The sequence below is a fragment of the Leptidea sinapis genome, chromosome 2, assembly GCF_905404315.1.
Source record: "Leptidea sinapis chromosome 2, ilLepSina1.1, whole genome shotgun sequence".
Lineage (NCBI taxonomy): Eukaryota > Metazoa > Arthropoda > Insecta > Lepidoptera > Pieridae > Leptidea > Leptidea sinapis.
The window spans coordinates 22,286,911-22,358,999 of NC_066266.1; the positions used below are offsets into that span (position 1 = coordinate 22,286,911).

General features: G+C 36.5%; 2 protein-coding genes across 2 annotated transcripts; one reads left to right on the plus strand and one right to left on the minus strand.

Annotated features, from left to right (window-relative positions):
* The first annotated feature begins 9,661 nt into the window (after positions 1 to 9,661).
* LOC126975403 (sorting nexin-16) lies at positions 9,662 to 16,743 on the plus strand. The gene has a single exon (XM_050823294.1). It carries the CDS (start codon positions 9,672 to 9,674, stop codon positions 10,500 to 10,502), a length of 831 nt encoding a protein of 276 aa, XP_050679251.1. The 5' UTR covers positions 9,662 to 9,671; the 3' UTR covers positions 10,503 to 16,743.
* A 14,733-nt stretch (positions 16,744 to 31,476) lies between these two features.
* LOC126973740 (uncharacterized) lies at positions 31,477 to 40,440 on the minus strand. The gene is made up of 2 exons (XM_050821066.1): positions 39,411 to 40,440; positions 31,477 to 31,493 (listed from the first exon to the last, which is right to left on the minus strand). Exons 1-2 carry the CDS (start codon positions 40,438 to 40,440, stop codon positions 31,477 to 31,479), a joined length of 1,047 nt encoding a protein of 348 aa, XP_050677023.1.
* Positions 40,441 to 72,089: the final 31,649 nt, after the last annotated feature.

Here is a 72,089-nt window from a genome sequence, read left to right on the forward strand (position 1 = left end):
CATTGTTTCTCAGCGTGGTGCCCCTGGCTTTATCCTCGCCTGCCATTTTCCACTGCGTTTTCGCTTTTTGTACTTATAATTTATACATATTTTGTCGACACTAAGTCGTACACTTGTAGGCAACTACACCGAAGACGGAAGACCAGTGCAGACAGATCATCTAGTATGATTTTTTTTCTTTTGTACTTAAGATAAGCTTATATTTTGTTTTCATTTACTTATTTTGTGTCAAATTCAAATAGTTTATTTCTCAAAATAGGATAAGCTACATAGGATAACATCACTTTTTGAAGTCAAGAAAGTATACAAATAATAGAATAATACAGTCCTACTGCTTATAAATTAAAATAGTATGCAGACCTTAAAATTATTTACATTTCTTTAATCCCATGTACTTTTATCTGTTATATAATCTTTAATTGTGTAATAAGCTTTTTTTAAAAGTTTCTGTTTAACAAATATTTTAAACTTTTTTAATTGTAGTTGGCAAATTTCTTCAGGGATTTTATTATAAAAACGGACACATTGTCCCCTGAATGATTTGTCTATATTCGTTAGCCATGTCTTCTGACAATCTGAGCAAGATTATGTTTATGTTGTGAATGTCTGTTAAAGTTCTTCATCCAAAATAAATTTGTTCTCATTTCATTTCAAAACTTGTGATTCCTCTCGTGTTACTAGAGACTTAAGAGAGTATGAGCCATGGTAATCACATACACATTTTAATCCAGTAGGAGGCTCCGTTGCACAGGATGCCGGCTAGATTTTGAGCACCACAACAGCACCTATTTCTGCTGTGAAACAGTGCAATGTGCAAGTATTATATCTAGTGGAATTAATGGGCAAATGAGACTCAACATCATATGTCTCAAGGTGACGAGCGCAAATGTACGGCCTCTCAGAAAGTTTGGGTTTTTCAAGAATCACACACAAGAATTCACAAGTAACACTAGGAATAAGGGATTGCTTGTAACTAATTCTAGTAGGCTTTATAAGATACATTATAGCTACACTTTTATAATAAAGTCCCAGCCACTGTTCAGGCATTATCTATTAATAAATTTAAGTGTTTTGTTAAAAAATGTCTCTGTTGTAAATACTATTACTGCACAGCTGAATATCTAAGTGATCGAACAGCCTGGGACTAGATATTGATTATTTTATAGCAATAGCAATGACAGTACAATATTGTATATTTTAGTTATAGTTATTAAAAAGAGCTCAAAAAATGAATGCTGTGAGAGTTTCTTGCGCCACTTCTTCTCTCTCAGAGTGCCATTTGTTTCCGAAGTGGTAGTAATATCTAATATATTAGAAATTACATCAAAAAGAATTCTAAAGCAATCATATTTGAGAAAAAAAAATGCCTCTTATAAAAAACAATATTCAACAATTAAAGTATTAAAAGATGCAACTTTGGTAGCTAGAGGTTCCAAATTCAACATAAACATTTACATGATATCTCTGACATCAAACTATGCCTATTGGCAAAGGCCTCATCCAATTCTCCCCAGTACTTTCGGTCAACATCAGAGCAACCCTGGTCCAATATGGGCCTAATGTCTGAGATATTTCATCTTCCCATCTCTTTGGTGGCCACCCTCTGAGCCGTTTCTCTTGTCTTGGGTACCAGAGAGTATCCTGCTTGGACCGTTGTTCCAGGTTGCAGCTCAGCAAACTTAAAATAGATATATGCAAAATTATTCATAATATTATTGAAGTTTAAACTGTCTTTTGAAATCATAAATAAAATTATTGTACAAATTATTATAAAACACTTATACAGATTAATATTTAATTATGAAAAGATTTATTTTCAAAAGACACCTATTTCTACTGGGTGTCTTCTTGTGAACATAATGAGATCAATTAATTAATTAAAACAACTATTTGTTTTTTTTTTTTTTTAATTTACTAGCTCCGTCGACTGAATGTCGACGATTCGGCCAACGTCAAGGTGGAGAGATCTTTATTTTAATTTAGCTGATTTAAGTATATAAACAGCTGATGTAAAAGGAAATGATTGGGTGATATAGCTGTGGTTTTTTTGTGAACTGAAGAATAGGCAACAAGAGTTAGTACAGTTAGTAATAAACACCCATAATATTAACTACCTTGTTAGTATCTAATCTAAGTTTAAGGGAGGAATGTGTGAATGTAAGTGTGTATTTGTGCCTAATAGAAGCGTAGAAAGTATGGAGGATAGAAATTACAATTTAATATTATTCCGGGAGATAAATTAGTAAAGAATCTTTATGAAAGGGGAATGGCATAAAGTAAGAAGAAAAGGGATGTTGATGGGGCGAGGGATATCCTTCGGTAGAAGGTCATATAAAGGAATTGACAATTTAGGGCAATAGAAAAAAATATGTTCAAGAGTACTTTCCTCAACGCCACATTCACACATAGAACGGTCCCTTACCCGGATATTGGCCAAAAATACTGGGGAACAGACAAATACCAAACGAAGTCGTATGATGACGGAAGTGAAAAGTTATTTTGTTTTTTTTGAGGAAAGAACCAGGACTTAGAGGGGATAAAGGGTTGGATAGAACCATAGAATTTACCTTTAGTTTGTTTTGTAATTTGCCATAAAGAATTCCATGAATCAACCAGTGAAGTGTTTAGACACTAGTAGATAACATTGCTAAAAAACTAACGGCTGTTCCCAATATACTATCTACAGATAGAGATAAATTACTACCTTCTACTGTCAGTAATTAGCTGTCAATAATCTGGAGCTGTCCCTATACCCGATAAGTCATTCTTATCGCCTTATATTGGGATGCATGAATTGCAATTTCCACACAAACTACTATTGCTGGTAAGCTATATGTCGTCCCATTGACAGACAGTGTGTACGATAAGGTGACTTACCATCGATAAGTTTATTGGGACAGAAAAGTCAACCATAGTTACGATTTTTATCTCAAGTAAGAGATATAGCTATATGTCGTCCCATTGACAGACAGTGTGTACGATAAGGTGACTTACCATCGATAAGTTTATTGGGACAGAAAAGTCAACCATAGTTACGATTTTTATCTCAAGTAAGAGTTAGACTGAATATTGGCTTGTAAATTACTAATAATAGAAATCCACTAGACAACTCTCAACTGATAATCATCAAAACTATCCAACTATTATAATATATCAACTTGAACAAAAAAAAAACTAATAGGACATCTGGATTCGAACCGGGGTTTTCTGCTTTCCGGATCACCCAATGTCCTATCTGAGCTATAATAGTCTTGTATATAGTGGCGAAATTTACCTTTGTATTCTAATGTTATTGTAGCTGTTTCTCGTTCAAACATGGATAAAACCATTTTTTTTAAATTGAAACCTAGCTAGATCGATTTATCACCCCCGAAATCCCATGCATACTTAATTTTATGAAAATCGTTGGAGCCGTTTCCGAGATTCAGATTATATATATATATACAAGAATTGCTCGTTTAAAGATATAAGATATCAAGTTATTCATGAACTTGTAACATTAATTAAAATAAAATATTATTATTATTCTCTTTACTATACATTCATCTTATTTTATACATTTATATATATATAACATATTTACAAAAAAACAATATTACAAATATAAATATAAAAAATTGAGTTCCGCCGGCGTTGGTTCACGGCAATTCCGCCAGTGGTTAGGGCGACAGACTGAGGAACTTCCGCACGATGCATGCCGTTCCCAAAACAGCTGCTTTCTGTAACTGACCCTTTATCTAGTTATTAAGCGAGAGCCTCTTGAGATGATGGTTGTAGCTCTTTGCTATAGCACCGTTTATGGTAACGACTATTAAGACATTATTATTGTTAAATCAACATCCCACATGCCTTATTATTATTATTAAATATTTGGTGTGTTAAGGACTTTTCACTTTTCCTCTAATTCATTCTTATACTTCTCCTTTTTTCATTTCTTTTCCATCCTTTTTTCTGAGTTTTCATTAGGTGTTGGCTAAAACAAAGCCCCTTTGAAAAGGGACCTAGTATTATCATACCCTTATTATTTTGGGATTTTCTTGGCACTCCTGATGACTATGGCATCAACAAGGAATTTGTACTCATATTCATGCTATTTTGAAAAGTATTATTTTCGGTTAGTTAAATGGGTGTTTTATTTTCTGCCAGGTTGTCTAATGTAACATTAAGATTGTCGTCATTCATACGTGGAGTAATTTTTTCCATTGTAATGTAAGTCTGCGGTAGATTAATAGGTGTTTTTGGGTTATTTTGCAAGCTGTATAATGTTGCTTCAATATTGCAATCACATAGAGGTGTTACTCCAGATTCACTGTTAGGTTCTGTTACAAAATTATGACTTGACAAGGTTTTCAATGATATATCAACTTGTTTGCAAAATTTAAATAATTCTGTGTCTTCTTTGTCAACACGCTATTCATCATAATTATTAAACTACGTTAGTACTGCATGGTGTTAGTCTGCACTTACTAATACCGTTTTGGAATATTGCACGCACCAATGTATCCTTCAGCACTTTGTTTAACAAAGGACAAATTTGCTTTCTGTATCGCCTATTCGGTTTAAAGAACTTTAATTTCTCATTAAGACTGTCGTCACTTACATGAGAACATAAATGAGTGAGTGAGAGGCGAATTTGCTCATTGCTGCTTTCGGGTTTTTAAGGCGGTGGTCCAAGTTACAAGATAGAGTTTATTGTTATTATGATAAAATAAATAATAAATAAATAAAACTTTTATTTGGAACAATTTAACAAAGATAATACAAACAAGTAAAAACGATGATAGCTGCAAAAGTATAAACTGCAGCGCAGCTAACAACGCCCTTCTCCGAATACAATAAGGAATGATGTTCCATGCACAAAATAGTAAACAGAGTACGGTTATTAATAAAAGACATTAAAAATAGTACAGGATATGTGATTTGAAATATATACATCATTATTATTATATTATGTGTTTAGTTTTGGGTGAGTGTTAGAGATACGTATATAGTAAGTGAAGTTTGTTACATATGTGCTGTGTGTGGTTTTCTTAGGTGTGTGAGGGAGTGATGAATATTTTACACATCCACAAGTTTCTCTGTATCTTCATAATCTAATGTTTTTAACCAGGAGTCAAGTTTCGCTTTACATTTCCTCTTGGTCAGTGGGTAGATGTTTAAGCTTTTGTTGATTTTGTTATAAATTTTAGAGCTTATGTGTTTGTAATGGCGACTTGCAGCTATGGTTCTACATGAATCAATATTACATACCCTATTTGAGCGGCGTGTGGTACAGCATTTAGGGTCAAAGGTAATTTCGGAGTGTTTGCGAAGAGCAGTTTGAAATATAAATAGCTGCCTAACTGAGAGTTGTTTTTTGGCTACTTTTTCGAAACATCTGAAATTAATGACAGAAAATGTAACTTTTAAATGCACAAAACATCGAACATCTAATATATAGATTTACAAAAATCGTTTAGAAATCAATTACTAATATTTTGTGAAAATAAATACATCATTATGTATATAGTCCACCTTCCTCCTCCTTGTATAAATTATTTTAGCTGTGAGCATCTTTTTTACTGGTTAAGGCGCGGCTTAAACTGACGTAAATGGTACAATAGTACAATATTTGTGTTGATCATGAAGCTAAGCTGCAAATGGGCATTTATTTTACTGGTTTTCTTTTGTTTATACAAAATATACATATTGAATTGAATAATTGTTCGGTTTAAGTTTTAGAAAAATACTATTTATATTAAATTCTTTATAAAAAGAATGTTGCTATCGCTGAAAATTGAGAGATTTTAAATTTTTGAGAGATTTTTTTAATTGAGAGATTTTTTTATGACAGGTCATCTTATTTTTTTGGGATGATGTTCGTTCACTATCTCATTGGATACTTTTTTATATTTTATCCGACATAATATTATTATCATCACCAGTTTTTCCAGTACTGATCGTAACCCCTTCACATAAGTTACCAAAAACAGAATAGGCATAGTTTTGATGTCTACATCATTATTTATGGCGCACTTTAATTCTTCTATGTTATTTTCGTTGTTCTCCTGTGCTGTGATACTGTTGTAAATTTGCTGTCCCATATTATTATTATAATTTTCGTTATCGTAATTTTCCTGTCTTGTATTTCCGCATTTTTCTTGCCTGGCATTGTTATCTAATTGTTTCTGTTCTTTATTGTTATAATTAATATCCTTATTTTCTCTTTCTATTATTTTGAAAACTTGATAGTTTAGCAATTTCCTCGATATCTTTTCCTTTAGTCTTGTTCTTTTCAATATTATTGTTGAAATTTATAATAAGGAATATTTCGCAGCCAGTCTTCAATAGTGGTTGCTTTGTATACCACATATTTAATACAACAACAAAGATAATACAAAAAAGATAATATTATGTCGTATATTCTATACCTGCTTCAGCCCTGGCACTCTCTTTCTGGATGTTGATAGCCTGATTTGTTCTGTCTAGTGGGTCCATATACGAATTGAAGAATGCATAGATCGTATTAGCAGGTACCTATAGGTATTACTATAGGGTCATGCTGCTGACATTGATATAGTGTTTGCTCTGCAAAAGAGAGCTGTTCGTGCTATATATCAGCTTGGTGATAGACAGTCTCTCAAAGAAAAAATTAAAGAAATAAATATTATGAGTGTTCATTGTCAGTACATTTATGAAAATTTAATATATGCTCACAAAAATCGTCACCTTTTTGCTCTTAATAGTGATTTTCATTATTATATAACTAGAAATAAGGGATTGCTTGTAACTAGTTCTAGTAGGCTTCATAAGATACATAATTGCTTTAAGGGTAAATGTATACACTTCTATAATAAAGTCCCAGCCACTGTTCAGGCGTTATCTATAAATAAATTTAAATGTTTTTTGGCTCTGTCGTAAATCCTATTACTCTACTGCTGAATATCTAAATGATCGGACAGCCTGGGACTAGATTGTGATTATTTTATAGCGATAGAAATGACTGTACAATATTGTATATTTTTATTGAAAAGAGCGCAAAAAAAAGAATGCTGGGAGAGTTTCTTGCGTCGCTTCTTCTCTCTCAGAGCGCCATTTGTTTCCGAAGCGGTAGTAGTATCTAGTAGTATAAGAAATGACATCAAAAAGAATTCTAAAGGAATCAATTTTGAGAAAATAAAGGCCTTTTATGCCTTTACCTCTTTCGTCACAGGAACTAAAAGGACCTATTTTGCTTGGGTCCTGAATGGGAGGGACAATCCTAATTTCGCGTAGCCTCTGATTTTTTTCCAGAGCCAAACTGAGCGAGTGGCAGATATAATTGATTGATCCGAAGAATTCTTGACTTGATCAACAGATATAATAGCACGTTGAGTTCCTCTTTCAGTCAGGGCAATGAAATTCGCGATAAGTTTAGCCCCGTTCATATCCAGAGTGACTTTCATGGACTGAGTTGCATATTTTTTGTGACGACCTTTAAGTTCCATCTCTTCACAAATCTTTTTGACTTCTTCTGCATTCAAAATTTCTAGAAAATATATTGATGGGCGAGATGTCCCTGGTACTGGAGCGTCTGAGGGATCCATGTCGTATTATGTTTGGGTACGCTATTAATTATAACTTTAAGATTTTGATGCTAAGTTGTTAATTTAATGTATATGTCAAGCTTTAGTTTGGCTTAAAACCCTTTGAGGGTACTTACATTCCCGTTTTACTCGCATTTTTTTCCGCCCAGGGTCATCCGACAAATTTCTCTCATCATAATTTAATATGTAAGAAGTAGGTACTCCATTTAAAGACTTATCAAGTTCGATGAAGTATTCTTTGATCGTATCTGGGGCTACTTTAGCACTCACATGCATGATATTTTCAAAAACTCTTTGAGATATCTCGTTTTAGTGTCTTAATAGGAAACTCTGCCCATTTATGAAAATTGTTTTTAAATCTTTTATGGGTACATTGTAAAAATGTATCTTGATAAAAATCAATATATTTATTTATTTATTTTATTTAAATTAAATTGCGTTCATGCGACTCAGTTACTAAACAAAATTGTAGTACTAAATAATCATCACATGCACCTCGTAAGGTATAGCAATGAACGACAGAGGAGCAGACATTCAAATTTTTTTTTCCTTTTAGTATTCATTTATAGAATAGTAACTTTTTTCCAAAAATAACTTTTTCAAAGAGCTTATGATTTTTTTACTATTGGTTTCGGCTTTTAAGTGTTCTGGTAACTAATTATAAATTTTAGCAGACATTGGGTAGGGACCGGAACTGTGTAACGTTAACTTAGATTTAGTTTGCAAAAGATTATTGTTATATAGATTAGTAGATTTGGGTGTTTCCATCAAACTTATATATATCGTGTATATAGTATGTACACGGTAATGTTAGAATATTTAGTTTTTCGAAATGAGGTTTGCAGCTTACTCTTTCTTTAATATTTTCAAGCACTCGAATACATTTTTTCTGTAAAATAAAGAGTTCGTGTGCATCAACATTGTTACTCCACAGTATGACACCGTAGTTGAGCCACGCTTGTGCTTAGGCGTGATAGGCTCTCACTTTCCTTTTTAAACTTGTAGATTTATTTAGTTCTCTTAAAGCGTATATAAATTGTGATTATTTTAATTTGTTTTTTGAATATGTGATTTAAAATTCACATTAGAATCAATTTTTATACCCAGCAGAGAGAAATTTTGAACACATTCTAATTTTGTTTTATTACATTTGACTATGCACCTGAGATCCATATTATCTAGGGGATAACCCCATTCTGCGCATTTATTTATGTTTTCAAATAAGAAGATTACATCAGAGCTAAAATATATCTTATACCATAAAGCTCTGGATCTTCCTTGTCGCTTCATATCCCGGACACTAATTTGTGTATGCCATATTCTTAGCAAATTCTTTTAACTTAACATTTCGTGAATTAACATACTGTTCCACAGCCTTTTTTATTGTTTCCGGGTTATAAATGGCATTTATTTTCACAAAGTTGATTCCTTTAGAATTCTCTTTGATGTCATTTCTAATATACTAGTTTATATATTATTTATAACGTTTACTTGTAGGATCGGGTCTGTATACACGCGCATTTTGTGCCGAACATACCCTTTACGCAAAACACAGTTATTGGATTATTATTATTACCATACCACAGCATTTACCACTTTTCCTGAGGGAGTCTCTAATGTAGAGATTGACATCAGAGTTATCAAACTCATTCGGTTTCTTTTTTTTTTTAATAAGGGACAAGACGAGCAGGAGATTCAGTTGATGGTAATTGATACGCCCTGCCCATTACAATGCAGTGCCGTTCAGGATTATTGAAAACCCCAAAAATTCTGAGCGGCACTACAATTCCGCTTGTCACCTGGAGTCATAAGATGTTAAGTCTCATTTGCCCAGTAATTTCACTAGCTACGGCGGCCTTCAAGCTGAAACACAGTAATGTTTACACATTACTGCTTCACGGCAGAAATAGGCACACTTGCGGTACCCGGGCCGGGATCCTGTGCAAAGGAGCCTCCCACTGGTTATTTATTACTAAATTCATTTGAGTGAGTAACCTATCTAACTCTGCGTTTGAATGTGGCATTGAACAGAAATCCCCATTATGTTATCTTTTAATTTACCTTTAACTGAAATATTGTCTTTTTTACAGAATTTTGTAGTACAAAATGGCCACAGTACAAAATATAGAAGCAATAAATATAAAAAACCACATACAGAGAGATGGTATGAACAATGAGATCTCATCTACTTCTAGTGATGAGAATCAAACTGGCAGAGTTGTTAAATACAACAATTATAATAAAAAACGGTATAAAGATTTTTCATCGGACAATGAAACCGACAACCAAAACTCAAGCCTTCCACAGAGGCATCATTACAAATCTTTGAACAATATTAATGATTCATTAAGAGAATACAACCAGAACAGTATCAACAGTATAAGCAATATAGACCTAAGTCTTCACAGTAATGAGATAAAAAAGTTTGAGTCTTTCAGAATACCGATAGTAGGGTATGAGGTCATGGAAGAAAGAGCCCGCTTTACAATATACAAGTTGAAGGTTGAGGATGACAAACGCGATCAGTCATGGCTAGTTTTCAGACGATATACCGATTTTGTAAGGCTTTACAATCGGATTAAGAATGAACAGCCTAATTTGGTTTTACCGTTGCCTGGAAAGCGGTGGTTCCGGGATAACTTTGAGCCAGCATTCCTGGAAGACAGGGTTCAAGGCTTGCAGGTTTTTGTTAACAGTGTGGTGAGTAAATTGCCAGATCATCCAGTAGTGAGGGATTTCTTTTGCATGGATGAACCACCACAAGTGTTCACTTATCAACCGGAGGTCCAGGCTGTTTATGGAGCTTTAGAAGACTCTATAACAACTCTGAAGATACAGTTGAAACAAAAGGATGCCACCATAATGCATTTGCAGAACCGTCTTCTGCAATTGGAGGAGCGGATAAAGGTTTGCCCCAATTGTTCAAGCCAAACATAATGATGTACAATAGTTATTTATGCAACTGTTGTGTAATAAGGGGTATTAAAACACGAATGTGGTTTTATAATAGTATCACATGAGTGTTTTAATACCTAATTATCAACAGTTGCATGCAATACTTTATCTACACCCATCATATGAATCCTTTATAAAAGATTCTGAAAGAGCTTACTGCTAACATTAAAAATACCAGTTCTAGTAACCATTACATCATCCAAACGAGTGTTGTAATGAAAGTGGATGATGTAATGTTGTACTGAATTTCATTACAACACTCGTTTGGATGATGTAATGGTAATTAGGACATTGGGTGTTTTATTGTTGGCAATAAGCTAACTGTTGTAGAATCTTTAGTAGAGGATTTAAAGTATGGGTGTCGATAAATATTTATATTTAATACAGGGTTGTGTGTAAATACAAATAGCTGTCAGGAGAAAATGTTGCTGTGTACTGCTACCATTCTGATCAAGGTGACAGTCTGAGTCAGCTGTATTTAATACATGGATGATTTATGGTGTCTAATTTGAGGTTAGTATTAGGAAAAACATTTTTTAAAGTATGAGTAATTTTTATTAGTGTTTTACATTAGATGTCCCATGTAAACGTGATTTGGAAAGGATTCGAAACGTCGGGGTAACTTTCACCAAAATCGAACACTGTAAAAACTACACGCGTTTTAATCCTTTAAAAGGTGTTATATAAAGGTGTTATGTGTAACGCTCGCGTAAATGAAAGAAAATACTATCCTCCTTATTCATAATAGTCTGCTAACTTAAAGCATTGCTAATTCTCACTCTGTCTTCTATTGACCTAAGTCAGTATGAGAAAAAACACTCCTAAGCGGCTGTTTAAAGTTAGTGGACCATTATGAATAAGGGGGTATGTTGGTAACGTGTTTTACATGCAACCCTATATATTATAGAAAACAACAGATTTACATTGTTAATTTAATATTACTTAATATGTACTGATGTTAGGTTCCGTCCGACTGTTCTTACACTGTTTTTTATCAAAACTTTATTTAGTGTTCACTTATTGAAACTTATTTACCCCGCAAACATGGGAAAAAAACAGATTTTGAAGTTATTTAGGCGCGTTATGAAAAAATGATGAGAGTGAAATTCTAAGATGCGCGCGCATCTCTGTAACACAGGTTGAAGTTGGTTCCTAAAATTTTCTGACGTTTGCGTAATTCGTAATTTTTTGGTTTCTTCGTCTATTATTAGGACAGGCAAATGGTTCAAGCCAATACAGCCGTATTCGGTAATATTCATTTATTCATTTCACGATTTTTACAATATTGTTCTTTCTACAAACGTAGAATAGCACGACGAAAAAATAATTTTAAGGATTTGTTTTTTTACGCCAAAGAAGTATAACTTCTTGCGTGCATACATAAGTATGTCACCGCGAAGGTCACATTCTTTGTGACCGAGGTATAAGTTTGAAGGAGACGCTGTGTTACGCGTTACGTGTTTCTGTTATATACGCTCTATTACTTATTGTGCCTACTAATGTTGAGTGAGTGTTAGGGTAGCTAATAATACTATTATTATTTCATTTGTTCAGGATAAAAACGGTCACAGTTCAAATACTTAAACTGTAAATTGCTGAAAATCTCGGGAATGATCTAGAAAGTTCCAGAATATGTGCAACTTATGTGAAGAATCTAGAAAGTTTCTGGAATGATCTAGAATGTTCTAAGACTTTCTGGAATGATTTAGAAATTGATGCCAAACGGTCTAGCAAATTTTTAATATTTCTGAAATGATCTGGGAAGTTCCAAAATGCGCTGAAACTGTAAAAAATATCTATGATATCTATCTACTTTAGAAAATGGATCCTTGAATATTTCTTATACCATTAAACATCCGATGTAATTTAACGCCGGGTTTTGCTTCTAGTTATAATATGAAAGAGATAGCGGTAAGGACAGCCGGGTACGGTCAAAATGACAACGCGACAATAACTTTATTATAACAATATATAGTTTTATTTCTAGTATTTCTAAAATACAATATTTTTTTTAGTGTTAAGATCTGCATTTATCATTCATATTTTATATATTGATTTTATAGTCTTTAGATTAGATATATAAGAATTGAAATTTCAGTGAGGTACAGATTTCATTTAAAATTTTTGATTCTTTTAAAACGTAAAAGTAAATTCTCTCCCTCGGTCTCGAATAAGGTTCAATCTGTGTGTACCTCATTTGAAAGGAGTTCATTAGTTAATAATTTTTTACCAAATAATTTTAATTGATTTTTCTTTAGCTGGATTTATTGGTCATTACTTTGTATTCTAATATTATTTCATTGTTACAAATGACATAATGATTTCCTGTTTTCACACTTCTATTATCTACTCGCATATCATAAGCCTCCATGATGCATTATGACCACTATAAATTATAACCGTTCCGGTGAATCTAAGGCAGTAATGAAATGATTTCTCGCAGCTGTCATAGTTTTTTTTTAATTCAGAGACAAACTAGAGTCGGCCGCAACCAATCATATTTTTCGATACTTTATCTACATCCATGATTTAAATCCTATTGCTCACTGCCAACATTAAAACACCCAATGTCCTAATAACCATTACATCATCCAAACGAGTGTTGTAATGAAATTGAGTACAACATTGCATCATCCGTTTTCATAATAACACTCCTTTGGATTATATTATGGTTACTAGGCGTGGCTTTTTTAATGTTAGCAGTAAGCTAACTGTTTCAGAATCTTTTATATAGGATTCATATCATGGGTGTAGATAAAGTCTTGTATGCAACTGTTGATAATTAGGTATTAAAACACTCATACTATTATCGCAACCCAACACCATAGTTGCATTTGTCAAATTTGTATTCAAACTGACATTTCATTTCAAACTAAACGTGATCTCGACTGATAATAGAATAGAGGTCAAATCATTTTCTTTTTGTTTTTCAGAATGTTCAAAATTTGAATGAAATAAACAATGACGTTCTATACACATAGACAAATCATACCCAGCCTGATATCGGAACGGTAAAAGTGTGCTTAAAGATAATTTAAGCACATTTTTCCCCTTAGTCGTGTGTCTACTGCCATTGACCGAATCGAATCTAAACTGTATATATATTTTACATTGCTGCTTATCTTTATGGTGGTCATAAGGCCGTTCCCAATATTCAGTCTATCTCTTACTTGAGATAAAAATCGTAACTATCGTTGACGTTTCTGTCCCAATAAACTTATCGACGGTAACTCACCTTGTCCGTGCACGCTGTCTGTCAATTGGACGACGTATAGCTTACCAGCGATATAAAGTTTGTATGGAAATTGCAATTCACGCGTGCGAATATAAGGCGATAAGAATGACTTATCGGGTATATTGGGACAGCTTCAGATTATTGACAGCAAATTACTGACAGTAGAAGGTAGTAATGTATCTCTATCTGTAGATAGTATATTGGGAAGGGCCGATAGTGTGCGGTTCTTGAACGCACTTTGAAGTATTTATGATATTTAAGTATATCAAATAACATAGCATAGATTTGTGCGCACAACATATTTCTAATGATAATGAAATTTCTAAGCTAACTGGACGCCATTTTGTCATGACCAACATAACATATCGGTGCTGATATAAAAGCATTATAAATGTGATAAGTTAATATAAATAAGTATACAGGATGGCCGAGAAGTTGACGTCCGAAGCCAAAATTTGAATTTGGCTCATTTTATTGGCCAATGTTCTGGGAAGTTTTTAATAATAGTTAGAAGCCATAGGCTCCCCATTTTTTTTTTGTTTGCTTGAACATTTTCATGAATTCAGCTGGAGCAGTTATCTTGAACTTACGACTCAATTCTAAACTAGTTCCGCATTGTCTAAACTATTCATAGTTTCTTATGTGGTTATTGCAACTGTAGTTAATAATTATCAACAATAAAATTAACTAAAAGTGTTCAAAAAAATTAGAAAAAAGTCCTAAACCACAATTAGGTGAGAAATGCGGATAAAAGGGGAAAAAAATATTATCTCCTAAACTACGCAAAATCGTAGAACATACATAGGGGTGATTCGGATACTCATTTTAGATTTCAAATTTTAGCTTTGGACGTCAACTTCTCGGCCATCCTGTATAAAAAAACCTCGTTTGTAGTATATCTTATTAAATAGTAATGTAATTGGACATAGATTCTGAAAAACGTTCCAAGCCACAAACATAACATTTCAAGGAATTCGTGTTTAAAGTTTAATGAATATTAGTGTATACATGTGAGTTGGGCTACTAGGTCATGATGTCACGAGTTAGAGTGATAGTAGGGCTGCCATTTTTTGTCAGTCCGTTTATATGAATCACGTGATCAGTTTTGCGTTCTTTACTCAATTTCGACATGATTGTGGTTTGGAACGTGTTTCTGGTATTACGTCCGATTATTGAAAAAAGTGCAAAGCAATAGTAGGTTAGGATGTTGATTTCTGTACCGTTTTAAAAAAAATAAGTAAGCCGAGTCATTAGAGAAAAGAATCTTAAATGGCGGGAAATTGTGGAAAATGAAACCTCCATGATTCTTGATTTTTTACTCATAATTTTTTGTCAGAGCAGCATTTGTCCCTATAACACTGATTTTGTCGCATCCGCTTCATATTAGTACAAATACAAATATTTTTTATTCAAAATCAGTTATTGAACGTCAAAAACTACCACCCATTCTAAATAGACTGCCTCAGACCTGAGAAGAACGGGCGCATGAAACTCAGCGGGTTTTTTTTTTTATAAAATATGGATTACAATGTGATAATGTACAATAAACATTTATAATTAAAGTGCCTGAGGGTGTTCGCTTCATTCTCAGTCTGTGGTGTCATTAAGAAAAATCGTACATGCTATAGTAACCTTTCTCACACAAACGTTTTTTTTCTACAATCCGGTTGCATTATCTCTGGACCATAGCTTTGTTACGGTGTGCAAAACAAGCAGTAGTGCAAAACAGCAGCATGTAAAGGAGTAGTATTATTATATGTAATGATGAAAAATAAACGAAAGCACCTAGGTTAAGTACAAAGTTAAATAAAAACAATTTAAACTATAATAGTACAAAAGTCACAACATAACAATGAAAACTTCAAAGCAGTGACAGCACGAAAATATCACGACATGTACCTAACGGTAATGAATATGCAAACCGTACTGACTCAAGGGGACGAGCGCGAGGGGGTGACAGGGGAACGGGAGGGGCTTTCACGTTCCAGCGAGTACCAGAGAAGATGTGACCGTGTGTAGTATATATATAAATATTGATGTAGGATTCTTAAATCTAATAAAGTCCTCAGCTGATATTATTACCTCTTCAGAACGTCATTTCTTGATGGATTTTAATAATTTAAAATAAAAAGATATCGAATTAATCCTCGTTATGGGTACAAGCCGCCATTTAAGATTCCTTTCTCACTTAAATATAAATATATTTTACAATTCATATACATTTCTTTGTTGTTAATGTTATAAATGATGATCTCTAGTTTTACACACCCTAGCTATTTGGGTGTCAACAATTCCTAATGATTTTATTAATTAAAATCGACTTTACTTACGATTCCACGATCGGTGAGTGCGCGGTCACGCCCCATCTCGCACTACGGACTTGCGCTCGTAGTACGTGGCTCGACAGGGCGCGGGGCGCGGGGTGCACCAGCGGTAACACCGAGAGTTGCAGGCAGTTGGTAGGTTTTGTGTAAATTGACTAACAATCACCTCAATTTAATCATCGGTACTATGGGTCTAATGCAATGGTTTCCAAGCGATTTCAACACCGATGAATCGTGAGTAAAGGCGACTTAAATAAATCAATTTATTATTATGGCATAACATGTTTCGAAGAGATTTTGTTAAACTTAGCGGAGTTAAAACTATAGATAATCATTTATTACATGTAAAATGTAATAACATTGATTCATATTAATAAAATAGTGTTGTGATAAAATATGGTACAACATACTGTGCCTTATTCAATTTATAATATACATCTAATTATATTATATTAATGATTTCATATATTTGTGACAAAATGAAAAATTTACAGCTCTCTTGGGATATAAATGTGTAAAATACAATATGATATGTATTTGTGAATTTATTATAATGAATTGCGATGGATATGTGTTATTTTTTAATTAAGTCTGTTTTGTACTTTAAGGAAGGTGTGTGCGCTTTTTTTGAAGGTACCCATGTCGTATAGTCCCGGAAACACCGCACAAGGAAGCTCATTCCACAGCTTTGGAAGAAAGCTCCTTGAAAATCGCACTGTTGAGGACCGCCACACATCCAGATGGTGAGGATGATATCCTCACTTGTGGCGTGTCGTGCGAAGGTGGAATTCGGCGGCAGGAATCAGGTTAAACAGCTCTTCGGAACACTCCCCGTGATAAATACGGTAGAAGACACACAATGAAGCGACGTCTCTACGCAACGCCAAGTAATCCAGCCGTTCACAGAGCACTGGGTCCCCGACAATTCGAGCTACTCTGCGTTGCACGCGGTCAAATGGATCGAGCTGATACTGGGGTGCGCCAGACCAGAGATGACAGCAATACTCCATGTGTGGCCGGACTTTGTAGAGCGCTAGTATGTGGGCCGGCTTGAAGTATTGCCGTGCTCTATTAATGACGCCCAGTTTCTTTGAAGCCAATTTGGCTTTGCCTTCCAGATGACCACGAAATTGGAAATCGCTCGAGATTTCGAGACCCAGTATTCCGATACTAGGCGAGGCTTTGAGGGAAGTGACTTTAATTCAAGAACAATTCTTATCTTGTTAAAGTGAAACTTTTATTTCATTGTAAAAACTTCTGTAGCCGTATTGGACAGTTTTTGGTAGGGGAAAGTCTTATGGGTTCGCGTCACCGACATGCTCATGACTAAACGTACGCGATAAATAAATAATTAAAAATGATTGTATAGTTATAATATATACATATATATCCGTATCACTGCAATACAACTAATATAGGGAAATAGCGTCCAGACCATAGTTTCTCAACCTTATTTTGCTCACCGCCCACTTTCAGAATATGTTTTTTCCCCCCATCTTAATTTTACTTACCATCTGTCGCGAATTTAAAACAGCTATTGCCACGATTATATTTAAACGTAAGATATTATATATCGTAAGATAGGAATATGACCCCTATCCTATTTCTGAGTTTATAATGAAGAATGAAAGAAGAATGTTTCAATGGGAGCAATTAAAACGCAGGCTTAGTTATATTGAGGAATATTTTTTTTGTCATTCAAAAGACATGAATTTATGACATAACTAATGAGAATTTTTTAATCTACCCACGCCCCATCTGCGCAAACTCGATGCCCCCTAATTTTCACTGGGTCTTCTACTGCCTCCCTGAAAGTCTCAAACGCCCACAAGGGGGCGTTATCGCCCACAAGGGGGCGTTATCGCCCACGTTGAGAATATATGGTCTAGACCGTCACACCAACTGAAAAGTGAAAGGTGAGCGAGAAATGATGCGCATTCAAAATGTTACTTTCCCAATTGATGAGTAGGTTTTACTCTCCATATTTTTCTCATACCAGGCGCCTTATATGAAAATGGATTCTTAAGGAGTAAACTCCAAAAAGATAAGAAATGTTTTCTCATTGTGAAGGGGAAAAGGGAAACAACGACGATAAAACACTCTTTCATTAATTAAGTACTTTTTTGCACTTGATTTATAAATCTATACTTTATACTTAAATATTAATCTACAAATATTTAACTCTTCTTGCCTTTAAATTTGCTAAATCTTCTATGAAATTTTTAGTATCCAAACTGACTAAAATTTCACTTTGCTGGGGCATTGTTGATCTTATTTATTTATTTATTGTCCAATTAGCACGGCAGTGCCACTTGCAATAATTAGACGAAACACAAATAAGAAAAATTACAAACCAGAAGGAATATTAATTGAATTAATTATACAATTTCAATTGCGTACCTTAGCATTTCAGAAACTAGGGAATTCTACCCATCATTGAATGGATCTCATTGAGCATTCTGGTCCAAGCTGCCAATGAACGCGATATAGGTGCCATGGCTCGGGTAACGGTGCGATGAAGCGGGTATCACGAAAAGTGAGCGAATATTATTGAATTTAGAGACACGTATACGACCCAATTGCTCATGAAGATCTGTAGCATCAACGTCTTCTCGTAAAATTTGACACATAATTTTTAGCTGGTCGCAAGTCCGCCTGACCTCCAGACAATTGAAACCTTAACAACCTAAGAGAAATTTGGTTGGTTACATGAAAGGATAATATCCATAGCAACGTTTGTACAGGTATCTTAGGAAGGGCTTGTGCTCTTTTTCTCATAATAGTCCGTACTTTTTCTCGTAAGGATCCCAGATATAGGTGCTTGCTTCCAGTTTGTGTCGGACGAGGGCCAAATATAGTAAACGTGTTATGAATGGACTTTGGAGGTCTCGAGAGTTCCGCAGTACGAATCCTAATCCTCGAAATGTGTCAGCCTCTACTGTGTAAAGTTTTTTCTCTCTTATATAGTTTTTGATAATTTTTAATTTTGAAAACAGTCTTTCACAAGATACAACTTAAAAAGCAGTTAGGTGGGTGGATCATGGAAGGCCACTCTAACGAATAAACAGTTTTTATGACGGATATTTTTGCACAAAGCACAACGAAGTCTTGACAGAGCTTTTTCGATCATGTGTTCTGAAATGTGCTTCCGCACCGAATAAGAAACGGCTGTTGGGATCTTTCGAGATAGTCGGGGAAAAAAATGGTAACCATTTTTTTTCCTCGCATTGCAATCCTGTAGAGTCATGTGGGGCAGCTTGTACGCAATTTTTTGTAAATTGATTCCTGAATAAATGTTGTATGAAAAAAAAACTACGTTTATTCTAACTTAATTAACATTTGTCAGTAATAACAAAACATATTTTTTAAAATTCTAATAATGCTTGATATTTTCATTGAAACTTTTAATCATCAAGGAAAATGCGGACACTTACCCGTATCGGCGGTAAAGTCTCCGCATGCCTTCGGTTAAGTTTACGCAACGTCGACAAAGTGTACGCACATCCGAAACTTAATTTTTCACTACATTCAGATTATCTCCGTACGATTCAGATTATCTCCGTACTTTTCTTGATACAACAGACAATAGTACTCTTGCTCTGAAGTTTTATTCTTGTTGTCTTTAGTTTTAGTATTAGTCTTAATATTATCTTTCTTCTTTGGCTTAGTTTTCGTTTTCATGTTCATCTTTGGTTTTCTTATTTTCTTAGATTTTCGGTCGACTTCTCTTTGTTTCTCTTCTAACATATTTTTAAACGGACTATTAGTGATTTTTTCCGATTTGCTGGCTTTTTTTCGTTGTGTCTGAATGTGAGTTGCTTTTGACAACGGGCTTATTAAAGGAATATGAGATTAGTGAGTATTCGAAATATCACCGAGAACGGGAGGCGGAATATTTTGTTGTTCCTGAAATTCTTCTATTTGGTACATTACATCAGAAAGCGCATACCATGGTTCATTGGCTTTGTGTATATCAGTTTCGATGTTATGTTTTCTAGGTAGTGGAGAACTTGATGGGTTATGTACTTCAGCAAAAGTCGAAACATCAGACAACTCAAATTGTGTTTCTGATAAATCGGCCGACGCAGAAGCAACTAATTCTTGTGGAATAGGTGCAACAGATACAATATGATGATCCAAGCCAAGTGAACTTGACCATAGTCCACTGCTTCTATTGTGACATGGCTTTCATGGTTGTCGACTAGGAGCAGAATAGGGTTATTATTAGAATTGACCGTTTTGTTTTGTATATGTTTCAGAACCTCACAAAATATACTAGAATTTATCCAGCCACTCTTAGTAGCGACTCCGAGGCTACCTTCTGGAGCACTTGTGTCTTTAAAGTGGTCTTTAAAATGTACCCTGGGAAAGATAATTAGTGGTGGAATTGTGTTACCACTTGCTGAGATAATCCCTGCGAATGTAACAGAAAGAGGTCTTTCTGCCGAAACATGCTGACCAATTTGTTTTTGGTTTTACTCAGCCAACACCTTTGGCGTGCCCAAGACTGTGGATATCTCTGATTCATCGAAATTATAAATGTGATCTGCAGTGAGCTCATATTTTATTAAATCCTTTTCTAGGTTCTTTTCGGGTTTCCTCAGAGTTAAATTTGGGTTACGCCTGCGTGGTAGTGAGTAAATTGAGGAAACCTAATTTGCTCACTACCACTGCACCACAACGAAGCCATTTTTGTTGCCTTTCATTGCAAGCGCACCATTAGTACCTAGGGCAGCTAACTTGTTTAATGGTATCTGATTTTCTTCTGTAAATCTTTTAAATGTATCGTAAATATTTTGTGCCTTTTATCTTGTTGCGACCTTTCAGCGGAAACAACTTACGAAATTCTTCTTCTGTGGTAAAATCATTAAATCAGTGCAGTGTCGGAAATGTGTGAGCATCGAGTTGAAAACAAAAAAAAACTTGCACTTTTTAATATTGTTCAGAAGCGGTTAGGAAAACAGATGAGATATACTACTTTGAATGAATTTATGAGTAAAACATGCATTAACTTTAAATGCAATGTTGTGTGTATATTTCGTTAGCAAAATGTTACAAAGCTCTAGGAGAGGGGGGCGGGGGAACAATATTATACAAAAGACCAATGGCCGGTTAGGGTGACGTTAGATAAGTCTCCAGGTTAATTAAATGGAGTAAATTCGTAATATGCCAGCCTTTGAAGCTGTGCCTTTCAATGGTCTTCCGTCGCAGTACCAGTGTTTACATCTTCGAATAGAGGACAAATTTTCGTGAATATGCACCTGATCACGCCTTATGATGCCTGTATGTCGGCTACCCTGGATATACCGTCCTTTCCTGGGAAAAAAGTGCGTAGAACACGATCCAAGTTCATTTTTAAAGGTGGGAGGCTACTAGGTCCTTAATTTACCACCAGGGTGTTTGGTAGCAGCTGGTCCTTGTTTGATCTCCACTTCGTCCTTACTTGCAAGAGTTGACTTGTCGGAGAGGAGGAGAGAAGACTCTTTGTTCCACCGCCACCAAAAATGTTGCCGAAGTTGTTCTATCTTATGATAGTGCCTGAGCCGACTAGAAGGAACATCGCGTAGTTCATCGGTGGCGAGGGGAGTCAGCGGTCGGCCAATTAGGAAGTGGTCAGGAGTGAGCGGTGATAAATTCTCTGGATCCGCGGACAGGGGAGACAAAGGCTGGGAATCAATAATCTGCATCTATTTGTGCAAGTAGGTGAGAGCGGGTGTGAAAGTGCCGATTTTGACAAATCCTTATATGATTCGGATAAAACAAGTACTATGTCTGAATGTGGTTCATCCTAAGCCAAAGTTAGTCTATTATACGAATTTACCTATTAATTTCGCACATTTTTAATAGTTTTAAGAAGAAGTGATTTTTTTGATACGGTAAGGCACTACCGAGCCCACTTTGGGGCAAATTGTGCCGTTGATAATGCTAGATGGTTTACATGAATGAAAATTAATTTAGAATTTAAAAGACATCAACTTTATAATAATACATTTATTCGTTATACTTTTTACTATAAATTAACAGTTTTTAAAATTTATTTGTTTACGTTACAAAGTATTATTACTTATAATAAAAAAAACAAATTACCTTTACATATGTAATTCTTTCAAACATAACATCATATTTTTAATCAATAGTTTGTACTTATTTTTATCGAATAAGATCAATTATTAAAAATATCAGTCTCTAAGGACAATAATTACAAAAAATAATAAAGATTTCTCTTAAATAATTCTTTCCAGAGTTATTATCTTATTAGTCAGTCATTTTAAGAAATCAAAAAATATATAAAAACTAGTTATTCTAAAATGACTGATCACAATAGCAATTAGGACTTACAAATGCTAAGCTTTCTTCATCTTCGATACATTGCAAATTGGCCCAATTCTTACATTCTCTGCATTCAATCCAATTTTCTCTAGTGGCAGAGTTAGAATAGGCATCACAACATATGATACAATACCATTCTTGTTCGTCATCAGAACTGTCGTCATCTTGCAAAACTCTTCTTTTAGCGGGGTTCTTAGTCGGCTTTTTTGTTTGTTTACCTTTTTTCCTTGCCTTTTCCTTTGCCTTTTCCCTTCCCTTTTCCCTTAACTTTTAATTTAGTTTCACTTTCTTTCTTTTTCTCTTTATTAGCCTGTTCTTCAGCCAAAGCATTTTTCTTTGGACTATCCGTAAGAACAGCTGTCATTCTTTTACGTCCTTTATTATGTCCAATTAATCGGGGAAGTGCTTTAGGCAGTGGTCTTATTAGCTCTGGTGAGAAAATTGCTGTATATTACATCTCCTGTCTTGGTATCAGCTGATTGAAGAACCTGGAAGCTGCTGCAAGGAATAGGCTCCTGAGAGCACTGACGTGTCTCTTGTCCTTGATTGCCCGATGGTTCACTTGTACAGTCAACGCTGCAGTCGCTTTGCGCAGGAACATGTTGTAGTATTGATGGACTAGTCTCAATCTCAACATTGCTGCCCACGTAATTTGACTCATCATGATATTCAGGAGTCCTTTCTCGATTGTTTGGAGGGACAGGCAAGTTGTCTGTACCTTTTGAGAGTCGATTTTCTGGCATCGGACGATCAGTGACGAAAGATGGTACATAATCTTCGTCTGTAAATACGTTTGAATCATAGGGCCAAATGCCACCGTTTATAATGCGTTGCATATATTGATAGGTGTTACTGCCACAGGAAAAGCCTATTTTACTTTACCTGGTATTTCATAAATTTTGAGCATTAGAGCAGTATGTTTTAAAAGAGCCATTGACACCAATATCCAGGGGTGGCAGTCGGTGGGTGAAATGTGGTGGGAACGATAATAATATGACAGAATTTTTCTTGGCCTTTTCAATCACACCAATATCAATGTGAGATGAATTATTTGCTAGGAGTAATAGCAATGGCTCTTCAGGACTAAACTTAGTGTGTTTTATGAAATGATCCATAAACCGGATTTATTACCAGCCCCAATACACTCAGGAGGACCGTCACGGATAACAAGGTCTATATATAAAACGTGGAAATATTTCAAATGTGGAAATGGTGAATGTGAAACATCGGTGGAATCGAGTTTCCCAGAGCACCTACAGCTAGTTCAACAGTGACCAAAGTTCCACGCTCTGTTGAAACAATTGCTCCTACTTGCTTTGTTCCTTTTTCAGCCAAAATTTTCTTCGGTTTCAGCACAGTTTGGACACCAGTCTCCTCCAAACTCCAAATACTTGAAGGAGTAAGATTATGATTTGTAATCAAGTCGCCAAGTTTCGCGAAAAATTGATTCACATTATGTCGGTTGAATGAGCTCGCGCATCCTGCACTGGTAGCTTCGGGTGTCCTTATAGAAAGTGTAGAGTTCCTCTTCAGAAAATTTGTCGACCAGGTTGGATGTGAGATGTGTGTATGTTATCAGAGTGTGATATTTTGTCTCACATATAAAAAAAACTATGCTCAAAGAATTAAAATTACATTGCATAACAAACTAGGATAAATTCCAAATATTTTACTAAACGCACGAAAAATGCTAGCTTGCGAACAAAAGTATCGAAACGAAAATATTTACTTACGTAGCGTTGGAGGACCCTCACATACACCGCCACTCGGTCCGCATCGCTGACGCAACTAAAATGGCAGGCGCGTGTTACTGTTAGGTATTACGCGACACAACAGGATCGTATATCTATCTCTTTCTGTTTTCGAGATATTCGCGTCGGCACAATTTACCCCCGGCAATTTCAGCCCCGCTCTCCCCTACTCTTCTATATTCTTCGAAGGTAACGATGCGTTACCTATCACACGACGAAGATAGTATTTACTGGACTTTATTCCAGACTCCCAAAGGCCACCAAAATGCGGAGAAGAAGGGGGAATAAAGTTAACTAAATATTTTGCGAATTCTATACTATTTTCACTACAACTCTTTAAGAAATTTGAAAAGTCGATCATTACACCTACGAAGTTGCGACCGTAATAATACAAGTCGGAAATGTGTGAGCATCGAGTAGATAACAAAAAAATATCGCTTTCCAACTCCGATTTCAAACCAGTGACGATAAGTTCTTCTCTTCCGATTCTCTTCGATTCCCGATTCTGCCTGATGATGCACATACGGGTTTCAAATACCCATCTACGCGGCCATAATTATATTAGGTTCGATATTGGTCCTTAGAAAAAATACTATAATAACTTATATAAGTAAATGAAACAAAGGTTGTAATATTAAATCAAGTAATCTATAATTTTGCAGACAAAGACTTCGACTTCGCTTTCTGAAGAATGACCAGGTTCATTCGGATTCGCAGGCATAAGCGAAGTAAATATTTCTGACAAGAAAGAATTAAGATTTCTACTTTTTAAACTTCTCATGCTACTTAACAGAGGGTCCGATTTCAAAAGAAGACGGATAAAAATTTCTCTGTTGTAGTTTTCTCTAGAAAATTTTCAAGCGTAGTCTTGGCGGTATAACCTAAAATACTTATTATGCGCTTCCGTGGCCTCTTTGGATAGCTGCCCAATGGGTAACCATGCATTTTTTATTATAACTGCACCGCAACATAGATAAGAATTTTGTGCATTGTTGGTGTCATAGGGTGCCAAGGGTATATAGATCTGCATATAAGCAAGCAGTATCTAGTGCATGTTTGTCGTAGTTTTCAAGATCGATTATATGTCCACACGAAATCGTTTCTAGTATGACTTTCGATCGTTTCATTCGTTCATGACTAATGCCTGTTATATCAGGAGCTAACTGAGGATCTTCAAAAAATCTTCTGCTCGTCTTTCCGTTATTAGTGTTGCCGAAATTTGTCTTTGGCATATCTACTATCAAATCAGTTTCACTTCGAAATTTAGCTTGAATTTCCAGTTTCTTTTCATTCCAGTCGCACCGTGTAAGTGGCTTGTGGATTTCGTGCCTGTGACCACATTTGTTTTAATTGGCTTTTAAAGGGAGAAAAGGTGGATTTAAAGACCTTAATCTGCTCTTCTGAGTACCCTCCGCATGATAGATGTTCTTTATTCAAGATTTTCAGCTTTTCTTCCAAATTTGACGAATTAAAACTCTGCATGCGGTCGAACAAGTATTTACGGGTCAAATTTGACAAATTATAGCTAATAATTATTCCATACATACATACATACAATCTTTCCAATTACAAAATTATCCAAATTATATTTAAAGTAGTAGACCTGCGTTGTCAGGCTCCATAATTTTTTCCTTCCAAAATAATAAATATTCACTGTGAAAGTCTTTAAAAACTACTAAAAAAGGAACGCCCCACCATGCAAGACGATCAAATTGCGACTGCACATGGAAGCGCGTCATGCACGGTAGAACGAGGGTTAGGTATTGTTCTCTAATATGTCCCGCATCCCATACCCCCCGCCCCGTAGTCGTTTTTTTTATTTGAATTTCGGCCGCATAGGTCGTTCTGATACTCTTACCCCTGCAATAATTTCAGTTTTGTTTTTAACATACTGGATATCAGAATCAGCAGCTGTTAAGAAGGTATCCTTTATTTTTCTCCGTCTACAAAAGGCTTTTTCTTTAAACATAAGAATGAGTTTTTAAGATGCAATAGTTGTACTTTTCGATGTTGAATTATTGGCCTGTTGAAAACTCTTTATTTGTTTGGTTAAATTTGTCTTCAATTCGCCGTCACGTTTCTTACGGATTTAAGTATTTGGAGGAACTGTGCCCCGCGGGGAGCCAGTCGATTATTACCCATCACTTCATGCGTTTAGCAGCATTTCCAATAATTATAAAGGCTGCATCAAAAAAACACAGCGTTGCCGACCCCTGCTCCAGAGAATTGCACAGGTATTTCAACACTTTCATGCCATTGATGTTTGATGGACCGATTAACTAATAATTATCTTAAGGTTGTAGTTTGGGCATAGTGTTAGAGGGTAAGAAATATAATACTATTATATTTTTCTTATAGAGTCTCATATGTTAAATGACATTTTGCACCATCAAAGATAAGCAGAGAATTATCGGGTATTGAGCAAAATGTTAGTTGAACTCTACGAACAAGCAACTGGTCATGGTGCCTTGGGTTGCCATGCTTTCTTTTATTCCAGGTGGCAAATTTCATCCTAATTCTGATCAGTACCTAATTCGCTTAGAAATAATCATAGGTGGTATACCGCCTTGTAGTTCAACATAATTTACCCACAGCATGTACACACTTGGTCCGGTGCAACAAGATGTACTCTGGTGTTCTCTTTTTCAGTCAAAACTAAATTTTGTTTGTAGACCGTAATACGACACCCCTTTTCATCCATGTGATACAAGCGTTCTGAATGTGCAATAATATCGAAATTCTCCTGTAACATTACAAATTAAATCTAAAGCTTTACAAAGATACTTTACTAAACAAAGAAAACATACAAAATTATTAACTAGTTACCTTATTACATGGAGCTTACAGGCAAGTAGGAGGACAAGAAGGTAAGAAGGTTGAGAAGTTATATTTAGACAAGGAGCAATAAAAGTCTATATAACGAACAATAAATTGTCACTGAAGTTATCACTAGCGTTCGTCAAGAGAGAGGGGGAGTCGTTTATGCTGATGATTACGTTTTACAATTGTAGCAGGGTGTCCCTACACAATTTCCCTCTTTTGAAAATGATGAAGTTATACAAACAAACTAAAGTATCGCTTATGGTAAGCCTTAACAACATTACGACACGTCTAATATTACATTACAATTAAACAAAATGTATGCATTGAATGTTTACAAAAACAAAGGTATCACATTATTATAATAATAATAGTCTTTATTAAAAGGTGTATACCCAATACAACGTATGTTACTTAAAAATTTTATAAAAATAAAAATTAATAATTAAAAATTGCCGATGATAATCAACATTCTTCTGTAGATAATACTACCATGTCACCTATTTTTAATGGAGACTATCTCTGCCGCCATTTCGTGCGTTATTGAAGTTCTGACACATATTCATACTCCAACGATTCCAAAAATGTTGCTTCATTTGCTCCAATTGTTGATATCTATTCAATCTATTTAGTTTGTTATCTGTCAGCTTCTCCGATGGTATTCCGGTTAGTGGCCGTCTAATTAAAAATGCCTTGGGTGAGAGGGCTCGAAGATAAAGGACATAACGGACACGAATTGAGAATGGTTTCTGTTTGACTGAAAAAGGTTGCCAATTCTTCAAATGTCAAGTGTCTATCTCCCAATATTCTTTTTGGGTGGAATTTCGCTGATTTGACGCCGGCCTCCCACAAGCCCCTGAAATGCGGTGCATATGATGAGGAAAAGCAAAATGTTATACCTTAATCAGAACCGAACTGCATTATCGAATCTTGATTAGAGAAAATTAATCTATGTAATTCATTTTTAGATCCCACAGAATTATTTCCCTTATCGAAAATAAAAATTGTGCAGCAATCAAATCACTGACAGCTTTTAAAGGTCTTTTTAGGTCTTTGGTTGCAAACATACGAAAATATACAAATAACACTTACATATCTTACAACCAAGACCTTTCCTGTCAGAGATATAAGCGCCCCTGCGATATCAACGCCCGTCGTCTCAAAGATTATACCAGGTGTTAAGCGTTGCTTTGGCAGATTTCCCATGATGGTTTCTATGGATTTACTACCTATACGTCTACAAACTATTCATTTATGTGGAATACCTTTTGCAAGATTTCTTCCATTAACAACTCAATAAGTTTCTCTAACTGTAGCTAATATGAGTTGCTGACCTGAATGTGAAAGACGTCTTTGTCGACAAGCGATGTTTTGAAACTAAAACTATACGATGTTTTTATCGTAAATAAAGCTAGTGGAGTCTCAGTCGTGTAAATAGCCGTAATCCACTGGCGGGGTTACAACCTTTATACGACTTACCTCGTGGATGCGTAAAAGTCCAATTTTGTCTATAGATAGCCTATGGGAAAGTCCCGGGGTCATTCAACATCCAAACCCACGAGAAATTTGTAAATCGCTTACCAGACTGCGTTGGGTCGCTCGTACGGCAGAAGTTCCCGTTGTCCGTCGTCTTTGGTGGCCACCAGTGTCCCGAATATACAGTCAAATTATACACAATATTATCTAGGCTGCTGCGGAATAGGAATGAGCTCCGTAATGGAGATGATTTTCAAAATAAGTCGAAAACCGAAATCGACACTCAGCATGAGCGTGTGCGGCTCGGAATTCACATCGGGCTGCTGGTGTCGCAAGCATACATTCGATAAACGGCGAGTGTTGCGTCCAACTGAATCTGATTTGCGACAGCAAATTCGCTCGCAGGCTAGACTAGATTAACTGTCGCATAGGTATATATATCGGTAATATTATAATAGTCGGCGATTAAAGGTGAATATTCGCCAAACCAGCTAGAATTTTCAATTGTGCCTCCAACTCTCATTACTCCAAATTCATCTAAAAAAGGATTCGGTGATAACACTTTCGAACTTTTTTAAGGTCACACCAGTGTGACTACGAGTATTTTTTTCCTCGTCATCACAGCAAGGGTTTCTTTACTACACATTGTTGGTCAGTGCTATGATTGATGTGTCAATTTCTATTCTCTGGATCTCGGCATTCTCGATAGTTTAGATAACGAGTGAACAATCATTCATAACCGTTCATAAGACCGGTAATTGTTTTTTCCCTCGTCTTCACACCACGGGTTTAACTACACAATTTATATCTTTACGTTAGTGGTGTGATAAGTACAATCTGTCAAAATAGGCAAAGATGTATAACTTTTGTACTTAGGTATATTAATTAACGTAGTAGTTCCATAAAATGGCCTAAAGATGTATAATTATTAAAAATTTTGTTTGCGTATTAATTTATCTTTTTCAATTTGTCTCTTTTTCCTTGGCCTTTTTTGAACGTCCTCTTTGAAGAAACATATACATAACGTCAAATAATTTTGGTTAATTATTTTGTTTAGTGGAGAGTGCCAACTTACGCAAACATTATTTGTTCTGTGTCTTTCTCCGTTAACGTTCAATTCTGCAATGGAACTTTCATTTGAGCAGTTTTTCGTCGTATACGTTAAAAATCTTTTACTTCGCCGAGGCACCCAAATCTTTGGTTTATTTTTTATGTATTTATTTCCCATCTTTCAGTGATAAATTCTGGAGGCACGAGAGGTTATGGTATGGTTACGTATAGGCTATATTTATATCTGATAAATTTTTGTTTTCAGATATATTATTCAAATCAACTAGAGTATTTGAGTTAGAACGAAATTTTCTACCAGCTGTGCTTAAAATTTGGGTAACTCAATTAGATATATTACTAATATATATCCCAATAGTTAACTGATCGTCCGAAATTTTTTAAAGCCTGGATTTTTTTTGAAACCTGATCAATAATTAAACGTCATGCAATATCTGAGTCCTTAAGTATGTTCTCAATCCGAATCATTACCTTTATACCAGTGCTGAAGCCTTTGAAAATGATAAAAGTGAAAAATCTATGAAACGCCTTTTGATGGGCTTAAATTTTCTGAACATTTACCATTGTAGTTTATATTTTTTTACATTATCGAAAAGTAGAGATTTTGACGAACAGAAAACAGACAGACAGAAAAAAAAGCTGATATTTGAAGGGAGAATTTTCGATTGAAAATAAGGGTTCTTTTTCGATATTTGTGTCAAAATAAGATGAAAAAATAAATATTTCTATCCCAATAAATTTAAACATTGTATTTGGGACATAAAAAAGATAAATTTTTACCAAATTTCGTAAAAAATAAAAAAATAAAACCTGGTTTTTTGAATTTTTCACATAAATTTTGAGGTTATGTGAAAAAATTGTAAACACAAAAGTTGTAGATCTTTTTATTACCTACAACTTTGCCATTTGACTTATTTCCATAGGACGTGCAGTTTTGCCGGAAATCGAGATAAACCGTTTTTTACCTTAAGACACCTTCCGTTTCCCACTTCCCGACCTCAGATCGCCCGTCATTTATTTTTCCTTTCATTTTTGTTATATTCTCTTTCGTTTCCATTGGGTTTCATTCTACTATTATTTTTTTGGTTTCAAAAATTATCGACACTGATCTACTTACGTGATTAATAATTATTAGTAATCGTTTATTATTATATCTCTGATACAAAAGGTCCCACGCTCCATTGTGAACAAAATTCTATTGATTTGATAACTGATACAGCACCGCCTTCCAACGCCGCCTTTCATTGTGGTGATACAATCAATGAAATGATTGTATCTCTGTATTCTAACCACTTGTTATAACATCCGTCAAAAGTAGGTAATTTAATAGTAGGCAAGGCAATGTTGTTTGATATAGAATTTTATAATATACACGACTGATTACCAAACAAATTATAAGATAAAGTTTGGCGCTTCTCGCTAAGATTACAGGCAGCATCTATAATGATAATTTAACTGAAATATAAGCAAATTTATAATTTTTTCTTTAGTACCATAACAAATCCTTATATGACAATTTACAGTAAAAATATAAAATAATAATAGGTTATTCACATAAAAATTTACCTTTTGCTGTGCGCGCGGATAACTGTTTTTACTTCGACGACCATAGTCATCGTAGCGAGTGACCGCACTTACAAAGAAGCATGGCCAAATCGTACCTAAGAGCGACCCGATGTGACATATACATCAAAAAAATGTCCTTGACTTTTGAGTGTCCACTGTGGTCGGTGGCGGCTAGGTGGCGGCCGTTTTAAGTAAGTATTGTTCTACAAATATTTTGTAGTTTGCACAATTGCAATTTATTGCGTTGCAATATTAAAGGTCGACAAAATGTAATGTTGGTGCTGCCATTTTACATCGTAATAAATTTCCCTCAAAATTAGGGAAATGCACGACTGTAGGAAGATCAATTAATTACAGGCTTTATTTAAGCAGCTTTTTCACCTGTTCTAGTGTATGTGTCTGTCTGTAATGAATAAATAAATTTTAGGCATTTCTCAATTCCCGTGTGGCGATCAGTTTCTTGCCGCTTCTTAAAATTCAAATATTTTTATTCAAAATAGGATTTACGAAATCGCTTATTTGTCTTTATCGCTTCCAGCTTTAATCTGGTAAAAATTTGGATAGCCATTTGGACCAATGACTTTACCAGTTTTCGGGCAAAGTGAAAATTCGCTTTCGTCAGCGTTAAATATTCTAATAAGCCGTTGAAGCATATCTAGTGGCCCTTGTTGTATAAGAAAGATTTCAAGCTCTCGAAACCACAATCTGGTGGATTCTTTGGTGACCCTTGCTCGAGCTTTGTTAATGAGTTCTGCTGATCACAGCCATATTTCGGGATTATTCCTATTTAAAAAGCTTTACTGTGTCTGGCCTGTCTTTCTTCGACCTTTAAAAGGTTTTTATTGACTACATATCTCTCAATATTTTTGAATAGCGTCCAAGAGTTCCTATTTTTTTTAGGGGAAACCTAAGCTAAGTAAATGATCCACTGTACAACTACCTTTCCACCAGTTGAGCCAAGGATAGGGTCTGGTCCTCGGTTTTTAACTCATCGGCCCTTTTCCCGATTAGCCTGTCTTGGATGGTAGTTCTACAAATTCCATATATTGTAGAGGTTTCTCTAATTCATTTCTTATAATCTCTGATTTCTTTAAGAGTCAGGTCCATATGTTTTGGTGGATGATTAGCAGTTTTTTTATTTTATGATGCATTCGACATCTGTTATTGCATACATGAATAGCAGGCTTGCAATTAAATTTGATATCTTACAGAACAGAGCTCTGAAAATAGTATCTGGTGCAATGTATTAAGTTAAGTTTGCATGCTATTGTAATGGCTAAATAGGAGATACTTTAAGCTATTGTAAGACCAAATTTGTACCAACCTATTTAATAGCAAATAAATGAATATGAATGAATGAATATGAATATTAATGTGTTCAACTCCCATAAGGGCCGTGGAAGTTGAAACAAAAATAATGCCTTTATTTTTGAGGCGGCTTTTGCTTGCATAAAGATACTGTCTCAAAGTAATATACTCTAATAACAAATTAATAATGAGTAAAATTTTATCTTATATAAATAGATCTCTAGGATCATTAACAACAGGGATTGATCTCTTAAGTGGTATCTCTCCAGAACTGCCCAACATAAGAAAACAATCACATTGGCCATGTTACTCCTTTTCTTACCAGTGTATTTTTCAACCCTTAACAGAAATGAAAAACAGAATAATCAACAATTTAGATATGCTACAATTTTTAAGTAATAATAAAACATACTATGTTATGTATACTGATGGAAGTAAAGGGAGTGACTATGTACATTCTGCTCTATACAATCCACAAACCAAATTTTGTAAAAATTTTGTTCTACACCAATCATGCTCAATTTTTACAGCAGAATCATATGCAGTTTATCAGGCATTAATAAGATTTATACGCGAAATTCACAACTTTAAGAACTTTTTAATAGTAACAGATTCTTCAGATAATCGAATTTCACTTGAATGTACGTGTGTATGTATTATTATTAGTCATCTATTTCAGGGTTTAAATTAATTACATAGTAAACAATTCAACGTTAGCTATTTTTATATAGTCCCTCAGTGAGAAAAGTAAATATTTAAGCTTAATAAAAGGTTTAACTAATCTTACAGTTAATTTTAAATCTAACTATATCCTCTTTTTTATAAAAGAAATAATATATAAATACCACCTTGAGCATATTCAAGTGGCCTTCCTATGGGTGCCATCACATAAAGGTATAACAGAGAACGAAATGGCTGATAAGAGTGCATATGAAGGTATTAATTCAGTTGATGTTAAAAATGTTATAGAGATTCCTATGACTGATTTTCTCCAATATATTGACCAAGAAATTCAAGTTATGGTTAGACATGTGGAAGAAAGACCAAGATAATAAAGGAAAATGGTATGGCCGCATACAATAAAACATACCTGTCAGACCCTGCTACAATCAATTGAAGGATTGCAACAGAGATTTTATTACCACGATAAATAGATTGCGTTTTGGCCATAATACTGTACCGTCACACCTTGCAAGATTGGGTATTGTTAAGAATAAAATTTGCCCACATCGCAATTCAAATGAAGGAACTATGGACCAACATATTTTCGACTACCAAACATTTCTGATTGACAGACTTGTGCTGGCTAGTGAAATCAGTGACTCCAACATTTTATGTGATTCTTCATCCCGCCCGCCTCCACTTGATCAGTTATTAAGAGACAAAAGAAGTTATAAACCATTATATAAATATATTAAGAATACAATTCTAACAATATAAAATAAAGTGAAGTGATAAGTGAACTGTGAAATGAAAAGGATACATATTTAGATAATAAAAAAAGACTTGACTTAAAGGTCTTAGTTACCAGGTCATAAAATCCCAAAAAAAAAAAAAAAATCGCTACCGGGCCGCCACGTTGCTTGTATCTGCCATCTGAGTATATTTTATTTAATCTGTGGTATGTACAATCTCTTTGAATTTGACCTTGAATTTGCTTCAAAGAGTAAAATTAATTGCTTTGTCTTCGTTTTGTTATTTGAGTATTCTAGACTTTGTAAATCTGGATTACGATATACATAATAAAGTGATCTGTGACAACGATATAACTTTTGGATTTAAGTATAATTCATTGTTGGTATTTACTAATTGAGACTGCCTAGCATTTCGGTGAAGCATCAAGTATCAACCATTGTGAGACTATGTATGTGTTCTGCAATTCAGCAACACCTCTGCAGTGGAACTGTTTGGTTCAGCCATTTGTCCACATGTTATGCTATGTGGAAGATAATTAATCTTACTTGATACTTAATGGCAGATGTAATCCCATTATTAGATAGAATCCATCTCAACTTCAACAAGCAATACTTAATGAATTTGAGAACAGAGTGGCACCACATCAGGTAATTTATCGATTTATTATTTTTATTATTACATAAAAAACTAATACTACTAGAAAGTAGTAATTACTATGGAAACAATGAAAATATGGCATTATTTTAACTGCCTACCTATCGTGGTTAAACTTTAACCCCCTTATTCATAATAGTCTGCTAACTTAAAGCATTGCTAATTCTCACTCTGCCTTCTATTGACCTAAGTCAGAATGAGAAAAAACACTCCTTAGCGGCTGTTTAAAGTTAGTGGACCATTATGAATAAGGAGGTTAAAATAAAACGATAACTCTGCATGTTTGGAACATTTTAAATTGTAATAATGTATGCAGCCTATGGATATATAATATGTATGTGAAGTAGTTCATAACAATTATATTCTGAGCAGCACTGCATTGTAATGGGTAGTGTGTATCATAACAACCAACTGTATTTAATGCTCATAAATTAACTAACTTACAAAATTACAGTTAATTTGACTAAAGATCTGAATATTGTTTATTATTATAGTTTTAAATAATAATATATTAAAAATAATATTTATATTATTTCTTTATTATATAATATTATATTTAATGGAATGTTGGTACTGTTGAGGAAATCAAGGTTTCATTAGGACCTACTGATTAAAGAGTTCTTTTAAACTAAATAATGATAATGATGAAATAACATTACAAACAAAGCAATAAATAACAGCAGTTTTATAACTGTAATTACTAAGGGTTATCTTATGGCGCTCCATGACATTGGTAGTAGCTTAAACATAATGTTCAGTAACCAATATAATAATATTGCTGACATATATACTTATATACATAATTATATGTTTTAGGTGACCTCTTCATACCATGGCTGTCATCCTTGTTGTTTGAGATTAAACAGTGCAGTAATGCAGTCTCAACGAGTAGTGGTAACACTAGAATCAACTGAGACTAAGACTTATGCAAACCCAAGCCCCTCAGATAAAGAGGAACTACTGCAACCAGTACCAATTAATTTGTTGCAATATAGGTGTGCAGCTGTGCCTGGAACCTGATGAGACTACACTGGGCAAAATATGTACAATTGTAGGTGTTGTCACCGGTCACTGTCCCTTCAACAAGCATCTAGCATAGGTGTAACAGACAGCCCTTTGTGTAGAGGATGCATGGATAGTTGGAGTAAGAAGACAAATGAAAACTCACAATGGCCCAATCAAGACGCTAAGTGTGTAAACAGCCCAGCTAAACTAACTAACTGTAGATGTGCAGCTAATACTGCATCACAATGAATGAAAACACAACTAAGCAACCTTATTGCTATTCAGCGAACCCTTCTTGACAAATGGGAATAAATTAACATACTCTAGGATAATACACACACATATATATATATATATATATATGTATATAAATTGATGAAATAGTTATACTATAGTTACATTTCCACTACACAACGCATCTGAGCTTTTCTTATATAAATAGGTTCCACACTCTGATAGCCTCATCCACACATTGCATCTTTCTGGGATGTGATAACAGAGATTTATTTAGAATTTCTGATTAGTTGAGAGTTGATTATGGTATCACAACACAAATATTATTGCCAAAGGATTCTCGTGTTTGTTTGGACATACATTTAGCAAGCGTCAGTTTTTCGGTCACTCATCAAAGCGTCACAAAACGAAGAAAGGCATAAACTGTATTGAAGGGTTCGAGCTCTTAACTATTAGACAGTTAGGCCTACTCGGTTTTTTCTAAACCATTACTTAACAACTGTCGCTGTTTGGTTTCCTGTCTACTGTCTCAAGATATTCAAATAACTGGAGTATCCACATTCACTTTCTCTCACGAGTTCTTTGAGGTTTGCTTCCAATTCATGCCTTATGTTTTCAGCCTCTCTTATTCTTGTTGTCCCATCACGTAGAACATACGCAGGTACATTCTTGTCGATCGGGTCCTTAAAGTAAGGAAGGGTCCTAAAATAGTCTTTCATTTTATGGTTTAATATCCCTAAAACTGAATGTGTTAAGGTTTCGGGACCCGTGATAAGAGACAGACTGACTTCTAACTTGCTAGGGGGTATGATATTGCAGTTGATACTAAGGATAGACAACGAATCCAAGATAGAAACTAGTTGATTAAAGTTCTTATAGAGAGAAGTAAGGATTGACAATATCAGTAAGGCAACGACTTGTTCTTTTTTCATAAAGGGAATGTAAACGACTGTCTTGTCATTGTAATCCAGGACTTCTGAGTTTCTTTCAATGGATAGGAGACACATGATGAGATTCCTTTGATGCCTCTTATTTAGAAAGTGTTCTGTAATCTCTTCTACTTGATATTTTTGTTTGATTATCCAGATACAAGGGTGGTTTTTGAGGTCCGTAAATAAATGGTTATTAGCCTGGCCGATTATGTTTTTAAGATAATTGACTCTGTTCCCTCTAGTCGATAACAATTGTAACTCATTATCCATGAGTTTCCAATTTAAAACGTGTAATTCATCGAGGGGTTCTTGTAATTCGGAGTGACACATTGATCCTGTCAGGAAACATACTAAGTAGACCTCGTTATTGTGCGGATGACTAGAAGAAGGTTTGTGGAAGTTGCATGAGTAACCATAACTATGACAGCAATTTCTGATGTCTTCGAGATTCCTCTTTTTTTGTACGAACATCTTATTGATTAGAAGGCTCTCCTCTCCCATATATTCCTTAACGAGGGGTAAGTAAATCTCTAGCTTGTCCGTATTAGTAATGTCTGTTTTAAGTTCTGCGTCCATACTAAAGATAGCCACCCTTCTTCCTTCTGACTGTAATATTCCCCTCATTTTATCAACGAAAACTTCTGTGGTTATGTCGGTCTCTCCTAGACAAGTATCTTCTATATAGGCCAGTCTTTTCACTAGGTCACAAGAGTCACCAACCAGAGCTGGGGGTACTATATTCAGTATATTCTCTTTATTTTCTACGATATCACTTTGCAACGTGTTATATATTAGGCGGCATGACGGATACAAATGAGATAGGTAATTTAGAATACCACCTGATCCCTCCGCAAGAGTGATGACGAGTCCCTCATCTTTTAATGCGCATCTGTAGTGGCTAAGGACTTGGTGGATTTTGGATGCAGAGGTACTAATTTTCCCAATAGGCCTTGTACTGTGATGAACCCATTTGACCCAAAGAGGGCTCCCTGTCTTCCCACTTTCGCAGAGGGACTCGAAGGAGAAATGAAAGCAGTCGTCCAAAGGATCCGCAACAGTAACCAAAGCAGAAGAAGTTCTTTCATCACCTAAGAGAAGGTCTAATTTAGTTGATAGCGGGAATTTGGATTCTATATGTTCACTGATCTCGTTCTTAAGGTCCCTCCAAACTGATATAGCATCACTCTCTTCGAATTTAACCTCTACAGAAAGTCTTTTAGTAAGGTCCATAGGAATCTTTTTACACCATTCATGTACACTAGTCCCCCCACACTGCGGAGTTCGCAAGATTCCTTGTTTCTGAACCGTACTTAAAGAAGACTTTTCACGGATTATCTCTCCCACAAAGATTCTCCATAAGTAAGCTTGTTTTGATATAAGATCTGAGATGAATGTCGTAAAAGCACAAGCACTGAAGAAGAGGGACTTTCTTCTTTTGACATATTCAGAGACTGACTTGGCAAGGACCTTAGCAAGACCGCTTGTTTGTGTGACAGAAGAATGTTTCTCTATGGGAATATTTACTGTTCTGAATATTTCCTGCATTCTTTCACTATTTATGATGAGATACGAGAGATGTTCGAAAACTGAAATTGGATACTCCCTAGACTTTCCCAAAATGAAATCAACGAGCTGCTTGCTGTTTTGGAGCATCCCAACTAATACATAGTCAAAATTGGCATTTCTGAATTCGGACATGAGGTTGCTACTTGTTCTCTCAGTAGATTCTTCTGTCTTTGTACTTTGGAAAGTTTCTAACGTGTTGTGCACTTCCTTTTCGTGCATTCTCATCGCGGTTAACTTCCTACCTACTGAAACAGACATGGCAAGAGTACAAACTTGTATGCTTTCTGTTAAGTTTGTCTTACTGAGACGAGATCGCACTTGGTCTTGGACTAATCGAGATTGATAACTCATATGCTGAAGGTTTATTGAAATTGCTTTGTTTAATATAAGGTAGGTACAATCTGGGCAATTAAGGGGTATGGCATAAGTATCAGCTATGGGTAACCCTCTGTTTGCTCTTTCTATTATATAATTCTGAACATACAAAAATATCTCCTGGAAAAATAGGTTATAGTCTTCATTTCCTCTCAATGCTTTTCCTAACAAGTTAGTGTTGATAGTCACATGAGTAGCAAGATTCTCCATCAATGAAAATAAGGCCGATCTCTTTTGAGAGGACGCTTTAAAACGATGTTCGTAACTCCCCCCGTAGTTCCTCCCACACCAATCTGATAAAGGAGTCTCACTGAATTCTAAAGGTAAATACTTCAACTTGTCTTGAATCATTTTGTTGACTAACTGTATAAGCGGACTAGTCGGATCCATCCGTTCTAAGTAGGTCAAGATGTAATAAAGCTTCATAACGGACTTTATCTGAGGGTTCGGGTTGATAACTGTAAGCGTGGGTTTGATCATCTTCTCAGGAGTGGAAGATCCCAAATACGGTTCGAATGGTCCTCTTGAGGTAAGTGCAGCTTTTCCACTCGTCTTGAGCTTGTAGGAAGTTTTAGCTACTATACAGTCTCGTTTATCTTCCTTTTCCATTCTGTCATAATCTTCTATTTTAACCTGTTCACAGGGCACGGGGCTCGTAATCCCAGTGATTGGGAAACCCCATGTGGTCTCTCTTAACCATTGTGCCGCCTTGAATGTGCAAGGAATCGTTGACAAAACTTGTTCCAACAAATGTGTACCAAGGACTGGGAGCTCTGCCTTGACCAATCTTCTTTTAAGTACTTCTACAGCCTCAGCATCTTTAAACTTACCTAATGAGAATATTGTCTCTGTTCTATTTGGATCCTCATTAATCATTCGATTTATTGTTTGGAGATTTGAGAAGCTCCCAATCAATTGAAGTTGCACACCTTCGTTGGAATTCTTTAATATCTCATGTGCCAAGTTTGCAACATATGGTCTCATTGTTGTTAAGATACTGCAGAGGCTCTCTAAGTCACTTCTGTCCGCTCCTAGAAGTCTAATGACCTTTGGATTAGTAACATATGTGGGTAAGAATTCCTCGATCAATTCCCGAGCCTTTCTTTCAAAATTGGGCATTCCCATGATATTCAAACTATAGATGTCTTCAACTAGCTTTACTGGATCGTAGTCAGTCTTGATTTTGCAAGGAATAAGGTGAAGTATTCTATTATAAATCTTTGGACTATTTCTTCTTATGATTAAAAGAATTCTTAGCCATATCGTCAGAGGGTCAGGACATCCTCTTTGACAATGTTGGTACATATTAGATAAGGGCAATCCGCCTAGAATTGATGGAATATTCATCAGGGCACAAACATTGTCGGTGTCTCGGGATCTCAAATCTACTACTCCTTTCCTCTTAAGAGTATTCCCCAATTCCAGAGAATATAAGAAAAAAGGAGTAATAGGGGACAGATAATTCCTGGACATATTCTCAGTGGTAGTTGATACCCCCGTAATAAGGGATTGGAGAGAGGGAAACCCTTCATTAATGTCTGGAATCATCCTGTTTAATCTTTTGAGACTGTCATCTATACGAATAGATTTATAATATCTGACTTTGGAATATTCAAAGAGGTTTTGTGAGTACCATGTTTCTTGTAATTTTAATGATAAGCCTGCAGATCTGAACAGATAGTCTAGACTATTAAGTAGCATTTTAATGTAAAAGTGGGGCCTGCTTTGCTGTTCGTCATTTAGCCTAATGTGAATGATCTGATTGTCCCCTTGTCCCATAACTTCACCTTGGATGTTACACTCCTCTAAAGCGATCTTAATTATCATTATTGTGGTCAGAGTCCACGCCTTCTGCCTCATCCCCTCGAAACCTCCGAATTGATTATAGTGACAGTAATTTCCTGCTAAAGGCTCTCCATTAGGACCGATTTCAGGGGGTGTGAGTCTAGAGCTAAGCAGTACCATGCACCTATTAAACCACAAGTGTGAATCAGAATAGAGGTTCTTTCTCCCATGGAGTGCATCTAACTCCTGAAAGAGATACTTGTTTAAGTCGTGTCTGTTCAACTGGTTCCAAGAGCTTAAGTCCAATACATTTAGCAACAAGTGGGATATTAGGTTGTTTGATTCCAATTTTAATAATTCCAACAAAAATTGAGTATTTTTTCTTTTTGAAATGCATTCAATTCCTTTTTGAATATTTCAAGTTTGTAATCTGTAAATACTATTGATGAACATTTATTCCATTGTCGTCTATGTATCGGAGAACAGCACCAATTTGAGCAATTACTTAATGAAGATCCACAAATTATTGAGGTGCACAGTGGTATTTTGGGTCTGAGTACCTCTTTAATGAATGAGAACTGGCGATTCTGGTGACAGATTGTCACAATTATTAATAATAATACCAATAGATCATTTATCTCAGATCAGATCCATATCTCTGTTACTATTGTGTTACTTAAAAACTAATGTTAGTAGGTAAATCGAAATTTTGGTATGAAGCCACACTTTTGTTAAAGGGTGGACTCACACAGATCTACAAAAACATTCAGTATAGTGTCCGTGCTGCTGCGGACTCGATTGAGCAGAGATGTGAGTCTTTTTTGTTTGTCGTTTATGTTTTATGCACTATTTTTGTGCAATATTTAAATTTAAGAGTGTTTTGTGTATGTGTTGTTGCTGGTGCTCTTCCTTTAAAAACCCATCAATAGACACCTCCGGGAATTTCACTGATGCACTGCAGCGACATGGTAGCCCCAGCAATACCCTGAGTGCATTATTATATTGCAATATGGCAAATAATGGTAACAAGAAGAACATAAGAGAGATTAATGGGTAAGATAAGGGAAATAATGGTGAATAATGGGCGGGCATTGTAGAATACTGCTGTATTCGCCTTGTAGCAGAATGTTGGGATGCAGTGCACATGTTATGACTCAAATTATATTTTAATCGCTATTACTCTGTTCAGGATGATGGTAATAAGATATTGTAATAGGGTTTGTGGTTCATTTGACCGGTTTTCTAATTATCTGGTCTTCATTAAATCCAACTTTAATGCAATGATTTCATTAAATAAATATATACTGTCAATGTTCCATTATATTCAACTTTCACATTTGAACTTTACAATGTTTCATTAATTCATCATTGGAATAATTAAATAAGTTATTGCTAAAGAAGCCAAATATGTCTGTAAATGTTTTTCGATTGTCAAATCTATCCTTCCTATCCTAAAAAAAATCTCTACTACTATTATCTATATTCTATTCTATATTTGATTTTGGAGTCTACTAAAAACTACCTTCATTCCAAGGATATATTGAAAATCTGTTGTTTTTTTTTCTTGGATGTATTGAATTTTTTGGTGGGTAATTTGTTTCTATGTTGAGTTCGTGAGACATGTTGGTAGCTTCTGCTAACCCCGTTTGAAAGTTTTCAGCCGTGCACTATTCTGTGAACTTGGCAAGTAACTTATTTAACAACTTTATGCAGATTTGAGTATTCATTGTGGCGCTCTGACTCATTTTGCTGAGATCATTTATTTCGTTTAAAAATCGAACCAAATTATGACAGAAAATCTATAATTTTACGTTCGGTCCACCTGAATCCCCAAACCCGATCCCCAGGGGATCCTCATGAACTTAGAAGTTCATCAGGATGCCTTAGATGCAGATTCATAACAATAGGCTCCATTCACACTAAAATAAAAGATAATAATTCACCATTTTAAAATTATATTTTTTATTCCTTATAATCAATTCTACTAATATCAGAAACACACTTAAAATTTATAAATTTATCTAACAATATCTAAAAACTGTCCAACAGTTATTTCGTTATTCAATAGTTCCATCTGTGCTTCCTGGATGAATTTATCGTTAGCGATTTCTTCTGTTCTGCGTGTCCTCTTGGCTTGTCGTCGCTTCTGTTCAGCATCTCTTTTCAGTGCATTTAACAATTGTATGATGTCTGCGCGTTTACGGCCGATCATTTTGATTAAACTTGAGTTCCAGTTTACACTGCAATTGTTGGTACGATGTCTTTCACTAAACACTGACCACATATCTCTAACGTCGTCGTTTTTGAGCCAGTATTTCATAGTTTCCTAACTTCAATAATTTTGGATGATCTTCGCTCATGCTCGATATATATTTTTTTATATAGTTCCATCCATCAGTAATATAAGTAACGAGTAATAGTGGCAATGCACTACATAACATAACCACTCTTCTCGTATATTTGTTTTTTAGCAAGTTGAGGTTTTTGCCTTTTTTACGAATATTTTTCATTACATGGAAATAGCAAATGTTTATATCTGCCTCGTGAAAATTTTCCTTACTAGCGTTAACAGCGGCTTGTTCCATATCAATATTAATTTTCTTGGGGTTAAAATAAGGTACCTGGGCTTTGATCATTTTAAAAAATATATCGTATGTTTCAGTTTTTCGGTCACTCATCAAAGCGTAAAGTAATGGCACAACATTTGTTGAAGTGAGAGAACTTTCAATATCTCCGTGCATGAGATATAATTGCTTAAAGGGTGGTGAGCAACATTGGAAAGTACAATTGCAGAAAATATGTTGTATAGTGGACAACACTTCTTTGTTCTCATTGAAACAGAAAATGATAACACGGGGTGAGGATTCTCCCAAACCATGTACATCCAGATAGTCACACATAAAGTCTAAATGTGTTCTGGGAATTGCTACCTCATTTACTTTACTGCAGCAAATTTTTTGAACATCTGCAGATTCATTTTTTATCTTGTATAGAGCACTTTTTAACCCTTTGAGTGGTGGTACCGTTACCACTAAATCTAATCCTCTGTTTTTTAATGGACCAACGCATTCATCATATATTTCACGTATTGGCCGGGAAATCAATTTTCTAACTTCGTCTTTGCACTTATGTATAGCCAGATCGACTTCGTTTTGGACTTCATTCTTTACGTATGACAATACGTGTGGTCGTGCTTTCACAACGGATGTTCCCTGTTGAAAAAGTATACAGTTATAGTAAAAACACCTCATGTGGCATAAATGTACATACATAAATACTGACAGAATATTTACTTACATCGACAGTTAAATAGCCGCTGCACTTCAATTTTCGCCAGTTGGTGCACCGCACTAAAACAGTTCCTTTTGTTGGATTTTTCTTTTTCTTATGATATTTTCGCCCGTCAAATATTATCACTTTTCCAAGATTCTGTATCACATTTTCCATTTTATTAAATTACCGATTCGAAGATTACACACAGAAAGATGTGAATATAGAATGACATTTCATTGACAAGATTGCATTTCTGGCCAGTTGCTACAGTTAGCTAGATCAATAAAGGATATGTATGAAAACATTGCCTCCATGTGAATGCAACTTTGGATTCTTTTACCGCTAGGGGATCCTGGTGAACTCCTGAGTTCACACGGATCCCCTGGGGATCAGGTTAGGGGATTCTGGTGGACTGAACGTAATTTTAAATAGGGGACGGTCCCCAAAAACCAGACACTAACATTTACTATAAAATCCACATGCAAAAATCATAAATGTAGTTAATTGAGCCCTCTTCAACATCATCACAAGTTTCATGAGCCCATTGCAAGCTTGACTGTAAATCCAAAATTCATCATTACCTTTTTGCAAGATTTAACAAATTGTGGTTTCAGTCACTGATGTTGGTGATCTTGATGTTTGAGATGTCACAGATGAATTTTTAGGCCTCCTTATTGTGAAAAAAATATATATTTATTTCAGTAACAAAAATGGTACAGACATAATAGTGGATGAGACCTTCTATTAAGCGAGGAACACCTGTGCCAGAAGGCCACGTTCAAAATTTAGTCATTTATTGTAGTCAGGTCGTTAGTCGTTCTTGCCTTTTAGTTTTTGCATTTTAACCACAGTAGGCTTAGCCTTTTGCTTAGCTTTATTCTCTATGAGCGAATTTTTGTAGAAAGTAAAATTTCATTTTTCTCCGCTTTTCGTCGTCGACGGCTCTCTGCTGCAGCGCTTGGGACTACTGATAGTTGATGAATTACATTGACAATTGCTTTGTTTGTTGAATATATAGAATAGTATCAATATTCTCCTATTCATTGACAACGAAAGGCTCCTGATACAGATCTTCGGTAGCGGTGTAGCTCGTGGCTCGTGTAGCGGTATTGGCATCATTGTCAGTGTTCACTTCAGCATGGGGAAATCTGTTACAGCTGACGGTAGAAAATTTGAATCCGAGAAAACATTTGGATTAGTTGGCAGAATTACAGTGCATTGAAATCCATAATTTGCAATATCCAAACGCGCAATGCGAGTGTAAGCTTGCGATACTAGGGCAACTATTTCATATTCTGTTATTCTTGCACAGAAAGTTTGCCCTTATCTACAACCCACATGCCTCAAAATACGCATCTTTGAATGGTCTCATGAAAACTTTATCTAAGGGCTGCAGTCTTTGGGTCGTATCTGGTGGGGTGCTTAGCATGTGTATGTGGTTTTCGTTTGCTTACGCGTAACAGTAAGATCTTTATGACAGCTATGACCATCTAGGAACAAAAGCACAGGATTCTCTTGGGCTGTGTTTGAGTATTTCACAAAGTGTTCAAGCCACTTTAGATAATTTCGCGTTCATCCATCTATTTGGCTGTTCCAAAGCTATACTTTCGGCACCAAGCATCAACCTTTCATGAGGTCTCTGTCTGGGAAAAATGAATAGTGGTGGGATAAAAATCCCAGCAGCATTCATGCAAAGCATAACCGACCTTTTTACCTCTCTTAGCGTCGTCAAAATAGTCGTACAGTGCAAAATTGCAAATACGGCGCCAGAAAATCGTGCTCGCCAAAATGGCCAATATATATTTAGGGTTTAAAATAAACTGGGCTTCATTATAAGAATCTAGAATTTGTTCAAATTCTTTGCGTAAAGTGTCAATATTAGAAGTTTGAGATAATAATAATGTAAGTTTTGAGCGATCCTCCACTTGAATAGCTAAATCGTATAATCTTTGCATTCGCGAAAACTGGACATCACGTTTGCTTTCTAATTAATTAATATTTTACATTCGTCTTAAAAGGTTTCGAAGAAGTCTCTTGTCTACTCATTTTGAAAGAAATCTAATGTGTAAATATTACTAGGACAGATATAAAAAAAACAGAGTACTTACGTAAAACTAACAATTAATATATAAACAATATTGCGTAATATTTAATACTTCAATACAAAAAAAAAACACACAACACTCGTTAAATTATAACTGGCTAAATTTGTTAAATGCTAAATAAACTAAAGTAAGTTTAGTTTATAATAATGTAGTAAAATTAATATAGCAGGAAATCAAAACGTACCTTATGTAACAACTTTATGTGCGAAAAGTAACTTACTTAAAATACCTACACAACAATTCCTTACTTGCGAGCGTTTGAGAAAATTAATTACACAGAATTGAAATCAATAAAGTGTAAGTGCGTTGAATAATATATTACCTGAAGAATTTATAATAATTAATAATAAGTTTCTATAATAGAACATACATAACCTTCTTATATTGCGGGTGATTTAATAAACAAAAATAAGCGGTTATGTTGCGCAGTTTATAAAATACTGGTGCGATATAGCATTAACTATTCGGTGCAAACGATGTAGGCTAGGCATACTAGCAGAGACGGGTGAACTCGAACGATGTAGGATATTGTTTAATTTATATTATTATCTATTTAACACTTGCAATGATGCACACTGTTCAATATAGAATTAATAATGCGACTTTAATAAATCCGGCTCGAAGGACCATAAAATATGGTGATTATTATTATTTTATTTATTTATTAATAATTGGAGGTTTTTTACTTACCATATTCTGTTAATATTTCAAGTGGACTGTATTTATGCGTTATTAAACGTTGGTTCAGTGTTTTCCTCCAAATCATAATCAAATCAATAGGTTTTAAAGTGACTGACAGAACTAAAGATAATGTGGTAACACTTGTCTCGATGTCACGAAGGAATTGCGCGGCCACGTGTTCACACAGCACTAAAATTATATCTTTTTCTACTACGGTTCACTCACTTATCGGCCGGCGTTTATATAAAGTATTCTCAAATATCAATTAATTGTTACAAAAGCATCATTGATAACTTCTTCTTCAGTAAATAATATGTTGCGCGGGCATCGAAACGGTTAGGCAAATTTTCAGTAAGTGTATGCAATAAACTGCTCGGTCTGTGATGCGTCGATTAGCAGCCAATTAACCAATCGGGTGCGAGATTGCATCATATTAGGATGTTGGAAAAGAACAAGATAATTTTAACATAGGTGCGGAATGAGAAACGATATGGGAGTAATTCTGCCATGTCATTTCCTAGATTTAATTTATTATACAAACTGAACAATTTGTTTATTAACTTCTTCTTGCTGTATTTGTAGTAACCTAAAGAGTCTTTGGTAAATAGGTCCTTCGTCAACTAAATTTATTTTATGCTTTATAGACGTAGTCGCACTATTAGTAACATCTTCTGTGAAAAGGTCTCTGTAAGTTTCTAAAAGATCTTTAATATTAAGAGAGTTCTCATCTGTCATGTGACATATTAAGATTTCATAATTTGGTAACAGAAACTTTCGCTCTTTTAAATCAATCAATTTATTAAATGATATCGGTACCCATTAAGATGTCATATTTTTTACTAAAATTGTAAATATAAAATTTCATAGCAGTGTTTCCAGGGCCAAAATATTTTGTCCAATATGGGGTTTCTACTAAACCGTCATGGTGTGTTGTTCCGTGTGACTTTCCAACTCTAAATTTTTCAGGTTTATAATATTCTGAAAAATATCGAGCGACTTCTGTACTAATAAATGATCTTTGGCTTCCCGTATCTATTAGAATTTTTAATTTAGGATCTTCCGTTTCAAAATAAGGTAAAGACGACTTCACATGATTTAACTCTGATTCTTTTTCTTGGTTGGGTAGCTCTTGAAAATTTGTTTGGGTTTCATTTTCAATTTCATTTTCTTCACAATATTGATTATATTCATGTGGGTATTGAAAATATTGTTCATCGTTTAATTCTGTTTCATCCTCATGGTGAAACAGTTCTTCAGCTATCATTCCTCTGCCTAAATTAATCTGTCCAGGTCTTAATTGAGGGGCTGTTCTCATAGAGATATCCTCTGTTTCAATTACTAATTTTTTAAAAGGTTTTTGACTTTGGTTTTGTTTGAAATATTGATGTTGTGGTCTAAAAACATTATTCGGATTTGGATGTTGTTGTCGATAATATTGTTGTAAGTTTGGTCTGATTGTTTGTAACCTTTGATTTATTGATCTTTGTGTCGGCGGATAGGTATGTTTGTGATTTTGTTGGTTTTGTGGATACTTAATTATTTGTGGATATGAATTATTGTTAATAGCGGTGGAAGTATCTTCGAATTTTTTTGTTTTATATTATCGAATCTCTCTTCAGCTTCTAGTTGTCGTATTTTTGTCGCCGTTCATTAAAACTACAATTGGAAACATAAATTTGGTCGTGATATGGTAGCCTATTCCGTAACGTATTTTGTACCGTATTTATGTATGGATTCATTACTTCTTCTACTATGGTTTGCTCGTTATATTTGTCCATTAATTTACTTTTTATAAAAAAAAGTTTTTGTTTAATTTCGAATATAAGGTCTTTATATGATCCTTTCCTCTTAACATTAGCTAATTCTATTAATACTGTATTAAATTCACGGTTGCATCCGCAATCTTGCTTAAGTGCTAGTTCTACATTTGAAAATTTAAAACCATGAACTATAATAACAACATTTTCAGGTTTATCACCTCCTGCGATTATTAACAATTGCTTTGCTCAATTTATATAGTTGTATAAAGTAAATGCGTCTCCATTATACGATGGGACGAAACCAATAAGACTTTTTGGGTCCATAGTTGCGTTATTTGTCTTTGCTATGAAGACTTGTTGGCTACTCGGGACTCTACGATCGTTTGACAAACTATGAGTCGAACTTAAAGTGCCCTCGCTTTTAGAAGGAGGGTGATTCACATCACCTTCTAACTTAGATTTAAATACAAAAGTTGGGATCTCAGGAAAAATTGAATTTTGATCAAGGATAATGCTACTCGGTACTCACAATATGTTGATGACGACCGATGTTTTTAGCATTCTTCTTTTGACTTATTTATTTCTGTAGTTCCCAGCTCTCTGTCTTAAAAGACTCCGCGAAAATTTACTGAATGACGAACGGAATAACTTATGATTGCGTTATTATGTCGGTAAATTTCTACGTTGCTGGGCCCCACACGTTGGGCGCCAGTCAAAATATCTGGATTTAAGATATTTAAAAAACATACTTTTTTTAATAATAACAAAATTCCTATCTTACTTTAACAAATGTATTATTTAAGCTATGGTAATGTGAATGATATTCCTTGCCAATGCTACTGTATATACTATATATACTGTGGTGCTGTACTGCAGCGCGGGAAGAGGGTTACTGTTGTGTAGGATGTTATTGAATACCAATACCCAATATTACTCCATTGTGTTCTTTTAATGAGTTCATTGTGACATTCCTCCATAATGTTCTTTTTATGAGTTCATGTTTTAATAAATTTGTTCTTCGAAGTCCAGCGTGTTGATATAACTGCTTCCTCTGTCTGACCTTTGTATCTATAAGGTCTTGTTATATTGTTATCTTTGTGTTCATTATGCTTCTTCTTAAAATGAACTCTAAGGTTCTGGTTGGCTTGACTCACGTATGACTTATCCATAAACACTCATATTCTACCGATATCCTTTCTGGGAGACGCTCGTAATCTTCTTGTGTTACGTATAGGCATGTATATTTTGTTTTTATTTTATAAAGAACATATAATGCTTAGCACAAAAACATTAAAGTTAATAAATAAAACAAGTATTTATCATTGAAAATCATCATTTATTCTAAAATATATCTATTTTTACACTTATTGTCGAACTCTGTGTGAAATAAAATAAAAACACACTATGAATAATTTATATATGGTCTTATAGCTTGTTTCAATAGCTTTCAGTGCCATTCTCTCAAATCACCCTAGTTATAAGCATTTTATTATTACACGTAAAATAATACGCACGGGGAGAACGCTGCGCGAGCGCCGAACTCACGCCGATCTGACACGAAGTTTTTAGGCAGACAGCGCCGATACGGACAAGTTAATGCCAGCACGGAGAAACGATATTGGTGACATAAGTTTAATCGGTATTTCTTCCATTTTTTTTTTCTATTTCCTTGTGAGGAATAATTCGACAGATATTCGAACGTATAACACGTTTGTTTCGGTTTATCAAACGGCGGTAGTTGATGATTTTGTAATGTCACACATTTTTGACTGTCCACTAATTCATCTGCAATTGATTTGGAAGATGGGTAGACGCATATTCTGTTGTTGGAAATTCTTGATAGGAACCGAATTTGTGTCGGGTCAATCACTTTACCTAATGCTTGTGCACATTCTTTAATTTGAGCGTTTTCTATTGCATCAATAATTACCGCTTGATCTTTTTTTGGAAAGTTAGTAATTTGTGTAACACTGGCATAACTCGGGGTATTTCTCGTTTGGCATGTTTCTGTAGTCAGAAACAGACAAAGGTTAATTAACTATTTAAAAACACTTAATTGAGTATAGAAACTTCATTTCTGTATAATATTAAATCGCGAAATATTAGCTATCCGATGACGCGTGCGCTCAGTGCAGTTACTGAATGCCTACGAACTGTCTTTATTAATGTTATTCTTCCACAAATATACCAGAATTAAACCTTCAAAATTTTCTGTATGCTAGTTCTTGTCACTTTCAATACGCTGAGTGTGGGTACCACCTCCAGCCACAAATCGATTATCAGGGTCACTATTTTCACTTTTGTGTTGATGTCCCATACTCAGCTAAGCAATCGTATGCTCGCCAGCAATCCGTGTCTATAATGGTGCCTTTGTCTGCATGTTTTAGTATTATGTGGATGAGGACATGAGGACTCCTTACCTTCCCAGGCAACACTTCAAGTCTAAGGTCTTCACTTCAATAATTTGGGATTTTTTGTTATTGTTTCTTCGCATCTTTCGAAATAGTTTCTATAACATTGGTCTTCTAAAAGCTTCGCTCTTACTCGAAGTATAGAAAATGTTTTGAAATCTGATTTATTTCCGTATATATTGTTTATCCGAAGGAATCTGAAATTTCTTTGAGTATCTTTTTAAAGGTGCTGTGTACTATGGTGGCAAGTTAGTGGGGGAATAAAATTTGCGGGGAATATTTTATTTATAATGTCATGTAGACTTTTGTAAAATAATTCTATCGCTTCATCCATAGGATTGCTAAGTAGACAGTCGTCCCAAACCATTATACCTAATATTGCTCTGATATTATCGTAGTCACCTTGTTCATACACATATTTCTGTCTTTTAGGTGATTAAGATCTATGTTACGGGCTATGTTGGATTGATTTGCTCCGAAAATTTTATAGTACTTTTCAATTGTCTAACTGTAGCTGATTTTACCATGGAAAAAAAGGAGGTTGAAATGAAAAGAATATGAAAAACGTTTTTACACAGGTGTACATTAAATCTATTTTCAGTTCCAATGTATTTATAAACAATTTCGAATTTCCTATATTCATCTTCGCATTTAACGGCATGATCACAAACTTTTTTCCAATCTTCCGGTCCTGTATTATTATTTTTTTTTCTATTATAGCATCTTTAACTGACGTGACATTTGTTGCAGTATTGTTTTTGCTACGCGTTGTTTTATGTGGGCCCAAATGTTTTAGATGGGGTTGAAATCGGGATGATATGATGGCAATCAGACAATTTTATGCCCATTTTTTTCCATTATACGGTCAATGGCGAATTCTGTGTTTTTTTCTTTGTCTTTTTATAATATGTTACAATTCGGATTTCCGTTTTTTTAGGTCATTGTGTTTTTGTAACCAGCGTATCATTTGTGGTTTGGGTGTGTTTGAGTTTGGTGGTTTCACAGACAGCTTATTATGATAAGGGGCGTCATCAATAACCAACACAGTATTAGGAGGCCAGTTCGTAATCAATTGATTGTATAGCCAAGTTTGATAACGTTTCGCCTTTATTTATTTTTGATAGTCACCGTCTGAGTCGACATATTTATGTAACATTACAGCCTCTGGGACGAAGCCTTTTTCATTGCCTGCATGTACAATAATAATTCGCATTCCTTTGAAATTGGGTTGTTTAATACCTTTTTTGCTGCTGTCTTGCCAAGTTTAAACTTTAGTATGTGATGATACACGTATGAATTGTCCATGAACACTATCCAATTGTTAGTGTCCTCATATTCTACCGATATCCTTTCTGGGAGACGCTCGTAATCTTCTTGTGGCGACACATTCTTGACCGTCCACTTATTCATCTGCAATTGATTTGGAAGACAGGTAATGTAATTTTATTTTTAATTCTTCTAATAGTGACATTTGGTATTAGGTCCTTGAAAATTTCCATAAGCATTTCTTCAACGTCCTTAACACCATGCCTAACGTCATTCCTTTATTTATGATGCTGACAGTGAGTATTTCTTAGGAGAATTGTAGACGAAATTTTCAATAAATGTAACGGCTAGACTCTAGTGTATCCAAATAATATTTGTGTGCTTTCTTCAGATTTGTGAAAACGAACAAAAAAACTGTGAAAAAGTATCGCTATCGTGATTAACTTCAATGTTTAGGGGAAATTCGATTAATAATTGGACAGACTTTCGAACGTATAACACGGCTGTGTCGGTTTAACAAAGCGGATCGGTAGTTGATTATTATGTAATGTCACACATTTTTGACTGTCCACTAATTCATCTGCAATTGATTTGGAAGATGGGTAGACGCATATTCTGTTGTTGGAAATTCTTGATAGGAACCGAATTTGTGTCGGGTCAATCACTTTACCTAATGCTTGTGCACATTCTTTAATTTGAGCGTTTTCTATTACATCAATAATTACCGCTTGATCGTTTTTTGGAAAGTTAGTAATTTGTGTAACACTGGCATAACTCGGGGTTTTTCTCGATTGGGGATTCATGTTTCTGTAGTCAGAAACAGACAAAGGTTAATTAACTATTCAAAAACACTTAATTGAGTATAGAAACTTTATTTCTGTATAATATTAACTCGCGAAATATTAGCTATCCGATGACGCGTGCGCTCAGTGCAGTGACTGAATGCCGACGAACTGTCTTTATTAATGTTATTCTTCCACAAATATACCATAATTAAATCTTCAAGATTTTCTGTATGGTAGTTCTCGCCACTTTGAATACGCTGAGTATGGGTATCACCTCCAGCCACAAATGGATTATCAGGGTCACTATTTTCACTTTTTTGTGGATGTACCCATACTCAGCTAAGCAATCGTATGCTCGCCAGCAATCCGTGTCTATAATGGTGCCTTTCTCTACATTCTTTAGTATTATGGGGATGAGGACATGAGGGCTCCTTATCTTCCCAGGCAACACTTCAAGTCTAAGGTCTTCACTTCAATAATTTGGGATTTTTTGTTATTATTTCCTCGCATCTTTCGATATAGTTTCTATAAAATTGGTCTTCTAAAAGCTTCGCTCTTTCACGAAGTATAGAAAATGTTTCGAAATCTGATGTATTGCTGTATATATTGTTTATCCGAAGGAATCTGAAATTTTCTTTGAGTATCTTTTTAAAGGTGCTGTATACTATGGTGGCAAGTTAGTGGGGGAATAAAATTTGCGGGGAATGTATTTATTTATAATGTCATGAAGACTTTTGTAAAATAATTCTATCGCATCATCCATAGGATTGCTAAGTAGACAGTCGTCCCAACCCATTATCCTATGTCCTGTTTTATTTTTTTTCCATTATAGCATCTTTAAATGACGTGACATTTGTGCAGTATTTTTTTTGCTTCGCGTTATTTTACTCCACTGTTGGGTCCACCAAATGATTTTGATGGGGATAAAATCGGGACGATATGATGGCAGTCAGACAATTTTATGCCTATTTTTCTCCATAATACGGTCCAGGCAAATTCGGTGTATTTTTTGTCTTTTTATAATTTCATACAATTCGGGTTTCAGCTTGTTTAGGTCATTGTGTTGGAATATTGTGTTTGTAACCAGGGTATCATTTGCGGTTTGGGTGTGTTTGAGTTTGGTGCTTTCACAGACAGCTTATTATGATTAGGGGCGTTATCAATTACCAACACAGTATTAGGAGGCAAGTTCGTAATCAATTCATTGCGTAGCCAAGTTTGATAACATCCCGCCTTTATTTATTTTTAATAGTGACCGTCTGAGTCGACACATTTATGTTATCATGTACAGCCCCTGGGACGAAGCCTGTTTGATTGCCTGCATGTACAATAATTTTTCGCTCTCCTTTGGAATTAGGTTGTTTAATACCTTTTACGCTGTTATATTGCCAAGTTTTAACTTAAGTATGCGTTGACACACGTATGACTCGTCTATAAACACTATGTTTATACCAGTATCCCCAGGTGTTGTTTTTCTCTCAGATATTTGATCCTTTTTAAACGAATATCTTGTTTTTCGATAAGTAAACATCTGTTGGTATCATGTTTCAGAAACCTATACCCCATTTGTTTCAAGATGAGCCTTATAATCTCTGCACAGGCTTTGAAATTAATAGCTTCGATTAACTTTTTCTCAAAAATATTTACAGTCGGGATTTCTATGAGCATCAATTGAAAATTGTATATTTCGAATAACACAATAGTCGAATCATCAAGTCCCAGCCGAGACCTACTTTAAGATTTTGATTTTTGGGTGTTGAAAATTGCATTGATGGATTCTGTTTGTTTTTTTGTTTCGTTCAAAATATTACTCAAAGGTCTCAGTGAAATTCCTGTAGCTTTTATAACACGGTAACTTTATAATATTTATATAACTTTTGAATACAATGGTTTCATTTAAGAAGTAAAGGTATACATTAAATACCATTTACCACTGTAATTCAAATCAAATCAAATACGTATATTTCTCCCAATATAAATCATAGTTACAATAGTACAGCAATACTTTTTCTTAAAATGTTAAAACTACAGTTGGGAGACAGGAGTTGAAACTAGGTAGAACCTGTGCTATGAGTCTCCTGGCCCCCCCACTCGTAACTAATTATATCATTTCTTTTTATTGTCTATATTATTGAGACTAAATATCAAAGATGTTTGTGTGTGTACACATTTGTGCATGATTATGACTGCTTCCAAGAGAGTGTCATTCTCTTTCCAGTTCGTCTGTGTGTTCAGTGTGAGAAAAGACGATAAAGTTTATTAACCTCTATTTATTTGTATCATAGTAACATTGGGGCTAAAAGATTTTCTGTTTCATCATAATCGTGTTTAAGTAGTCATGTTATTAATTCTTTTTTGCAAGAATAATATGTTTTATTAATTAAATTTAATGTATTATTTGCCTTGTTATACAAAGTCGGACCTTGCCAGCAGTAGAACTTCCTAACGTAGGCAGTCCTAAAACGATGTTTTATACAAACTTCATATCGCTGGTATCGTTTTAGTCTGATCTCTATTTCTTTATATAAAATTTATACTGTTGTGTTGTCTTAAAATTGCTTTAAGGATAAACAGTTGTCTAACGCTAAGTATATGTGCTGTTGATATAGCTGATAGGCTGGGAATAACCTCGGTTTAAAAAGAATAATTTTTAGAATGAGTCGCAGGTTCTAGTTGTAGAATGTGCGACTTAGCAGCTGCACCCCAAGTCGTAATGCAGTATGAGATAACCGATTCTAGGGATGTATAAATCAGCTTCAACACCTTTTAATCTGCTACATTGCTTAAGTTTTTAAATATATATGTTACTTTTTTTAGTCTTTTACTTAAATTATCATATAGTCTTTTGGTTAAGGAAACTATGTAATTCCACATAGGGAGAACACGTGGAGTCGGCGTCAATAATTAAAGACGACTGAATGACCGGCGACCACCACCCCTACCACTACACATAATTTGACTCCTATTTCTTTCGCACAAGGTGCAAAATTCAAGTGCATTATTATGGGTCCTTGTGATGTAATGATTCGGGTGTTTCAGGAAATACGCCAACTAGAGAAGATCTGTATGCGCAGTATTAAATTGGGAGTACTGTACGTCTATACCATAGTTTCTCAACCTTATTTAGCTCACCGCCCACTTTGAGAATATGTTTTTTCTAGACTCTAGAGTATTTTCGTGTATTTTTTTTGCCTTTTTAGACTATATTTTTTAATCTACACACGCACCATCTGCGCCATCTCAATGCCCCCTAATTTTCTCTGGGCCTTCTACTGCCCCCCCCCCGAAAGTCTCAAACGCCCACAAGGGGGCGTTATCGCCCACGTTGAGAACCTATAGTTTATACCTATTTTTTATGATCCGGTGACTACGGTTGAACGTCGATATTTCACGGCTTTGATAACAGTAGCAATGAGGCTCGATCTCGATTTTAAACTACCATCGAAAATAAAATCGACAAAAATAAAATTTTCATTTAAATTAGTTCTAGTTTCCTAATTCTTATCAAATTATGTCTTCCTTTGCCTTTATTAATCTTTTCACTTCCTTTTTGATCTACGTGAATCTGCGAACATGTTAGTGACACTACAGAACTCTGGGCAAACCGTAAAGAAGTCTTCACTTCGCAAAGCTCTGGTTTAAGCAGCTTTAGATCGGCGATATCTGCTATCATGTTTTTCATATCAGCGATATAAGCCTGTATAGCATGGATGCTAGCGATTAGCGGTAGGGATTCCATCTGAGCAGACAGACGCTTTAACTGGACGGCAATGGTATCCTATATCGGTAGGTGTAGGTGATCTCGGAAGCAGCGGTTGCTTTTCAGTTTCAGTTTGCCATGTTCGATTTGAACAGGCGTGGCTGGGGTGGTGCGCTTTGGCTGGTCTGCAAGCGCTCCTGGCGCTCCTTGACGGCCGCAAGGTAGATGCGGCGTTGGGGGCACCGGCGGTACGAGGCCGCGTGCTGTCCGCCGCAGTTGCAGCACCGGACTGGAGCATCCTCCTTCCGGTTGCACTCCGCTGTGATGTGGGCTCCGGTCCACTTGACGCAGCGGGCAGCCCGGTTGCAGTTCCGTTCTGCATGCCCGAATGTCTGGCACCTGGAACACATAGTGCCGTACTTATTATATTTTGTATATTCGCACCAATTAGTGACAAATATATTTTATTTTCCTGAAGGCACCGATGTCAGTGCTCTTCGGTAGCGTCACTTGGTATCTCAGTACCAGTGTGTCGCCCTCGAAGGCGACAAACTTGGTGGGTTTGAACCCCAGTTCCTGCAGTGCACTACTCTGTCGTCCTTATCAGCGGCAAGAAGCGCCGCGCGGCATTTCTCAAAATCAAAATAAATTTTAGATATAGTAATTGGAGTAGGCCTCACCTGTGAGGGTTGGGCCGTTACCTGGGCTCCCGGTGTCTCGTTTACCGGGAGCGGCTTGAAAATGTTGGACGTCGCCAACGGCTTCCTCCCTCCCTTCGATGCTTTGTGGATGGCCTGAACGAGCTCCTTCGCTCCTTCAGTTTGCTGCGCTGCTGGTTTCGGTTATACGGCCGCTTCGTGAGACTCCTCAGGCGCCTTCCCTTGCCCGCCTCCGGGCGAAGTCTCGATCGGATGCCCACCAGGCGTCATGTTGGTCGTCGATTGAATCCATCGTTGCACTTCTTCTTTTCCTTGGGGATCTTCGATCGTTGACTGACTCGCGTAGTCGACGTTCAGTTGAAGCATCTCCAACTCAATCCGCGGCAACTCGGCCGCTGCCTTTGCAATCCTTTCCTCTGCTCGTGCTTCCTCCAAATGGCTCCGCAGCAGCAGTTCCTTCCGCCTCCGTTCGACCTTGCTGCAGGTGGAAGCAACAGAAGCGGGTTGATTACGGCGATAAGGTTGTTTATTGCTTGTATAGATTATAGCACAGTAAAACGATGTGTTGACACTTTGAGAATTTATTTGTGACTAATTTTTAATAATGAATGCTAGAGGTCTGTACTTTTCATAGGGTATATACACATAAGTTATAACTACGTACCTATAGCGGCTACCTATATAAGTTGCAATACACTTAGACATACCGACCACCAAAGGATCCATCATTATAATGATCGGTTCTTATAACAAAAAACAACAAAAAACTTAGTTAAATCATGTGCATAAGGCACTTAATAACAAATAAAAACAACAAAAAAATCACATGAAACAAGTAACAAAATAGAATTGATCAGTAAAATATAAACGTAATTAGAAAAGCTGAAAAGTACATGAACATAATTATGTATAGAACATGGTACGTACACAAATACAGATAGGTAAAATACATTCACATAACTTAATTTAGGAAGGTACATTATTATAAATATGACTTGATTCATTCATTTTCATTTCAAAATTCTTTATAAATAAATGATAATAGAACAGAAATGTACAGAGATTTACGTTTGAATATTAAACATGAGAATGGCTAAACAACTTTGAGGCTAGGAAAAAGAAGGAACGCCTATTAAAGTTTTAACAAACATACGAGGGGAGGCTGATAAGTAATCTACCTAACTATGAAAGAAAAGACTTTGATGGCTAGTTTTTTTTTATTTTTCTATATAGTCTCCTGCAAGTGAAATACACTTATGACATTTGCAAATAAGTGACATCATGCCGTTATAATAGTAATTTTTATTTTGCTCGTCTAAATGGTCAGTCACAGCCTCCTTCATTTCTTCGTCCGTCGAAAATCTGCGACCCCTCAATTTTTTCTTTAAATCTTTGAATAAGAAATAGTCACAGGGAGCCAGATCTGGACTATAAGGTGGATGGTTAATTTCTGTGAAGCCGTTTTTGCTCAGGGCTGACCTCGCCGTTAAGGCTGTGTGTACAGGAGCATTGTCTTGTAAAATCAGAACACCTTTGCTGAGTTTGCCTCTCCGCTTTTCTTTGATTTGTTCACGAAGCTGGTCAAGCAAGTTTGCATAACATTCAGCATTCATTGTTGTATTTTTAGGCAAATAATCTATCATCAAAATCCCTTCGACATCCCAAAATACGGTGGCCATTAGTTTTCCAGCCGACGGCCGAACCTTGAACTTCCTTGGCGGCTTTTCTCCTTTAAATTTCCATTGCATTGACTCTTGTTTGCTTTCCGGATCCCACTGGCGAATCCAAGTTTCATCACAGGTCACAATTCGAGAGATAGTCTCTTCTTCTTTACCTTTGACCAGGTCTAGAAATGCCTGACAACATTCTACTCGCCTTTGTTTGTCAAAGGGGGTCAACATTCTAGGGACCCAATGCCCAAATGTTCGTGAATAATTTCATGAACTCGTTCCTTGCTAATGCCCACATCTCTGGCTATCCCCCACTGCTTGATTCGCCGATCTGCAAGAATCAGGTTCTTCACCTTTTCAACATTATCTGCGGTAACAGCAGAAATTGGCCTTCCACTACGTGGGTCGTCTTCCAGGCTCTCACGGCAATGTTTAAATTGCTTCGACCAAAACTTTATGACGAATTCAGAAGGACTTGAATCACCAAACACCTTTAACATGCGCTCTCTGATCTGCGTAGGCGTATTTCCTTCTTTACTTAGGAATTTAATCACTGCTCGATGCTCAAATTTCATCATTTTACAATTTTCTTTCGACATGGTGAAATCAAAGCCGCGCCAAAAAAACAAAAGCAAGCGAAAAAACATAAGCGTCATAATTTTGAAAATGGAATAAATATAGAATATGATTTTGCAGTGGCCAGTTCGATTTTCAAAACTTTCTTTAACAAAGTAGATTTTATATCAGCCACCCCTCGTAATAACATAAATCTCGTTAAGACAATGTATAACTGCTACAATTACTAAAATAAATTGCGACAATAACATCCAATACGTATTAATTGAAAATAATTACGCTTGTTACAATATATATTCACAATATGACTTGATTAAAGTACTATGAATCACTGGCTAACTTAAGTAAGTCATGAATTAATCCATTGTTATTGAGAAGTTTTATGACACACTTATTATCATAATGAGTGAAGCGAATACAAGTTGTTGAAGAAATCATCCATGTTTGCCCTATTAAAGATAGTTCCTCTTGCTATGCTCGTTGGTTCTGGTTTGCGAAGAGATAATTCCGGGAAACGAAGTCGAAAATTACGGAGCCACCCAATTCCTGCCATTCTATTCTCTTCCCAGTTAGCAGGCACATTTGTTTACACACTCTTCATTGTCTTGTATTTAAGCCCATGTGTAGGAGTGCAACTTTTCTTAAGTATTTGCAAAATTTCTTCTACCCGATCAAATACATTTCTTACATCATTCTTCAATAGCTGAATGCCATTCTTCATATCATTACTTTTATGTAACTTCAAGTATTTAAAAACGGTTGACTTTGGTAGATCATATTTTTCAGCTACATTTCTTATCGATATGCCACTTCTTGCTTCTGTTACGGCTGCTGTTAGTGTATCAGGGCACTGAAAAAATAACAAAATTGCTGATCAGATTTTGTAAGTAAATATTATGACACTTTTGTACCTGTGGACAGTCCACAGGCACATCATATTTTTGTCCACAGGTACAAATTCAGACAAAATATAAAACTGATCTAACCTTGAGGATAAAACAGACTGAAATACAGGGAAACAATCACTAACTAAGCAATAAACAACACAAATCACACTGCAAATACAATCGAACCGATATCGTAAGCATTTACAGGGTAAAATCGTTTAAATTAAGCAAAATAACTTACTTTTGGAGTTTGCCATGTTCGATTTGAACAGGCGTGGCTGGGGTGGTGCGCTTTGGCGGGTCTGAAAGCGCTCTTGGCGCTCCCTGACAGCCGCAAGGTAGATGCGTCACTGGGGGGGCACTCGCGGTACGATGCCGCGTGCTCTCCGCCGCAGTTGCAGCACCGGACCGGGGTGCCCTCCCTCCGGTTGCACTCCGCTGTGATGTGGGCTCCGGTCCACTTGACGCAGCGGGCAGCCCGGTTGCAGTTCCGTTCTGCATGCCCGAATGTCTGGCACCTGGAACACATAGTGCCGTACTTATTATATTTTGTATATTCGCACCAATTAGTGACAAATATATTTTATTTTCCTGAAGGCACCGATGTCAGTGCTCTTCGGTAGCGTCACTTGGTATCTCAGTACCAGTGTGTCGCCCTCGAAGGCGACAAACTTGGTGGGTTTGAACCCCAGTTCCTGCAGTGCACTACTCTGTCGTCCTTATCAGCGGCAAGAAGCGCCGCGCGGCATTTCTCAAAATCAAAATAAATTTTAGATATAGTAATTGGAGTAGGCCTCACCTGTGAGGGTTGGGCCGTTACCTGGGCTCCCGGTGTCTCGTTTACCGGGAGCGGCTTGAAAATGTTGGACGTCGCCAACGGCTTCCTCCCTCCCTTCGATGCTTTGTGGATGGCCTGAACGAGCTCCTTCGCTCCTTCAGTTTGCTGCGCTGCTGGTTTCGGTTATACGGCCGCTTCGTGAGACTCCTCAGGCGCCTTCCCTTGCCCGCCTCCGGGCGAAGTCTCGATCGGATGCCCACCAGGCGTCATGTTGGTCGTCGATTGAATCCATCGTTGCACTTCTTCTTTTCCTTGGGGATCTTCGATCGTTGACTGACTCGCGTAGTCGACGTTCAGTTGAAGCATCTCCAACTCAATCCGCGGCAACTCGGCCGCTGCCTTTGCAATCCTTTCCTCTGCTCGTGCTTCCTCCAAATGGCTCCGCAGCAGCAGTTCCTTCCGCCTCCGTTCGACCTTGCTGCAGGTGGAAGCAACAGAAGCGGGTTGATTACGGCGATAAGGTTGTTTATTGCTTGTATAGATTATAGCACAGTAAAACGATGTGTTGACACTTTGAGAATTTATTTGTGACTAATTTTTAATAATGAATGCTAGAGGTCTGTACTTTTCATAGGGTATATACACATAAGTTATAACTACGTACCTATAGCGGCTACCTATATAAGTTGCAATACACTTAGACATACCGACCACCAAAGGATCCATCATTATAATGATCGGTTCTTATAACAAAAAACAACAAAAAACTTAGTTAAATCATGTGCATAAGGCACTTAATAACAAATAAAAACAACAAAAAAATCACATGAAACAAGTAACAAAATAGAATTGATCAGTAAAATATAAACGTAATTAGAAAAGCTGAAAAGTACATGAACATAATTATGTATAGAACATGGTACGTACTTGTTTGTGAGACTCCTCAGGCGCCTTCCCTTGCCGGCCTCCGGGCGAAGTCTCGATCGGATGCCCACCAGGCGTCATGTTGGTGGTCGATTGAATCCATCGTTGCACTTCTTCTTTTCCTTGGGGATCTTCGATCGTTGACTGACTCGCGTAGTCGACGTTCAGTTGAAGCATCTCCAACTCAATCCGCGGCAACTCGGCCGCTGCCTTTGCAATCCTTTCCTCTGCTCGTGCTTCCTCCAAATGGCTCCGCAGCAGCAGTTCCTTCCGCCTCCGTTCGACCTTGCTGCAGGTGGAAGCAACAGAAGCGGGTTGATTACGGCGATAAGGTTGTTTATTGCTTGTATAGATTATAGCACAGTAAAACGACGTGTTGACACTTTGAGAATTTATTTGTGACTAATTTTTAATAATGAATGCTAGAGGTCTGTACTTTTCATAGGGTATATACACATAAGTTATAACTACGTACCTATAGCGGCTACCTATGTAAGTTGCAATACACTTAGACATACCGACCACCACAGGATCCATCATTATAATGATCGGTTCTTATAACAAAAAACAACAAAAAACTTAGTTAAATCATGTGCATAAGGCACTTAATAACAAATAAAAACAACCAAAAAAATCACATGAAACAAGTAACAAAATAGAATTGATCAGTAAAATATAAACGTAATTAGAAAAGCTGAAAAGTACATGAACATAATTATGTATAGAACATGGTACGTACTTGTTTGTGAGACTCCTCAGGCGCCTTCCCTTGCCCGCCTCCGGGCGAAGTCTCGATCGGATGCCCACCAGGCGTCATGTTGGTCGTCGATTGAATCCATCGTTGCACTTCTTCTTTTCCTTGGGGATCTTCGATCGTTGACTGACTCGCGTAGTCGACGTTCAGTTGAAGCATCTCCAACTCAATCCGCGGCAACTCGGCCGCTGCCTTTGCAATCCTTTCCTCTGCTCGTGCTTCCTCCAAATGGCTCCGCAGCAGCAGTTCCTTCCGCCTCCGTTCGACCTTGCTGCAGGTGGAAGCAACAGAAGCGGGTTGATTACGGCGATAAGGTTGTTTATTGCTTGTATAGATTATAGCACAGTAAAACGACGTGTTGACACTTTGAGAATTTATTTGTGACTAATTTTTAATAATGAATGCTAGAGGTCTGTACTTTTCATAGGGTATATACACATAAGTTATAACTACGTACCTATAGCGGCTACCTATATAAGTTGCAATACACTTAGACATACCGACCACCAAAGGATCCATCATTATAATGATCGGTTCTTATAACAAAAAACTTAGTTAAATCATGTGCATAAGGCACTTAATAACAAATAAAAACAACAAAAAAATCACATGAAACAAGTAACAAAATAGAATTGATCAGTAAAATATAAACAACCAAAAAAATCACATGAAACAAGTAACAAAATAGAATTGACCAGTAAAATATAAACGTAATTAGAAAAGCTGAAAAGTACATGAACATAATTATGTATAGAACATGGTACGTACTTGTTTGTGAGACTCCTCAGGCGCCTTCCCTTGCCCGCCTCCGGGCGAAGTCTCGATCGGATGCCCACCAGGCGTCATGTTGGTCGTCGATTGAATCCATCGTTGCACTTCTTCTTTTCCTTGGGGATCTTCGATCGTTGACTGACTCGCGTAGTCGACGTTCAGTTGAAGCATCTCCAACTCAATCCGCGGCAACTCGGCCGCTGCCTTTGCAATCCTTTCCTCTGCTCGTGCTTCCTCCAAATGGCTCCGCAGCAGCAGTTCCTTCCGCCTCCGTTCGACCTTGCTGCAGGTGGAAGCAACAGAAGCGGGTTGATTACGGCGATAAGGTTGTTTATTGCTTGTATAGATTATAGCACAGTAAAACGACGTGTTGACACTTTGAGAATTTATTTGTGACTAATTTTTAATAATGAATGCTAGAGGTCTGTACTTTTCATAGGGTATATACACATAAGTTATAACTACGTACCTATAGCGGCTACCTATATAAGTTGCAATACACTTAGACATACCGACCACCAAAGGATCCATCATTATAATGATCGGTTCTTATAACAAAAAACAACAAAAAACTTAGTTAAATCATGTGCATAAGGCACTTAATAACAAATAAAAACAACAAAAAAATCACATGAAACAAGTAACAAAATAGAATTGATCAGTAAAATATAAACGTTATTAGAAAAGCTGAAAAGTACATGAACATAATTATGTATAGAACATGGTACGTACACAAATACAGATAGGTAAAATACATTCACATAACTTAATTTAGGAAGGTACATTATTATAAATATGACTTGATTCATTCATTTTCATTTCAAAATTCTTTATAAATAAATGATAATACAACAGAAATGTACAGAGATTTACGTTTGAATATTAAACATGAGAATGGCTAAACAACTTTGAGGCTAGGAAAAAGAAGGAACGCCTATTAAAGTTTTAACAAACATACGAGGGGAGGCTGATAAGTAATCTACCTAACTATGAAAGAAAAGACTTTGATGGCTAGTTTTTTTTTATTTTTCTATATAGTCTCCTGCAAGTGAAATACACTTATGACATTTGCAAATAAGTGACATCATGCCGTTATAATAGTAATTTTTATTTTGCTCGTCAAAATGGTCAGTCACAGCCTCCTTCATTTTCTTCGTCCGTCGAAAATCTGCGACCCCTCAATTTTTTCTTTAAATCTTTGAATAAGAAATAGTCACAGGGAGCCAGATCTGGACTATAAGGTGGATGGTTAATTTCTGTGAAGCCGTTTTTGCTCAGGGCTGACCTCGCCGTTAAGGCTGTGTGTACAGGAGCATTGTCTTGTAAAATCAGAACACCTTTGCTGAGTTTGCCTCTCCGCTTTTCTTTGATTTGTTCACGAAGCTGGTCAAGCAAGTTTGCATAACATTCAGCATTCATTGTTGTATTTTTAGGCAAATAATCTATCATCAAAATCCCTTCGACATCCCAAAATACGGTGGCCATTAGTTTTCCAGCCGACGGCCGAACCTTGAACTTCCTTGGCGGCTTTTCTCCTTTAAATTTCCATTGCATTGACTCTTGTTTGCTTTCCGGATCCCACTGGCGAATCCAAGTTTCATCACAGGTCACAATTCGAGAGATAGTCTCTTCTTCTTTACCTTTGACCAGGTCTAGAAATGCCTGACAACATTCTACTCGCCTTTGTTTGTCAAAGGGGGTCAACATTCTAGGGACCCAATGCCCAAATGTTCGTGAATAATTTCATGAACTCGTTCCTTGCTAATGCCCACATCTCTGGCTATCTCCCACTGCTTGATTCGCCGATCTGCAAGAATCAGGTTCTTCACCTTTTCAACATTATCTGCGGTAACAGCAGAAATTGGCCTTCCACTACGTGGGTCGTCTTCCAGGCTCTCACGGCAATGTTTAAATTGTTTCGACCAAAACTTTATGACGAATTCAGAATACCAAACACCTTTAACATGCGCTCTCTGATCTGCGTAGGCGTATTTCCTTCTTTACTTAGGAATTTAATCACTGCTCGATGCTCAAATTTCATCATTTTACAATTTTCTTTCGACATGGTGAAATCAAAGCCGCGCCAAAAAAACAAAAGCAAGCGAAAAAACATAAGCGTCATAATTTTGAAAATGGAATAAATATAGAATATGATTTTGCAGTGGCCAGTTCGATTTTCAAAACTTTCTTTAACAAAGTAGATTTTATATCAGCCACCCCTCGTAATAACATAAATCTCGTTAAGACAATGTATAACTGCTACAATTACTAAAATAAATTGCGACAATAACATCCAATACGTATTAATTGAAAATAATTACGCTTGTTACAATATATATTCACAATATGACTAAGTCATGAATTAATCCATTGTTATTGAGAAGTTTTATGACACACTTATTATCATAATGAGTGAAGCGAATACAAGTTGTTGAAGAAATCATCCATGTTTGCCCTATTAAAGATAGTTCCTCTTGCTGTGCTCGTTGGTTCTGGTTTGCGAAGAGATAATTCCGGGAAACGAAGTCGAAAATTACGGAGCCACCCAATTCCTGCCATTCTATTCTCTTCCCAGTTAGCAGGCACATTTGTTTACACACTCTACACTGTCTTGTATTTAAGCCCATGTGTAGGAGTGCAGCTTTTCTTAAGTATTTGCAAAATTTCTTCTACCCGATCAAATACATTTCTTACATCATTCTTCAATAGCTGAATGCCATTCTTCATATCATTACTTTTATGTAACTTCAAGTATTTAAAAACGGTTGACTTTGGTAGATCATATTTTTCAGCTACTTTTCTTATCGATATGCCACTTCTTGCTTCTGTTACGGCTGCTGTTAGTGTATCAGGGCACTGAAAAAATAACAAAATTGCTGATCAGATTTTGTAAGTAAATATTATGACACTTTTGTACCTGTGGACAGTCCACAGGCACATCATATTTTTGTCCACAGGTACAAATTCAGACAAAATATAAAACTGATCTAACCTTGAGGATAAAACAGACTGAAATACAGGGAAACAATCACTAACTAAGCAATAAACAACACAAATCACACTGCAAATACAATCGAACCGATATCGTAAGCATTTACAGGGTAAAATCGTTTAAATTAAGCAAAATAACTTACTTTTGGAGTTTGCCATGTTCGATTTGAACAGGCGTGGCTGGGGTGGTGCGCTTTGGCGGGTCTGAAAGCGCTCTTGGCGCTCCCTGACAGCCGCAAGGTAGATGCGTCACTGGGGGGGCACTCGCGGTACGATGCCGCGTGCTCTCCGCCGCAGTTGCAGCACCGGACCGGGGTGCCCTCCCTCCGGTTGCACTCCGCTGTGATGTGGGCTCCGGTCCACTTGACGCAGCGGGCAGCCCGGTTGCAGTTCCGTTCTGCATGCCCGAATGTCTGGCACCTGGAACACATAGTGCCGTACTTATTATATTTTGTATATTCGCACCAATTAGTGACAAATATATTTTATTTTCCTGAAGGCACCGATGTCAGTGCTCTTCGGTAGCGTCACTTGGTATCTCAGTACCAGTGTGTCGCCCTCGAAGGCGACAAACTTGGTGGGTTTGAACCCCAGTTCCTGCAGTGCACTACTCTGTCGTCCTTATCAGCGGCAAGAAGCGCCGCGCGGCATTTCTCAAAATCAAAATAAATTTTAGATATAGTAATTGGAGTAGGCCTCACCTGTGAGGGTTGGGCCGTTACCTGGGCTCCCGGTGTCTCGTTTACCGGGAGCGGCTTGAAAATGTTGGACGTCGCCAACGGCTTCCTCCCTCCCTTCGATGCTTTGTGGATGGCCTGAACGAGCTCCTTCGCTCCTTCAGTTTGCTGCGCTGCTGGTTTCGGTTATACGGCCGCTTCGTGAGACTCCTCAGGCGCCTTCCCTTGCCCGCCTCCGGGCGAAGTCTCGATCGGATGCCCACCAGGCGTCATGTTGGTCGTCGATTGAATCCATCGTTGCACTTCTTCTTTTCCTTGGGGATCTTCGATCGTTGACTGACTCGCGTAGTCGACGTTCAGTTGAAGCATCTCCAACTCAATCCGCGGCAACTCGGCCGCTGCCTTTGCAATCCTTTCCTCTGCTCGTGCTTCCTCCAAATGGCTCCGCAGCAGCAGTTCCTTCCGCCTCCGTTCGACCTTGCTGCAGGTGGAAGCAACAGAAGCGGGTTGATTACGGCGATAAGGTTGTTTATTGCTTGTATAGATTATAGCACAGTAAAACGACATGTTGACACTTTGAGAATTTATTTGTGACTAATTTTTAATAATGAATGCTAGAGGTCTGTACTTTTCATAGGGTATATGCACATAAGTTATAACTACGTACCTATAGCGGCTACCTATATAAGTTGCAATACACTTAGACATACCGACCACCAAAGGATCCATCATTATAATGATCGGTTCTTATAACAAAAAACAACAAAAAACTTAGTTAAATCATGTGCATAAGGCACTTAATAACAAATAAAAACAACAAAAAAATCACATGAAACAAGTAACAAAATAGAATTGATCAGTAAAATATAAACGTAATTAGAAAAGCTGAAAAGTACATGAACATAATTATGTATAGAACATGGTACGTACACAAATACAGATAGGTAAAATACATTCACATAACTTAATTTAGGAAGGTACATTATTATAAATATGACTTGATTCATTCATTTTCATTTCAAAATTCTTTATAAATAAATGATAATACAACAGAAATGTACAGAGATTTACGTTTGAATATTAAACATGAGAATGGCTAAACAACTTTGAGGCTTGGAAAAAGAAGGAACGCCTATTAAAGTTTTATCAAACATACGAGGGGAGGCTGATAAGTAATCTACCTAACTATGAAAGAAAAGACTTTGATGGCTAGTTTTTTTTTATTTTTCTATATAGTCTCCTGCAAGTGAAATACACTTATGACATTTGCAAATAAGTGACATCATGCCGTTATAATAGTAATTTTTATTTTGCTCGTCAAAATGGTCAGTCACAGCCTCCTTCATTTCTTCGTCCGTCGAAAATCTGCGACCCCTCAATTTTTTCTTTAAATCTTTGAATAAGAAATAGTCACAGGGAGCCAGATCTGGACTATAAGGTGGATGGTTAATTTCTGTGAAGCCGTTTTTGCTCAGGGCTGACCTCGCCGTTAAGGCTGTGTGTACAGGAGCATTGTCTTGTAAAATCAGAACACCTTTGCTGAGTTTGCCTCTCCGCTTTTCTTTGATTTGTTCACGAAGCTGGTCAAGCAAGTTTGCATAACATTCAGCATTCATTGTTGTATTTTTAGGCAAATAATCTATCATCAAAATCCCTTCGACATCCCAAAATACGGTGGCCATTAGTTTTCCAGCCGACGGCCGAACCTTGAACTTCCTTGGCGGCTTTTCTCCTTTAAATTTCCATTGCATTGACTCTTGTTTGCTTTCCGGATCCCACTGGCGAATCCAAGTTTCATCACAGGTCACAATTCGAGAGATAGTCTCTTCTTCTTTACCTTTGACCAGGTCTAGAAATGCCTGACAACATTCTACTCGCCTTTGTTTGTCAAAGGGGGTCAACATTCTAGAGACCCAATGCCCAAATGTTCGTGAATAATTTCATGAACTCGTTCCTTGCTAATGCCCACATCTCTGGCTATCTCCCACTGCTTGATTCGCCGATCTGCAAGAATCAGATTCTTCACCTTTTCAACATTATCTGCGGTAACAGCAGAAATTGGCCTTCCACTACGTGGGTCGTCTTCCAGGCTCTCACGGCAATGTTTAAATTGCTTCGACCAAAACTTTATGACGAATTCAGAAGGACTTGAATCACCAAACACCTTTAACATGCGCTCTCTGATCTGCGTAGGCGTATTTCCTTCTTTACTTAGGAATTTAATCACTGCTCGATGCTCAAATTTCATCATTTTACAATTTTCTTTCGACATGGTGAAATCAAAGCCGCGCCAAAAAAACAAAAGCAAGCGAAAAAACATAAGAGTCATAATTTTGAAAATGGAATAAATATAGAATATGATTTTGCAGTGGCCAGTTCGATTTTCAAAACTTTCTTTAACTAAGTAGATTTTATATCAGCCACCCCTCGTAATAACATAAATCTCGTTAAGACAATGTATAACTGCTACAATTACTAAAATAAATTGCGACAATAACATCCAATACGTATTAATTGAAAATAATTACGCTTGTTACAATATATATTCACAATATGACTAAGTCATGAATTAATCCATTGTTATTGAGAAGTTTTATGACACACTTATTATCATAATGAGTGAAGCGAATACAAGTTGTTGAAGAAATCATCCATGTTTGCCCTATTAAAGATAGTTCCTCTTGCTGTGCTCGTTGGTTCTGGTTTGCGAAGAGATAATTCCGGGAAACGAAGTCGAAAATTACGGAGCCACCCAATTCCTGCCATTCTATTCTCTTCCCAGTTAGCAGGCACATTTGTTTACACACTCTACACTGTCTTGTATTTAAGCCCATGTGTAGGAGTGCAGCTTTTCTTAAGTATTTGCAAAATTTCTTCTACCCGATCAAATACATTTCTTACATCATTCTTCAATAGCTGAATGCCATTCTTCATATCATTACTTTTATGTAACCTCAAGTATTTAAAAACGGTTGACTTTGGTAGATCATATTTTTCAGCTACTTTTCTTATCGATATGCCACTTCTTGCTTCTGTTACGGCTGCTGTTAGTGTATCAGGGCACTGAAAAAATAACAAAATTGCTGATCAGATTTTGTAAGTAAATATTATGACACTTTTGTACCTGTGGACAGTCCACAGGCACATCATATTTTTGTCCACAGGTACAAATTCAGACAAAATATAAAACTGATCTAACCTTGAGGATAAAACAGACTGAAATACAGGGAAACAATCACTAACTAAGCAATAAACAACACAAATCACACTGCAAATACAATCGAACCGATATCGTAAGCATTTACAGGGTAAAATCGTTTAAATTAAGCAAAATAACTTACTTTTGGAGTTTGCCATGTTCGATTTGAACAGGCGTGGCTGGGGTGGTGCGCTTTGGCGGGTCTGAAAGCGCTCTTGGCGCTCCCTGACAGCCGCAAGGTAGATGCGTCACTGGGGGGGGCACTCGCGGTACGATGCCGCGTGCTCTCCGCCGCAGTTGCAGCACCGGACCGGGGTGCCCTCCCTCCGGTTGCACTCCGCTGTGATGTGGGCTCCGGTCCACTTGACGCAGCGGGCAGCCCGGTTGCAGTTCCGTTCTGCATGCCCGAATGTCTGGCACCTGGAACACATAGTGCCGTACTTGTTATATTTTGTATATTCGCACCAATTAGTGACAAATATATTTTATTTTCCTGAAGGCACCGATGTCAGTGCTCTTCGGTAGAGTCACTTGGTATCTCAGTACCAGTGTGTCGCCCTTGAAGGCGACAAACTTGGTGGGTTTGAACCCCAGTTCCTGCAGTGCACTACTCTGTCGTCCTTATCGGTGTATGTTTGGAACTGTGAACGTTCCACACCCTTGAGCGCTGCTAGGGCCGATTCTCTATCGGCCTTTGTTTTGCAGGAAATTTGTGCCATATGTGGCTGGATGTTAAAATTGAAATTTTTGATTCCAGCGGCAAGTAGCGCCGCGCGGCATTTCTCAAAATCAAAATTAATTTTAGATATAGCAATTGGGGTAGGCATCACCTGTGAGGGTTGGGCCGTTACCTGGGCTCCCGGTGTCTCGTTTACCGGGAGCGGCTTGAAAATGTTGGACGTCGCCAACGGCTTCCTCCCTCCCTTCGATGCTTTGTGGATGGCCTGAACGAGCTCCTTCGCTCCTTCAGTTTGCTGCGCTGCTGGTTTCGGTTATACGGCCGTTTCGTGAGACTCCTCAGGCGCCTTCCCTTGCCCGCCTCCGGGCGAAGTCTCGTTCGGATGCCCACCAGGCGTCATGTTGGTCGTCGATTGAATCCATCGTTGCACTTCTTCTTTTCCTTGGGAATCTTCGATCGTTGACTGACTCGCGTAGTCGACGTTCAGTTGAAGCATCTCCAACTCAATCCGCGGCAACTCGGCCGCTGCCTTTGCAATCCTTTCCTCTGCTCGTGCTTCCTCCAAATGGCTCCGCAGCAGCAGTTCCTTCCGCCTCCGTTCGACCTTGCTGCAGGTGGAAGCAACAGAAGCGGGTTGATTACGGCGATAAGGTTGTTTATTGCTTGTATAGATTATAGCACAGTAAAACGACGTGTTGACACTTTGAGAATTTATTTGTGACTAATTTTTAATAATGAATGCTAGAGGTCTGTACTTTTCATAGGGTATATACACATAAGTTATAACTACGTACCTATAGCGGCTACCTATATAAGTTGCAATACACTTAGACATACCGACCACCAAAGGATCCATCATTATAATGATCGGTTCTTATAACAAAAAACAACAAAAAACTTAGTTAAATCATGTGCATAAGGCACTTAATAACAAATAAAAACAACAAAAAAATCACATGAAACAAGTAACAAAATAGAATTGATCAGTAAAATATAAACGTAATTAGAAAAGCTGAAAAGTACATGAACATAATTATGTATAGAACATGGTACGTACACAAATACAGATAGGTAAAATACATTCACATAACTTAATTTAGGAAGGTACATTATTATAAATATGACTTGATTCATTCATTTTCATTTCAAAATTCTTTATAAATAAATGATAATACAAC

What these genes read in the sequence shown, in the direction of transcription:
- LOC126973740 (XM_050821066.1), bottom strand. Translation starts at nt 40,440, where the DNA reads ATGAGGCAGAAGGCGTGGACTCTGACCACAATAATGATAATTAAGATC.
- LOC126975403 (XM_050823294.1), top strand. Translation starts at nt 9,672, where the DNA reads ATGGCCACAGTACAAAATATAGAAGCAATAAATATAAAAAACCACATA.